At 41.5% G+C, this 64,852-nt stretch overlaps 2 protein-coding genes across 2 annotated transcripts; both read left to right on the plus strand.

The window, feature by feature from the left end:
• The first annotated feature begins 8,853 nt into the window (after window positions 1-8,853).
• On the plus strand, window positions 8,854-43,535 carry LOC311342501 (alpha-2-macroglobulin-like). Its single transcript, XM_084467316.1, has 36 exons — window positions 8,854-9,002; window positions 9,815-9,995; window positions 12,031-12,181; window positions 12,378-12,430; window positions 13,170-13,190; window positions 13,297-13,468; window positions 13,554-13,638; window positions 14,359-14,503; window positions 15,203-15,317; window positions 19,228-19,337; window positions 19,446-19,616; window positions 19,822-20,049; window positions 20,397-20,460; window positions 23,638-23,783; window positions 23,899-24,048; window positions 31,731-31,874; window positions 31,976-32,063; window positions 32,165-32,348; window positions 32,964-33,189; window positions 33,464-33,590; window positions 33,711-33,832; window positions 33,944-33,995; window positions 34,303-34,386; window positions 35,196-35,372; window positions 37,282-37,357; window positions 37,477-37,633; window positions 37,850-37,924; window positions 40,300-40,462; window positions 40,846-41,030; window positions 41,644-41,856; window positions 42,039-42,163; window positions 42,299-42,389; window positions 42,486-42,554; window positions 42,787-42,892; window positions 43,020-43,061; window positions 43,184-43,535. Exons 1-36 carry the CDS (start codon window positions 8,914-8,916, stop codon window positions 43,204-43,206), a joined length of 4,410 nt encoding a protein of 1,469 aa, XP_084323442.1. The 5' UTR covers window positions 8,854-8,913; the 3' UTR covers window positions 43,207-43,535.
• Window positions 43,536-48,422: 4,887 nt separating this feature from the next.
• tbcela (tubulin folding cofactor E-like a) lies at window positions 48,423-60,511 on the plus strand (the record flags this gene model as incomplete). Its single annotated transcript, XM_084467200.1, has 9 exons — window positions 48,423-48,507; window positions 49,379-49,558; window positions 50,471-50,610; window positions 50,814-50,995; window positions 51,512-51,768; window positions 54,191-54,317; window positions 57,209-57,325; window positions 58,146-58,257; window positions 59,361-60,511. Coding segments are annotated over 9 exons (1,413 nt in total), but the record flags the coding sequence as incomplete, so codon positions are not given.
• Window positions 60,512-64,852: the final 4,341 nt, after the last annotated feature.

Consider the following 64,852-nt stretch of genomic DNA (forward strand, 5'->3'; position numbering starts at 1 on the left):
GCTGGCAGCTAGGAAAAGACCTTGTGACGGATGGAAAGACAGCTGACCGGAGGAAATAGACCCCGCTGGGGCCGCAATGGGTTAGCAGCCCATTGTGGCGGTAGCCCAGGCTTTATTAAGCTATGGGTTACACCCTACAAAGCTACTAAACTATATAATGGAAAAATACCCCTGGGGCAGAAGATGACTCACCTGTGATGGACACGGTTACTGACCCTGGAAAGAATTCGACTATGAGTAAGGAGAGCATGTCGGTGGAAGCCACTAGTTCAAACTTAACTGAGAAGAAGCTGCATGTGTGTGTGTGCGTGGCTGGCAGAAGGTTACTACTCTGAAGGGCCTGAGAATCCATCAAGGGAGAATGAAGTGCTTGGTAGAGGGAACACAGGGAACCTGCATTGATAGCTACTTCTTAAGAAGTGCAACGAGTCAGTCGGTTGAAGTCCAGCAACAGGAAGTAACCCACAGTTCGCAGGACATCAGCACCCCTGATGTTGAGGTAGATTCAAGCACTGAGGCAGCACTTCAAACGTGTACTTTAGTTCAGGAGGTTAGTTCAGGTTCAATACATACATTAGGCCAGACAACATGGCAGCAGCTAATGCAGCGTTGTCCAGTCCTTGCAGTATCTGCTGAGGGTTGCCAACTCCCAGAGTTTCAAATAAGGGACACCTCTTGGCCGCGTGTCAAACCAGGCGCGATTCTTCAACATCCGGGGCTCAGTAGGGGGTATCGAGCGATCGTGGGAGGACGAGATTGTTGACGGGGGGGGTTATGCAGGATCGCGGGCAGACAAGATTGTTGACGGGGGGGGCGCAAGTGAGCGAGTGACTGACCCCAAAATACGGGACCAAGTGCGTCCCGTATCAGTTAATTACGGGACAGGTCTTTTAGTTGCCAAATACGGAACGATCCCGTATTTTACGGGACGGTTGGCAACCCTACTGCTGGCCTTCCAGGACAATCCCCATGTCCCCTGGTTGCATCATATACAACATATATTCCCACCGTGGTGTCCTCAATTGATCCTTTGATGGCGGCTTCGTCCTCTGCCTGCACAGTGAAATCACAAATAGATCGGAGCTAGAAAAAACGTATTTACAATGGCATTATAATGAATGTGTTATTTCAAAGATTTGGTCATTTTAAATAATTTAAGCCAGTCTGTCTGATCCTCTCCTTTTCTCCCTATTAAACTTAAATGCAGACTGTACATGTTTCAAATTAAAAGCCCTATATAGTGTTGTGCCAATAACACATGAGAGATTCATTTTATAGTTTATTTGGATATTACTTGGATAAAGCACTCACCTGTGTGTCATGGAACTGAAGCAAAAATGTAACTAACCTGACCTCAGGGCCGGAGTGGGACCCATTGTAACTAACCTGACCTCAGGGCCGGAGTGGGACCCATTGTAACTAACCTGACCTCAGGGCCGGAGTGGGACCCATTGTAACTAACCTGACCTCAGGGCCGGAGTGGGACCCATTGTAACTAACCTGACCTCAGGGCCGGAGTGGGACCCATTTTCGGCCCGGGAGTTTCAGGCCCACACCGGCCCACTTTTTTCAGTGATGGAAGAATTTGCATAAATGAACAGCACAAAACTCGTACTATCCCTTTTTGGATCAACGTTTGTCAAATAAAAAATCCACCTCAAGGATCTGTTAGTTTAACTATCAATTATATATATATATATATATATATATATATATATATATATATATATATATATATATATATATATATAACATGTTAACCCATTACATATTTTGGATAATTTCAATCCATCATGTCAGTTCTATGTGTGGGTTATCTTACATCAAATCATTTTAAGATTTTTTTTAGTCCTCTCTACCTGTCCCCTCAGTCCTGTCTTCTTCATGTATCGGGTTCACCAGCAGCATCAGACAGGCTGAACCGCTGCTCTGAGGCTACAAAATATTTTAGATTTTATATCAATGACTATCTATCACATCGTCACACGTTCTGTCTTTTGTGTTTTACATGAAAAATGCTGTCTAGTCTTACCTGTTCAGCATCGGACTGGCTTATCTCTTCTGATGCTACAAACAAAAGAAGGGGTGACTTTATTGCTAGGACTAACAGATCATGCTGGAGTTTACATGCTGATTTTCACAAATTATATTTGTGATTCGTCATATGGCTTAACAAAATGAACTAGAATAATGATGAATTGGTTTAAGCTTGTATGTTTGCAATCGGCATTGCAAACATAGCACAAATAGCTAAATGATTTATGTTGCAAATTAATCATTAGATCCACCTCTCTCTACTGGCTGCAACTTGTGTCTGTCCTCTAAACAGGTAGTTTATTTTGGCACATTTGGCGGAATCTTCCTCCAGTGCCCTTCTTTTTTAAAATCAGGCTTTTTCAGCTCCTCCTTGGCTTTTTCTGCCCTCCACAATCAACGACACCACACTCTTTAACAAGAATGAACCGACCTGATTTCCCGTTTCAGTTCGTCTTGTTCGTTCTCTGAGACTCGACTCCTAGTCACTGACTCGCGAGTCGGTGACTAGGAGTCGAGCTGAATGTGTTAGTGGTGAAAGGAACTTAGTTAATGTTGTATTGTTGTGTTGATTGATGATTGTTTGCACCATTGCACGACCGTGATTCGTTTGAGAATGAGAATGAGGGAGGAGCTGAGTCTGACCGACTCAGCTGAGAACCGATTCACCGCTACCGGAAACGCAACTGAACGAACGAACGAACAATTTTAACAATTCTTCTTGGCGAACTGACCGACGAGAACTGATTCAAGCAAACAAATCATGAAGTCCATCACTAATGTTCGCTGATTCTCTTCTGTTACCGCTCAAGAAAAGACGCAACCTGGGCCAAACCAACTAAAATAATTGGGAGGGGTGAACTACCGTACATTGTATAATCCATATTATATATACTGCGATGTTGGGGCTGAAATTTCAGATGAATTAAGTCTACTTTAGGGGAAGATAAAATAATAAAGTATTTTTTCTTTCACCCAAGCGGCCCAAAATACATTTGAAAGTGGACCGGCCCAACGGGAAACCTCCCGACCGTCCCGCTGGCCGCCCCGGGCCTGCCTGACCTTAAGGTGGAGCCACCAATAGGATTAAGCTGACGACAGGCGATGTGCTCATTACACCACAGTTAAGGGACGGCCACCCTCTGTCCACTCACGGCCATGATCTCCCTCGTTGCTAAACCTACTCTGAAAGCATCTGATTAGTGGCGCTGCGGAGGCAGTGGTTTCTGTGTCCCGGCCTGCTTGCTTATTCTCTGCAACATTGTAGCGAGGTGATTTACACCCATTGGCTCTCGAGTGTACCTGTAACACAGCAAATGTGTTTTTAGCAGCTATCATAATCTAGTTATAGCCTTGAAAAATTTGGTCATCATTTATTTTACTTCATCCAAACTTCATCAGCACCGTAGACAACCTTTTTTCTCGGGTGGAGATAAAAGACTTCTGCGTCTGGAGGTAGGTGAGAAATGTATTTGAGGAGAGACGAGAGGGGGCAGAGAGGGTCGCCTGGCAGTTGGTACATGAACCCTCTTGTGCTCTCTCTGTTCTCGGGGATCATTGTGGTTCCTCGTTAAATGTAAGGGTGGCATATTTTAGTCCATTTTCATCTGATTTCACGGCGAAAGTGGACGGTTTCAGCTGCCGATTGTCCCTGTTTCCCCTCCGTCCGAAGTGCAGTTGAACATCGAACCAAACTTTGTTCACAAGACCCTCCGCTGTGCGAGGATCAAGAGCTTGTTTCATTGCGTTTAAGTCCGCTTCACATATCGCCGAATGGTGGAGTGTGGGGTCTAGTCCCTTCTTCCTCATCGTTTTCACCACACCAGTGAAAACATTGTTGCTTGTAGTGAACTTTTTGATGAGTGTAGTGTTGGCATCCCACGTTAGATGCGTGATGACCTTCGGTAGTTGTAGGTTACCAGAAGTGGAGTAATAAAGCAGCATGTGAAACGGTCCCGGTGTTAATACGGTTTTAAACACTACAAATGGCGACGAGGATTTAAAACAGAATGCTGTAATGTGCACAAACTGTTGAGGGTGCATGAAGTGAAGTTTGGTCGGTCAAGGGGAGGAAGAAAGAGGACAACGAAGCAAGCACGTCGTTGGGTCTGCCGGTGGTCGGAGGTCATGTCACGCTTGTCAACTCAATAGCTTCACAGGATGCTCCTACTACAAGGGGGAGCTCCCTGTGTGGACCATTCCCGTCAGGAGGCCATCTACTGGTTGTGGCTGATTACTACTCTAGATGGGTGGATGTCAATATCCTCACAAGTCCCACATCAGTTAACATAATAAAATGTCTGAAACACCTATTTGCATGGAATCCCAGAGTCTGTAGTGACTGACAGTTGCATATTTCCCCTTTAATGACGTTGATTTACCTTGAGAATTTACTATTACAGGCTACTGTGTAAAATGCTGTTTAGAATTAACGTGTGTATCAAGAAAGAAAGACCCATCATCACAGCCGTTGCCGTTGGACATGGCTAAAACCTGCATCAGAGTCAGGTATCAACGAGTGACGCTCTTATTCCCACTCACTCTCCTTGCTTGACTGCGATCTAGCATCTAGGATCCATTGCTCTTCCTTGGGTCCCCGGATGTTAACACTGAATTTCATACATTGAATTTTGCTGCTGAATTTGGCATGTTGAATTTGGGGACATTGAAAATATTAAGTTGAATTAGTTACATTGAATTTTGCATCAACATTTTGCATATTTAATTTTTAACGTTTAATATTTGCTTTTGAATTTGTGAACATTGAAAAATAAAGGTGAAAATGATTGGTTGAAAATTTAAAGAGTTAAATTCAGAGGCAAAAAAATCAGATATGTTACTTCAATGCATAAATATTCAGTGCTAAAAGTTCAATGGCATTAATTCAGTGGCAAAAAAAATCTGATACGTTATTTCAATGAATACATATTCATTGCTTAAAATTCAATGGCTTTTTATTTTCAAAATCCGATGAGACAGACATACTTCCATACGTTTTATTTTACCAGTGCAATAAAGGTAAATCAAATCTTATCTAATCTGTCCAGAGTGAAACAACCACATAATCAAAGATATTGATTATGGCCCCGAACCAGGAGCACCACCTATTGTTGAACCCCGGTATAAAATAGATAGAATCACATTCCTGTTTAGAATAGCTAGTATCACAGAACTGTATACAATAGAATCACAGGACTGCATAAAATAGAAATTGATCTGCCTCGATGGTATCTACAGTTAGCCTGTTATCTGATCCGATATCAATAGCAGTACTTTCTGCCCACTTTATGTAATATTTATGTATCATATAATACCTTTGAGTAAGGTAGAATTATATTTGCAGTAAATACACTGTAAAGATATAAGGGTGGTGGTGAAAGAATTTCAAAGCCTTTAAATGTGTCACTCCCTGAGAAACCGTTGAGTAGTACTTCGTCACTCGTGGTTGCATATGCATGCTGCACGTGAACGTGTTCTTCTACCTCCGTTTCCTTCATTAGCAAACGAAAGAAAACAGACTCATAAACGAGCCAATCAGAAAAGCCTCACCGACTGACGTCATTTGGTGAATTAAGTATTCATGGCCTCGCCCACCTTGGCCTGCGACGGCCATGAGAGGACAGTATTGATGTGACACGGAGCAGGGAGGAGGTAACAAGGTGCTGACAGAACAAGTTGGTGCCTGTGCTGTTTGTGGTGAGAACAAACCAACGGTGCATCTCTTGGCCCAGAAAGAAATGGTTGGATTGGACATTACGACTATTATGATATATTATTATATATATATTATATATACTATATATTATTATATATATATTATATATACTATATATTATTATGATATATTATTATATATATATTATATATACTATATATTATTATGATATATTATTATATATATATTATATATACTATATATTATTATGATATATTATTATATATATATATTATATATACTATATATTATTATGATATATTTAAGCAATAGATCACGACAGGCTGTGGTATACGGTCATTATACCACAGTTAAGGGGCGTTGTCCGTCCCGACGCGCAGCGGAGGGGCGGCGACCCCCTTCACTGTGGTATAATGACCGTATATCACTGACTGAAGTGATCTATTGCTTTTATAAAACGGTTACGTAAATATGGCGAAATTAAAGTCATAGACACCCTCAATTTTGAAAAAGCGAGAAAGTCGGAAAAGCATTTTTTTTAACGAATACAGAAAAGTAGTCCCTCCTGGCTGCCGGCAAAGTGTACGGCGGTTGCTATGCAACACACTAGCGTCCTTCAGAGAGAAGGCTAGAGACGGTAGCTTGGTTCGCCGGCAATTTAGCAATTTAGAAGGCTAAATTGCCGGCGACCGTGTGCCTATTGCTTTACAGGCTTTTTTTAGGCTTCAGTGAACTACGCTATCGCTTTTATATATAAATAAACAACAGTTCAAGTTAGGCGCGGAGTGATACTGGACTCTGTAAACTGAACGGGCGTCATAGCTGTGTGTATACGCTCAATATACAACGGTTGGGAACCAATCAGATCGCTTGATTTAGGCCCCCCGTTTTATAATATTATATATATATTATATATACTATATATTATATATACTATATATTATTATGATATATTATTATATATATATTATATATACTATATATTATTATGATATATTATTATATATATATATTATATATACTATATATTATATATATATTATATATACTATATATTATTATGATATATTATTATATATATATTATATATACTATATATTATTATATATATTATATATACTATATATATTATATATACTATATATTATTATATATATATTATATATACTATATATTATTATGATATATTATTATATATATATTATATATACTATATATTATATATATAGTATATATACTATATATTATTATGATATATTATTATATATATATTATATATATTATATATACTATATATTATTATGATATATTATTATATATATATTATATATACTATATATTATTATGATATATTATTATATATATATATTATATATACTATATATTATTATGATATATTATTATATATATATTATATATACTATATATTATATATACTATATATTATTATGATATATTATTATATATATATTATATATACTATATATTATTATGATATATTATTATATATATACTATATATTATTATATATATATTATTATATATATATTATTATATATATATTATATATATTATATATTATTATATATATATTATATATATTATATATACTATATATTATTATGCCACCGCTGCTGCGGCTGCAGGGCCCCGAGGCGGCTCTTCTTTCTGTATTCAATCAACCAGAACCCCCAAGGAGCCCCGTGGCTCTCTCTCTCTCTCTCTCCCTCTCTCTGTGTCTCTCTCTCCCTCACTCTGTGTCTCTCTCCCCCTCTCTGTGTCTCTCTCGTTCTCACTCTGTGTCTCTCTCTCGTTCTCCCTCTCTCTGTGACTCTCTCCTTGTCACTCTCTCTGTCTCTCTCTCCCTCTCTCTGTCTCCCTCTCCCTCTCTCTGTGTGTCTCTCTCCCTCTCTCTGTGTCTCTCTCCTTGTCACTCTCTCTGTCTCTCTCTCCCTCTCCCTCTCTCTCTGTGTCTCTCTCTCCCTCTCTCTGTGTCTCTCTTGTTCTCACTCTGTGTCTCTCTCTCGTTCTCCCTCTCTCTGTGACTCTCTCCTTGTCACTCTCTCTGTCTCCCTCTCCCTCTCTCTCTCTCTGTCTCTCTCCCTCTCTCTGTGTCTCTCTCGTTCTCCCTCTCTGTCGCTCTCCTTGTCACTCTGTGTCTCTCTCTCCTTCTCCCTCTCTCTGTCTGTCTCTCTCTCCTTCTCCCTCTCTCTGTCTCCTTCTCTCTGTCTCTCTCTACTCCCTCTTGCTGTGTGTCTCTCTCTCCTTCTCCCTCTCTCTGAGTCTCTCTGGAAGTTTAATTGGTTTTATTACTGTGACGGACAATGCTGTTAGCCAATCAGAGGCGATACATTTGCATGTCATGAATATTTATGAGAAAGAGCCAAAATCATGTGGTTCCTCCCCACCCACCTCCTCCACCACACTAGAACAGTGTGAAACAGGAGCACCTGGAATGACCTTCAGGGTTAACCTCACCAGACCTTGTTTTTCTTAGTATGTTTAACTCCTTAATCAAAGCACGTATAGAAAACACTTCTAGATAATGCTGCTGTTTGGCTGGAATGTGACGTGAAGTTTTGTTGTTTTATAATATTTTTCCTTGCCAACACATTGTTTATGTTCATGTTCATAGGTTTCTCTTGCAAGAGGTGCTTAACCTCAATGTGCCTCCTGAATAAATAAAGAACATATTTTTTTTAAATGCAAATGAATAAACAAGTTAAACAAGTTACTCATTCCACCAAATCTACAGGATACTATCTGGTTTGCCAACAGGCAAACTGCGTATAGTAAGAAATACAAGTCTCCCTACCAGAACACTTACATCCCCATCCCAGAGCATTGTCTGACCAATACAACAAGCAGGACAAGTTATTTTACATCCCAGAGCATTGTCTGACCAATACAAAGCAGGACAAGTTATTTTGGCGGAACAAAGCGAAACAAATCAGAGAAAATTTATACTTTAACTGATCAGATAATAAATAACCACGCTACACTTGAAATACTGCAACCACAACCATTTTATTATACTATTATTTTAAATCTTGGTGGCAATAATGAGACTACATCTATAATATAAATAGAGAGATGAACTTGGAGGAAGAAATGAGAACATAATTCCAGGAGGCCTGGGAGGACGGCCCCTCTCAGCACAGCCTATATGAGAGAGGTGCAGCTGAAGGACGGCCCAGTCAGCCATGGAGCCTGCTGCTTTACACATGTGGAGATGGCTAGCGTTGGCTTGCCTCAGCTGGACATGTTCGGGACAAATGGCAGCGGCAGGACCGTAAGTCTACCAGTTTTCTCCCTTGTCCATACTCATTTATTTTATTTATTGTATTTCATACTCATTTATAATTTGCTCTCTTAGACCTACAGAGAAAATAGTATCCTTTTAAAGATTTTATTCATCGCATTGTTGATCAAATGTAAGAACCTCATAGGCCAACAATAGCCTACTCTCAGTTTCAACATACTGCAGCTTACCTGGCCCATATCTTATTATTATATCACTCATGGGAAAATAATAATCGAATAATATAATTTTAAAATAATAAACAGAAGAGCATAACTTAGAATGCAACTAACACTAACTTCAGAAAAGATGCCCAAACTAAAATGAATAATCAGAATTAAGTTGCATTAAGTTTTCAGTCAAATTTCATCCATTATAGCCATTATATACAAACACATGTTTTGAAAACACAAATAGGACAGATGGTTCCGAGAAATAAAAGATGCAAGAAAAACACATGTGGAATGGTGTTGCTGAATGTGCCTCATAGACAGGGACCCCTCGACACGGCCCATGTGCCATGTGGCCCAGTGACTTTTTAACAGTGCTGGTGCAGCAGCCTTAAACCCAGTCGAAGCACTGGTTGAAACTCATCTAAGCCCAATATTGGCCACATAGTTACCATGGGGGGGGGGGCCTAATGCCCTACTTAAGCCTTCTGTTATTACTGCTTGTCTGGTAATGTCACCCCAGAAATGTGTGTGCGTGTGTGTGTGTGCGTGTGTGTGTGTGTGTGTGTGTGTGTGTGTGTGTGTGTGTGTGTGTGTGTGTGTGTGTGTGTGTGTGTGTGTGTGTGTGTACAGGTACTACATGGTGACCATCCCAGCAGTGCTGGAGGCCGGTGCTGAAAGCAGGTTCTGCGTGAGTCTGCTCAGGCCAAATGAGACGCTGCACATGACTGTCACTCTGATGTCCGAGGAGGAGAACATAACGCTGTTTCAGCAGACCTCCGATGACCAGTTTCGCCAATGTGTTCTTTTCAAGGTTGGCTCCTCCTTTCAACGATATCATTTGTTTGTTTACACATCCTTATCGTCTTTTAATCAGCTGCATTACTCAATGTTTCAACATTCTCAAATATTGTTTTCATATGAATTTTCTTAGCCTCATCAGTGGTTATCACCACCGCCCACATAGTGTCTATATTTGTAATATAGCTCCTATCACCGATTTTGATAAAGCAAACATGTCAAAAGCTACCCGGAACTGGTGTTGTGAAAGCCAAGAAACTGCCTCAAGCTTTGTTTACAAAGCGTTTAAGGGCATTGTGTGCCAGCTTTTTAGAAGATAGTCGTATTAAAAGACACACGCACAACGTCCGACCCGCGAGGATCCCAAACCAGGCTCCACCCATTTCTGTGTAGGACCATGATAGTGTGTGGTGGGGTCTATATATTCGTTGAATCTAAGTATATATTTTATTTTCTTGCTTTCTTTTATTTGTAATATGTTTTATTTGCAATGGTGTAAATATTAAATGTGTTGATTTTATTTATTATTTACTAAGAGGTGTGGCAAAATATATATTTTTCTACTTTTATTTGCACTTTATGTGCATGTAGATTTTTTTGTTGTGGAGAATACACAGCTTACTTAGACATTTTACTGACTTGTTCAATCTTAAACTAGGTCTTGGAAGGTGTATTCATGTAGCCTATTTATCAAATCACGCATCAGTTATGATCAGAACGATGACTTAATGACAAGATGTTACCATTAGGTCTTCAGTTCAGTAGACATCATGCCAGACAGAACCGCTGTAGGGTTTTTTGTTTGAAGGTTTACAAAAGGAAAGGTCTACATTGTCTAATTAGGCTACCTTATGAGACAAGGACAAATATAATAATGACAATGACATCAATATTTTTCATAATATAAGAATTCTTTGTGCGCATAGTAATACGTTTCAGCCTCAGAACTCAGTTATTGAAGGCTATTTAGTGTTAGGCCTATATGTTGTACAATTTGTGACACATTCATTTGAGAGATATTTCATATATTTGATATCCTTAATATTATGTATATATTATAAAACGGGTGGCTTAAATCAAGCGATCTGATTGGTTCCCAACTGTATATTGAGCGTATACACACAGCATGACGCCCGTTCAGTTTACAGAGTTCAGTATCACTCCGCGCCTAACTCTAACTGTTGTTTATGTATATATAAAAGCAATAGCATAGTTCACTGAAGCCTAAAAAAACATGTTGATTGATGGAGAGGGTGGAAATGTTGTAAAGCAATAGGCACACGGTGAGTGAACTCGATAGAAGGCTAAATTGCCGGCGAACCGAGCTACCATCTCTAGCCTTCTCTCTGAAGGACGCTACAGTGTGTTGCATAGCAACCGCCGTACACTTTGCCGGCAGCCAGGAGGGACTACTTTTTTGTATTCGTTAAAAAAAATGCTTTTCTGACTTTCTAGCTTTTTCAAAATTGAGGGTGTCTATGACTTTCATTTCGCCATATTTACGTAACCGTTTTATAAAAGCAATAGATCACTTCAGTCAGTGGTGTACGGTCATTATACCACAGTTAAGGGGGTCGCCCCTTAACTGTGGTATAATGACCGTATACCACAGCCTGTTGTGATCTATTGCTTAAATATATAATGTGTTATATTTCACCTTGGTGAAAGATAGAGGCGCTTCCAAGCTTCTATCTGTTGAAGCTGGGTTAGGATGGTGGTTCTGCAGACCTTTATTCAGAACTGCAGACTTCGCCATCTCCGTCGTGGTTATTCATATGTCTTTTTTTCTTGCGTGGATGGGAGTTTTTTTTATCTCGGACAGATGGGTGCTCACGCCTTTCGTCATGCGAGTCATTTTCCTCATGGTTTAGGTGGATCCAATGCTTGATCGATACTATCAATATATTTCACTTTGCATTGTTATATCATATTTTTTTGTTCAGATACTTTTAATTAAGGCAAATATTCATATAAATGATTCACGGTTTCCATTTATATACAGTTTGTAAACTACAGCAGACACTAAATCTTTCAATGTTTTCTTACAGGTCCCAGTCCAGACTAATGTACGGGATTTGGAGGTGATTATTCGAGGACAAGAATTTGAAATGAAAGAAGTGAGGAAAGTGATGATACAATCCTTCACGCCACAGACGTTCATTCAAACTGATAAACCCATCTATCTTCCAGGACAAACTGGTAAATATACAAATAGTTCAGAATGAAAGACATTTAACTGTTCAAATAATTGTAAGATAAACTAAAGTACAATGATGGAAGAAGCATGAGAAAGAATAACAATGAATGAGGGTAAAGTTGTCTGCTGTGTGTCAAATAAGAAATCTTTCCCCAGAACACTTCCTAAAACTAAATCTGAACTTTCCTCTCCTTGCAGTGCATTTCAGAGTGATAACACTCGACAGCAAACTCAGACCGGTCAACGACCTGGTGAGTGCCAACTGCAGACATTATGTTAAATGCCATCGCTTACTAACCAAATCAGACTATTGCAGTGGAAAATACGTTCATTTATTTGATCAACTGTACCAGGTAAGTTTTGTTTGTAACCCATAATAGGGAGAAGGTGACAAAATAAAAACTTACAAGAAAATGCTCAATGTGCACTTCAGTCTAGGTTTCATGTTTGTTCAGGCTGGGGAAAGATTGAGGCTGTTGCAACGAGTTTTTGGTCAATAGTAGTGAGTGGGATGCTCATGTTGCAAGTCAACATTTTTTGCTGAGTTGAAGGTCTGCAACAACAAAACATTTCAGGTGAGGTAGCATTAGCCTCTTGAAAGAATGAGTTGGCTGCTATCCAAAGGTTTAACTTAATTAAAGAGTGATATATTTTTAGTAGTTTAAGTACCCTCCCTAAAATCTAGACCTTGTTTCCAATGAGGTTTGGTCTGTAAGATGTCAAGTCAGATAGTTTGGTCTCTAAAACGGTTAGTTGGATAATTCACTTTGTGAAATTATATTTTAAGAAGCAGTTGTCTCAATATTAACCATTAAGTAATAACCATTTACTAAAAGATAACATTTTCTGTAATATGCTTTTCAATATTTGGTCCATGTCGGCTATGAATTACATTTCAGTTGATAACTTTAGTGTAGTTATTAAGCTAATTGCTATTTATAATAATCAGAAAACAACATTTCTAATCAATGTACATCCTTTTATTCACAGTACAAAACAATCACAATCAAGGTAAGGCTCTTCATTGTACAAAATGAATTATAATATGTGTCATTTTCAGGACCTTACTTTGTATTCTTTTAATGTATATAACCTGCTATATTTCATTTCTAAATAGGATGCAGGCACAAACCGGATTGGACAGTGGCTGAATGAGTCATCAAACGGTACATTTCTGCAGCTTTATTACAAATTGAACTCTGAGGCGCCTGTTGGAACATACCGGATTGAGGTGTGGAATGGGGACAACAACATCAAACTTTCACAAAGCTTTAAGGTGGAGAAATATGGTGAGTTCTGTTCCTCTCCTAACGTTGATGTGTGCATGGTACTGCCAGGCATGAGAATGACCAACTGCCACGTTCTGCCTCCTAGTTCTGCCAAAGTTTGATGTGAAGGTGAAGGTGCCTAAAGAAATGAGTGTTGCTCAAGAGGACATCACAGCAGAAGTGTGCTCAACGTAAGACTGAATCTTTATGACAATAGTTTGTAGAACTTTATAACTACAACTTTGAACCATTAATAAAATGGTAGTTAATGATTAATTCATACTGAATTTAGCATTTATAACGCATTGTTCCTAAATTAGTACTCAGGAAACAATTCATAATCAATTACAAATTATTGGTTTATACATGAGGATGATTGATTTAATAATAATTTATGATGCGTAAACAATTCATAATCAGTCACTTTCTATCAATCTGAATCTGACTCATCTGTAAATGCCTAGCAAGACATAGCTAGTCCTCACTTTGGATAAGCTCACACAAGACTTGAGTAACGCTATCTAACTACCTGACATAATCAGGAATGGATGCATTCTTTATGTGATTATAAAGCACTATTATACATTGTAAATAGTTTGTACATTATAAACTTATGCTTCATAAATGATCCTATGAACCATTATGTAATTATCTTATGGATAATTTATAACTGATTATAAATAGCTTACTAATGAGTAATGTATGAATGCTTTATGAATTAGCAATTAACTATTTACTTCTGCTTTATTTAGGTTAAAAGTTGAAGGTATCTATAGTGCTACCATATAATGATTATTTGTTGTGATATATGATGTGATCTGATATGACCCGTCAACATCAGGTTATGTTCCAAATTAATATAAATTAAAAGAACAACAAAGGTTAATTATAAATGTTCTTCTTCCATCCAGCTACACGTACAAACAGCCTGTGCCAGGCACCGCTTCGCTGCAGATCTGCCGACCTCTGGATCATTATGGCTGGAGGAGGGTTTCGCTCGACCACCTAGAGGGAGAACCTGAGTTTGTTGTCCCTTGCCACAAAGAGACTAAACAGGTAAATGGTCCTCATTTATATAGCGCTTTACAGTGTTGACTGACATTCACCCATTCACACACCGACGGTGGAGTCAACCACGCAGGGCGACAGCCAGCTCATCAGGAGCAATTAGGGTGAGGCGTCTTGCTCAGGGACACCACGACACTCAGCTAGATGGAGCCGGGGATCGAACCAGCAATCTTACTGTTACCTGCCAACCCGCTGTAACTCCTGAGCTAATGCCGCCCCAACAGGTATGGTAGCAGCAGACCCGCTATAAGCCATGCACACTCCAAAGAGCTCAAACAGAAGCTGAACCTTCTTGAGTCATTGCCTTCATATCAAAAGCATATTGAATCCCAAGCAGACTCACTCATTTAGGCCATTGAAATTCATCACTTGAAAAACTCTGGGTCAAAAGCAACAGTTGAACTCTGTGCCGGTAAAAAGCTCAGCTTCGCAATACGCTTTAGCTCTGCCTGCATTCTATGCTTGTTGATTTTAAGCCCTAGGTCTGAAGAACACACACCTATACATATATATATATATATATATATATATATATATATATATATATTATATATGAATATCAATATATTAATATATATTCATAGTTAGCATAAAAAATGTGAGCCATACACATTTAGTTATTTGTGTATATGTACATAAATATAAAACTTTTTGTGCATGTATCTGCATTTTCTGTACTTCTCCTAGCTTGAAAAGACTGGCTGTGCAACATTTAACTTCAACATGGCACTTTTCACACGTGCAGAAAAGTTGGTAAGAACTGAACTTTCTGTCACTGCGGAAGTGGAAGAGGAAGGGACAGGTAAGTCCAGTGGTGTATAATGTACTAGAAAGTCATTCTTGAGTTAAAGTACAGACATTTTTGTTGAAATTTACTGGTAAAAGTCATCCATAAGAATGTAATTTGAGTCATAGCTCAAATAAAATGTACTTCAGTATCAAAAGTATTTAGCTGGGTTAAAATGCACTTAAGTACCAAAAGTTAAAGTGACAAAGTACCTATATAGGTCAATATTTGGGTATCATGGGTGTCCGTCTTCAGTAGTCATCCACCAGTGTTGGGCAGTAGCGTCGCTACTTGTAGCGACGCTAGTAACTAACTACAATCCTCAGTAGCTTGGCGGTAACGTCACTATTTCCTGAATCAAGTAACTTTTCAGTAGCTTAAAGACCGGGTAAACCAAATTCAGTATTTTTCTTCTTATCATATTAATTAGGCCTTAAATGTGTCCCTCAAAACATGTAAAAAATATTTTTCCCATTCATCATTTCCTTGAGGAGCTAGGCCTCAGAGAATGTTCTGTGTGCAGGTTTAAAATGGGCGGGTCTACATCGAAGACCGCGTTACGTAAAGCGGTCATACTCACATAAACCCGCCCCCTGCTGCCCTCTAGGTATAAATACATTAACCGCGCACTAGCATTCTGTGGTTTCACCCGTCTATGGTTTTACCGCTCACGAGTCTGGTTTGAATTGTCAGTTTGCAGTTGGCTCTCCGGTGATGGGCGTGGTTTCCTGGCCTGCAGCGCACACGCCCCCACCGTCCTGAGCCAGGGATTACTGCTCATTTTTCATCAACTTTGAAGCATAATTTTATATACTTCGCGATTTTTTTAGTCCTTCAAATTTGGCAGGGTGGTTAATAATATATTTTCCTGTGGTATTATAAACTCAAAACCCATAATTATTTTTGGTTTACCCGGTCTTTAACTCTTTTATTGATCAAGTAGTGTGGTAACGACCACAGAAGCTATTTTTTATATGGCTTAACACAGTGGAGAAGCAGTTTGTAGTCAAGAAAATAAATTATATTATCCACAACACAAGCACTCAAGATTGTTTGGAATGGGGACACTCTCCTCCGCCGGGAGTCCGCAACTCTGCATATGGAAACAATCCCTTTCTCCTCCATGTCGCGGTTCAATCTGGACTTCAGAGAGTCAAAGCAAAACTTCCTTTCCCCCAATTCCTTCTCAACCATGGCCGAGATAAGCCACACTACGAGTGTTGACTTGTTTTGAAAGTACCAGAGAGTCAGAGAACCCTACGCAGTCTTTACGATTCATAGTATCAGAGAATAGCCGGGTCAGTTCGGCCACGGCGCAATGAATGAATAAAGATCGCTAACACGTCCGAAGAAAAATACATTTATTTTGATAGATGTGCCTGACATTACTACTTTACAACCTTGTTGATGAGCAACATTTAGAAAAGCATGTACTTTTAATTCAGCCTTGGGTGAAATTGAAGTGTAGTGTGTACTTCAACCTGCACTGAATGCATGCGCACTCCGCCGTGGATACAATTATTATAGGGGGTAAGGATTCTCTCTCTCTATCTCTCTCCCTGTAATCCCGGACATTTTAACTTTTGAGTGGTCATTGGGGAATTATGGAGCACATTGGCACATCGTCTTTCAGGGGATGGGTATGTACTTTTTATAAATTCCAACTACTGGATGGTTTGACTTCTGTTGTTTTGCTTGTTACGCCTATTGTTTCATTATGTTCTGTCTATCTCGACTATACACAATGGACGATTAAAGCAGTCTTGCTTACTTGAACTTTATTGCATGAGTGCCGTCATCATCTCTCAACTCTGGCTTAGTAACATTATCTGAACTGGTCCACGTGCGCGGTGTAAACTCTAAATCAGTCCCCCGTACAACAGTATTTAAAGGAGTAGTTCAGGATTTTGGACATCGGGTCTCATTTCCAAGTGAGCCAGTGTATTATTTATCATTGGAGACCGTTTTCAACACTTTTAATTCAATCCTTTTAGTTGCAAAAATCGCTGGTGCTAGGCTAGCGCAAGTCGAGGGGAACTGCTAGCCTGCCAATAAAAACAGTTTTACCCACTCCAAAGTACACCAGAGGCAAACAAATTATAATGCCAGACTATCTATGTAAATGTCTGTGTTGATAGAATAATATTAGAAATAAAACAATCCTTGTATTGCAATGATCACATTACATTTTGGGGGACTACTTTCTCAGCAGCGGCGGAATTTCACTTTGCTCCGGTGTAGCGACCAATTGACTACAGCAGAACGTAAACAGAGAAGCGCACTCCAGGTAATATCAGTCCGCCGCTGCCATAGCTTGCTTCCAACTACAGGGATTATAAACTAAATGCAATGCGATGCAAGGGTAAGTTTATTTCTAACACTATTCTATCAACACAGACATTTACATCGATAGTCTGGCATTATAATTGGTTTGCCTCGGGAGTGGGTAAAACTGTTTTTATTGGCAGGCTAGCAGTTCCCCTCGACTTGCGCTAGCCTAGCACTAGCGATTTCTGAACTAGAAGGACTGAATGAAAACAGTCTCCAATGATAAATAACACACTGGCTCACTTTGAAATGAGACCCGATGTCCAAAATCCTGAACTACCCCTTTAAATAAACAATCCTATTGTTACACCTATTACTCCAGGCATTATTTTTCACTGGCTGGAATGTTCTAATAAAGAAATGGAATCCCAGCAATCTTTGGTCTTTGATTTAATTAATTATAGTGACTCTGGCATGTATATTGATAACCCAATCAAATTGACTTTGCATGAATTTGGTAATTTAAAGACCGGGTAAACCAAATTCAGTATTTTTCTTCTTATCATATTAATTAGGCCTTAAATGTGTCCCTCAAAACATGTAAAAAATATTTTTCCCATTCATCATTTCCTTGAGGAGCTAGGCCTCAGAGAATGTTCTGTGTGCAGGTTTAAAATGGGCGGGTCTACATCGAAGACCGCGTTACGTAAAGCGGTCATACTCACATAAACCCGCCCCCTGCTGTCCATTTTCAGCTTTGAGATTGGGAGGGGCTGGACCTCTCCGGTGATGGGCGTGGTTTCCTGGCCTGCAGCGCACACGCCCCCACCGTCCTGAGCCTGGGGTTACTGCTCATTTTTCATCAACTTTGAAGCATAATTTTATATACTTCGCGATTTTTTTAGTCCTTCAAATTTGGCAGGGTGGTTAATAATATATTTTCCTGTGGTATTATAAACTCAAAACCCATAATTATTCTTGGTTTACCCGGTCTTTAAACATGTAGTTTCTCATGTTGATTGCCATGTTAAGTTGGTGCAACTTAAAGTAGCTTCACGTGTAGTGAACTACTTTTGCAACTTAGCTTGCTACATTTGACTGGGTGGTAGCTTCTGTGTAGTGAAGCTTCATTCATGGCAGAGTAACTGGTAGCTTAGCTCACTACATTTTCAAAGTAGCTTGCCCAACACTGTCATCCACTAGCTGAACGTGAACGTTAGCTTTGCACACTTTGTTTTTACGCCACCTGAGGATTCAAGACACCTGGCATTCTGCCATGGCTAGTGCAGCGGACGCAGTAACCAGTACTTCTGAAGCCGGTTCATATGAACATTTTAAGCAATTTTATGTAAGGTTATGTAATCTGTACATATTCCAACACAAAAAAAAAAAATCAAATAACTGAATATTGAAGTAAGCAGCTTAAAAACTGTCTAGGGGCACACAAAAGCCCCGTGGGGAAATGAGCAAAGAGGTGTTATAATGTGAAACACCCCTTTGTAAAAAAATAGTTATATTTTGTTCCTTTACAACACTATAAGTCCCACAGTTTCTGTCTTCTATCTCAAACACACATTGAACCATGATGCCGATTGCCGTGACATTTATCTTAACCCCACTGCAATCTAACACAGTTGTCTTTCTCCTGACTTTAAAGGACTCAAGTACTTGGGGAGTGAAACAATCAAACTTTCTTACTTGATTGGAAAACTTTCATTTGTTGATACGCCCAAGGTTTATAAGAGAGGATCGGTTGTGGAAGGCAAGGTTAGTGCGATGAGCAGTTAATGAACAATGGTTTTGGCTGCGGTAAACAAGATGCCTCTAACGTAGGGATGGTAGACGCTGTGTGACGTGTTGTTGTTAATCCATCAGGTGAAGGCAGTGTACTTTAATGACACGCCCATCCCAGACATGTTGCTCCACCTGTTTGAGGGTGAGAGGCGGTCAGAGAGACGGCTCAGTCAAAACCTCACCACCAACAGTGATGGTGTCGCCACTTTTTTATTCAACACATCTAGATTTAAGGACGACTTCCAACTTACAGTAAGTAAGACATGTTGTGGAAATATTATATATACTCCTGAATAAGAAATGATGTACAAACAATCTAAACTAGTACATCAGTGTGTTAAAAACGATGTACAATATTAAATGGATCAATGTGATTCACCAAACTATATATTTCAGTCTGTTAAATCATCAACTAACCCACTATACCCCCACAAACACTATTTTATATTCCACCAAGGTGTCTGCGCTGCCTGAATTGAAGTACCATGGGTACAGAACAACTCACTATCAAAATAGCGAACTGACCCTCTCACTTGCCCGGACAAAAACGGAGGACACTCCAACCATCAGCTCCCTGGAAGTGAAGAAGAGGGAGACCAAGCTCGTGTGTGACGTGGAGGAACTCATCAATGTCCGCTTCACTTTTGTTGGGGAGGCCCCGGGCCCTGTGGATATAATGTATCTGGTGAGAAGAACGTCACAGAAAAAGCCTTGGTTCTTATTCTGTTTACCTGTGGAAATCCTTCTAACACGTTAGCACGATTATTTTTAAATGAATTCAATGCAGTGTGTTGCACGCTGTACATGCTAAGTTAACTGGAAAACAATACATTTGTAATGGGGACAGTGCAAATGAATAAACACACATGGTATAAAAAACAGAATTAGCCAAGGGGCTGTTTTTACAGCTGACACATTGACTAAATGACACTCAAGTTCATCTGCAGTACTGGAAACACTTACTCACTCCAAAACATACTTATAACTAATAATACTTATAACTTACTTGCCCTCTGCCTTTCTTCACTGCAGATTTTGGCCAGAGGCGCCATAGCCAGACAAGGGCTTATAAAGGTGGAAGTTCTGGATGAACAAGGTATGTACGGACATTGCTCTTCTATACAGCAGGCCTTAACTTTAGTTTAAGTTAGACAATCCTATTTATCCACAATCATCAACAGAAATGCAAATAACACTTGTGCGCTTTTCTCTACTATTGAGAAGCTAACAAACCCCTCTCCTCATCTGGCACCTGAGCTACTCTCAGTCGATAAATGCAATGAATTTGCCTCTTTTTTTAAGAACAAAATAGAGAATATAAGACAGCATATAGCATCTACATCGCTTGGCATCCCTCACTGTGAACTACCAATTCTGAGAAATGAGCTCAGTACACTCGCACAAATTTCCGCTCTGTTGACTTGGACTCTCTTGAGAAGACTGTACAAAGTCTAAGCTCCTCTACCTCTGAGATGGACATTTTGCCCACCAGCTTCTTCAAATCTGTGCTCCATCTAATAGCAACTGATGTGCTTTTGATAATTAACACATCTTTACTGACTGGCACATTTCCCAAGTCCATTAAAATGGCTGTTGTAAAGCCTCTGCTTAAAAAGAACAACCTGGAGGGGTCTGTCCTCAACAACTACAGACCCATATCAAATCTACCTTTCATCTGCAAAACAATTGAAAAAATTGTTTTGAATTGTTTTGAAAAATTGTTTTGTTTTTAAGTGTCTGCTTTCTTGACTTCCAGATCCTGTCTTGATCTTTACCCGTCAGGCTGCCGCTTTAGAAAATACCATAGCACTGAAACAGCCCTGGTAAAAGTAGTCAATGACATTCAGCTAAATAACGACGCTGGAAAAACCACTGTTCTTATGCTGCTGGACCTCAGTGCAGAGTTTTTGTGTGTGTGAGTTTTTGTGTGTATATATATATATATATATATATATATATAGGCCTATATATATTGATTTTTATATAAATCAATATATATATTGATTTTATAGATAGTACCAACAGAGGCCGCCATTGTTGTTTATGTGTGTGACATCAAATTAACTGGGAGTTCATCAATCTGGTACGAGTTCACAGGTAGTGAGCTACGGGTTTGACTGCCGTTCCAGGGCACTTTCACGGGTAGAAGCTTGTGAAAACACGGGTTACGGGTTGCCTGGAACGCACCATTACTACCCGTGAACTCGTACCAGATCGATGTACTCCCAGTAACGGTTTTTGACGTCACACACACATAAACAACAATGGCGGCCCCTGTTGATGCTGTATAGACGGCGGTGACTAAAGGTGAGAAATATACATAAATAGGCAACCTAAAGTAAAGTAGTAATAAGGTTTGTCATGACTTGCCTGGAATGCTACGCTATGTCGTGAGTCGTGACTTGAAGTCGTAACTTAAGGGCTAAAAATTGTGCCTGGGCCCCGTTTCCCGATAACGCTGGATCCACGCTCGTAGGCCTACGATCATTCAGTAACTTTTTTCCGAGCGTTTCCCAAAACTCCTTAACATGAACACGCGTGCTCTGCTCTTACGACATCGTAGGCTTGTAGCTGTCTACTCACACGGTGCTGAAATGGGCTCTGTAGGAGGGGGAGACGCAGGAATGTTGTTGGATTAAACTATATTTTGTGGCAGCAAAAAAATATCTCCCCATCAAGGCCAACAGCAGAGTAGCCTACGAAAAGAATAGACTAAGATGAATGCTACAAATATTAAAACACAATTGATAGGCCGACATATGCTATATCAGTACTAATCCTGAACGCAGCGTGCGTACATTGTTTCACGGCATTTTCCCCCCTGAAATAATTCCATATTACAAAAATTAAAAAAAGCATGTGTCTGTGTGACAACTATAGCATTTATCTAAATGTGCTGATTTCTGAAACATGCTTTGCGCCGCAAAGAGGGCAGACTTTCTCTGATTCCGCAGAAGGTTTCATTCATTCATTCAGTGATTGGCGCGCCGGTGCACTTTCTAGTCTAGAAACTTTGGTGTCAACATTAAAAATGCAATGTTCCATTCATTCATTATCATAGAAACGCAGAGGCATTGACACAGCTATTGCTGTTGCTGGTCTAGATCCTCATATATCATATTGTTGGGCAGGGGTATGATGGTGCCGGTGTTACACCGAATTCTGCGACCCACCGAAAAGTGTGACCCCAGGGGGCGGGTCTTTCTTTTCTTGATACAAACGTTAATTCTAAACAGCATTGGCACGCATCGCAGCACAGTTTCTAACTCCACTGCCAACTCTTTTTGCACTCCACTAAGGTCAGGGATGTTCGTAACTGTCTAGACACGGTCCAATAAATAGTGAACTTCATCACAGCCTCACCGACGCGCCTACAGTGCTTCATGGCAAACAATCGCAACAAAAAAACGCCTGCAGAAATTCTCCGACACCCACTGGTCTCAGCATGATTCATGGTATTGTGGGATGTGTTTTTTAATACCACGGAATGTCCAGCTGGTGACTCCACTGAGGCTATAGTAACGCTAGTAATGCTCTTAGCGCTCTACGAGTGCCCCTGGAGCCCTCGTTAGCTACGAGGGTTTTAACGACGTTCGTTACGCAACAATGCTTTCGGGAAACGGTGTGAAAACTCTACGATGCTCGTAACGACCCACTTAGGCTAACGATGCTTTCGGGAAACGGGGCCCTGGAACATAGCAGTAGGCATGATTCGCCTGAACCAACTTCTTTCACTGAACCGACATAGAGATGAACAGAAGAGATGGAATGCAATAAGCTTCCGTAGGAAAGTCATTCAAAGTAGGCAATAAGAAGGAAATGTGTGCTTGCTTTTATTGAAAGGCTGTTTAGATCCTCACCACGGATCCAATCCTTCTCATAATAATGAGATAATTATAACCATCTCATAATAGTTATAATTATCTCGTTATTTTGAGATACTATGACATTATTATGAGATACTATTTCGTAATTATGATAGCATGATTTTTTTTTTGCTCATGTGAATGCAATGAGTATCCGTACTAAAAAAACTGTAGGCTAAACGAAAAATGTTAGTGGCATTTTTGTTCTATGTTACTCTTCAAGGTTTCTTCTCTGTTCATTAGTGTCGTTTTTCCATTCAGTTTAGAGGGCTTGGGGGTAGGGGATGTCAGAAAAGAAAGAAAAAAACAAGTGTTCTGGAGTTAATATTAGCCTACGGATCCGTTTAAAATAAATCTAAATTGACACCCTATCATTTAAGCTCTGGTGGCTAATACAGTCATTTCAGTGACCAAGGGGGAAGTCTCCATCAAGTTGGAAGTGTCTCCCGACATGGCGCCATTGGTCCAGGTGGTTGTGTATGCTGGCCTTCCCAGTGAGAACGTCATCGCCCACAAAGCTGATTTCGACACAGAGAAATGCTTCGCTAACAAGGTCAGTGTGACTGCTATATTGACTAGTATAATGACAAACGGGATGTTATGTATCCTTTAAGAAAACGGTGTCTCCCAAGTGTCGTGGACTCGAAATAAAATATATTTTCCTCCAGGTGTCACTGGAGTTTTCTCCCAGTACAGCCGTCCCAGGCGAAGAGAACAGACTGCAGCTGAGAGCCCAGCCAGACTCCCTGTGTGGCATCAGTGCAGTGGACCAGAGTGTCCTTATCAAGGAGCCCGGGAAGAAGCTGACTGCTGACAAGGCAAGTGGGGCAGCCTGAGTCCATCACCACGCCTTCCTCCTTCACTCCAAGCATCATTTTCATCAACATCTCTAATTCCACCCACCCTTGTATTCGCACTTCTGATTCCAGCACTCATTTGGTTCGGTTAGTGTTCAGGCTGAATGCTTTTAGGCAAACTGGTGACCACAAACTATAGCTTTAGATAGTACCGACCATATTCCAAAGAGATGGACCTCCTGAAGCACCATGTATGACTGTGACTCATTTTAATCCAGGAAAAGTTTGTATAAAGCCTATGTGGCTGAATATGTTTAGGTTCAGTTAGCTGCTACATTCAACTTTAAAGTTCACTTTAAAGTTCACTTTAAAGCGGACCGAGACCCACATTTTCAGCAGAGGACATGCAGTCCTCCCACAGATTAGTAACATGTCACCCTTCTCTGCAGAGGTTCACGTCAAGTTAGCGGATATATCAAGCAGTTTGCGTTGGTTCATGTACATGTCGGGCTGAAAACTAGTATACCTAAGCAATAGATCACGAAAGGCTGTGGTATACGGTCATTATACCACAGTTAAGGGGCGTTGTCCGTCCCGACGCGCAGTGGAGGGACGGCGACCCCCTTCACTGTGGTATAATGAACGTATATCACTGACTGAAGTGATCTATTGCTTTTATAAAACGGTTACGTAAGTATGGCGAAATGAAAGTCATAGACACCCTCAATTTTGAAAAAGCGAGAAAGTCGGAAAAGCATTTTTTTTAACGAATACAAAAAAGTAGTCCCTCCTGGCTGCCTGCAAAGTGTACGGCGGTTGCTATGCAACACACTGTAGCGTCCTTCAGAGAGAAGGCTAGAGACGGTAGCTCGGTTCACCGGCAATTTAGCCTACTGTCGAGTTCACTCACCGTGTGCCTATTGCTTTACAACATTTCCACCCTCTCCATCAATCAACATGTTTTTAGGCTTCAGTGAACTATGCTATTGCTTTTATATATAAATAAACAACAGTTCAAGTTAGGCGTGGAGTGATACTGAACTCTGTAAACTGAACGGGCGTCATAGCTGTGTGTATACGCTCATTATACAACAGTTGGGAACCAATCAGATCGCTTGATTTAAGCCACCCGTTTTATAATGCTCGTTAACTTGGCGTGGAAGTTTAAATACATGCAACTCTGCAAAGATCTTTGTCTCATTCTTGTCTCTGAATCCCGACGTGGATCTTCACATACAAGCTTAACACAAAACTGTGAATTCAGCTTGACTGTTTACAGCAGAGTAGAAAAACTCAATCACTTAAAGGGCCATAATAAAAAAATGCCTGGTCTTTAAGGGTGAATTCTCACCGGGAAAGTCCTTTAGTCCGCTCTCTTTGGTCCAGACCAAAATACAATGTTTCTTTTTTGGTTCGGTGTGGTTCACGGAGGACGCGCCCACGAGGCAGGGCAGCCACAGTGTTTCAGAGCTTTGTTTGTTTGTTTGTTGATTGTCTCGCTGTTTTTGTATTATGCATCTTAGCTATGATCGAGATATGCTTGTGAACAGTAGGGGAACAATGCCTGCCAGCTTGATCCCCGAAATCCTGGTTTCTGCTGACGTTATCGCTCAGCGGCAAGTGTCAACTAACGTAGCCGACCCAGAGGGAAGAGACCCGGGCTCTCTACAGGCGGAGGCAGCGGGGACACCCAGCTGCTCTCCCTGCAGTCAGCTTTTCAAACGTGCGCTCTCAGCAACAACATCGACAAGCTGAATCTTCTGTTACGGACTAAGAATGATTTCAACAGGAATGCAGCTTTCGCATTCACCAAGACCTGACTGAAAGCTGACATCTCTGTGTCAGCTGTGGAATTACCTGGATATTACTGCACCAGAGCCGACCTCGATAAAAGCCTGAGTGGGAAGTCATCAGGCGGAGGTCTGTGTTGCTACATTCATTCAAACTGGTGCACCAATGTTTCAGTAATACACAAGCCCTGCTGCCCCTTGCTGGAGTTTATCACCATAGACTGCATACCCTGCTAGGCCCCCAGAGAGTTCACCTCTATGCTACAGGACTGTCTAGACAGCACAGATTGGGATTCCATGCACATACACTGTGTGTGCATATATTTATTTTTGTGAGCAAACCTGTATTCCCACCAAAACTGTGGTGAAACAACAGCAAGCCCTGGTTCACAAAATCACCAAGGCTGCTTAGGAAAACCAAGGAGCAGGCCCACAGAGAGGGGAAGATGAATATAGGCTTGCCAGTCAAAAGCTTAACAAAGCCATTAGGGAAGCAAAAGCTGCCTACAAGGTGAAGATGGAGGAACAATTTAGCACCAATGACTTCTCTTCAGCCTGGAGGTCACTGAGGAAATTGACAGGCTATAAAAATAAAACCCAACAAGCCACCCCATCTCCTAAACTGGCCAATGATTTTAATATATTTTATAGCCCTTCCAGGCTGGATCAGGGTGTTATCCACACAGCCCCATAACCATGGATTCCACATAAGCATGGAGAAGAACACTCCCCGGGGGACAGGAAAACACCTCCTCCATCCTTAAGAGGGCGCACAGTCAAATGTTTTTCCTGAGGAAGCTACGGAAACTGAACGTCTCCAGGTTTTACAGAGCCACTGTGGAAAGCCTTCTGACTTTGTCCATCTCGGTATGGTATACCTCAGCATCTGCCCACGCAAAGAACAGGCTGCAATGTATCGTGTGCACAGCAGAGAGGCTGACTGGACAGGGCCAGCTGTCAATCAGTGACCTGCATGAGGCCAGGGTCAGGAAGAGGGCTGGTAAAATTGCTGCTGATCAGTCTCATCCTGATCAGTCTCATCCTGATCAGTCTCATCCTGATCAGTCTCATCCTGATCAGTCTCATCCTGATCAGTCTCATGCTGATCAGTCTCATCCTGATCAGTCTCATCCTGATCAGTCTCATCCTGATCAGTCTCATCCTGATCAGTCTCATGCTGATCAGTCTCATCCTGATCAGTCTCATCCTGATCAGTCTCATCCTGATCAGTCTCATCCTGATCAGTCTCATCCTGATCAGTCTCATCCTGATCAGTCTCATCCTGATCAGTCTCATGCTGATCAGTCTCATCCTGCAAACAACATCTTTGAGCTGCCCCCCTCGGTAGCCGGTACCGTGCCATCAGGACAAGGACCTTAATCAATGACTACCCCCCTCTCCTTCCAAAATGAGTCTGAATTGGACTATTTTATTATTCCTTATTTATATAACTGTTTTAATATCATATTTTACTAGAGCTATGTGCATTTTACTGTTTGTCTGTCTAGTTGTGTGTTAAGCGCTGGATGCCAAGTTCAATTCCTGTGTGTCCATTGATGCATTTGGCGAATAAAAGCGATTCTGATTCTGATTCCTTTTCACATTGCAACAGTCCCAGAATTTGTCAACAAACCCACATGTGTGCAAAGATCGTTCAATCATTGGACAAAAAGTTCTGGGGCGGGGTAAAGCGGTAAAGAAAAAAAAAGGGGGGAAAGCGCTGGTGAAAGTTAACAATCATGGATATCCAGCGTGATATCCATTGATCTGCGGACCGGTCCAACTCCTTCTCTCTCATCCTGGTGCTGAATGTGTTAAATGCATACTTTTATGTGGGCGTCTGCCCAAATATCCAATAGACATTCCGTCTCCTCTTTGCTCCATGTTGAGCCACGAGTCATTTATACCGACGGTCCAACAATGTGCTGCTAATCTTGGAGTTACCACTAATCAAACAATATTTCCCATAATGTGCGCGGCTACGGGAGCCTGTTACGTCCAAAGGGGCGTATGATTTTTAGGTCCGAGGTGCGGTCGCTTTCACATCTCATGCGAACTGTGCCAGGGTTAGTTTGGAAGCAAACCAAGACCACCTCTCCGGCTGGGTCTCGGTCCCTCCGTATCCTACCACCGCCTAGCCTGGCTATTTCCAGACCAAGCTAGATCGTAAATTGCACATTGGTCTCGGGAAGCTGCTGTCATTTTCCTCAGCACAAGAGGCGTGATCAACGGGCAGAGTTAAATTGACTGTACGCAATTGGCTACTTGCCGTCGCTTCCCTGTCGTCATTGTGTTAAACCAGCCAATAGCGCGCCAGGGGGAGAAGCCAGCTTGTTGATTGGCTCCCGCAAAAAACATATCAAAACTAGAAAGAAATGTATTGCTCTTCTCCAGACCCTTCTGCAGGGCGAACTCAAATCACCGGCAGAATGGGCGGGGCTACCCAGTCTAACCACTGCCATTAATAGCATCAAAGCTGAGATGCGATCCATCGCTTGTCTCATGGATGATCTACTCCGCCGACAAACAACTCCCTGCTTCTCTGGCTCGAGATTGTGGAGAATCCCAATCCACACAAGGAGAAGACAACCCCTTGCACTCCTTCCTGGATACATGCAGCAAAAAGACTTGATCCCTCGGCCAAAGATGATGGGACCCTGCAGCTGGTTAACCGGTATGCCCCCCTCACTGGTCATGATTTCGAGGAAAGCCTGGAGATGGCTGCGACACCAACATCCGAGGTGGAACACCACTCAAGGCTCCTGCTGTATCAGCCCCTCATGCCATGGCCCTCCCACCTGAGAGCCGTCCAGATCCAGCACCCCAAGGAAAAAGCGATCCCGGCTGTCAGCTCCGATAACCAGCAAACCTACAGCAACCAATGATCATCCAGCCCCCTCTACGGCCTCTGCCGCTGCTACTCTCCTGGGCCCTCCGGTGACTGGTGGGCGTTCAACAACCAGGATCTCACTATTACTCTCTCTATTACCTCTCTCAGACCATCACTGTATACTCTTTGACGCTGTAATAACTTGTACTTAACGAAAATAGGTCATAATTCAAAAGAGGCTCCTAGATGACAAAGCTGAATCGAAATTCTCTGATCTTATTAGACTATATGAGCCACACAGTCATGTTAACTCTCAATGCAATGGTAGAAAATCTCAATGATGCGTTATCATCTGTGTTAGATTCTGTCGCCCCACTGAAAGTCAAAAAGAAGTCGACAACCAGAGCCTCCCCCTGGCTGAGCTATAATGATGTCCAACCAAAGAAAATGTCGATCAGCTGAAAGAAAATGGAGAAAAACAAAAACCACTACCCCTGTGATATCTACAAAGATGCTCTAACTGCCTATGACAAAACTATCCTAGCAATTACTTCATTAAAATTATCACTGAAAATGAGTGGAAATTCCAGCGTTCTCTTCTCCACTATCAATCAACTGCTCATCACTGCCCCCACCCCTCCACAGTCCTCAACAGTTAAATGTGAAGAACTTTGTTTTTACAACAAAATAACTTCCATCAGAGCTAATATTACTCATGATGGAAATAAAGCTGATTCCAGCAAACCTTGCAATGTAACCATGGGAAGATTCAGATGTATCACTTTAGATGAGCTCTACAAAACTGTCTCTATATGTAACTCCACCTCAGCATTCTTTAAACTGGTGTTTAATAGTGTCTCAAGCCCTGTCCTTAACATCATACATACATCTCTTAAGTCTGTTATCTTCCCAGATGCCTTTAAAACTGTAGACCTACTGTATCATCAGAACTTCTGTTCATCAGTAAGGTCCTGGATACAGCACTGAAACTGCTCTCACCAAAATAATCAGTGCCAAATGATACAGCAGCTACAAACTCCATTACCAACTGCCTATTGACAATAAATAAATGGATGAGTAATAACTTGAAATTAAATGAAAACAAAACTGTAATTTGAATTATTGGTCCCAAAACAAAAAGAGAAACGTTAATTAAAAACTGGGAGGATTGACTCCTTGGATCAAATCTGAGTTGACAAGTCTTGGTGTTATCATAGACTCAGAATTGAATTTCAACTCTCATGTAAACGAAGTGACCAAAACATTGTTCTTTTATCTCAGAAACATAGCAAAGGTACGACAATTTATAAAACAAAACAATGCTGAGACGCTAATTAATGCCTTAATTTCTAGGCGGCTAGATCACTGTATTGCACTCCTCACAGGTCTCCCTAAGAAAATCACAGAGAGATTTCAGCTCACCTAAAACTCTGCAGCTCGACTGTTAACAAACATCCAAAGAAGAGAGCACATTAGTCCAGTCCTCGCTACTCTACCCTGGCTCCCTGTAATGTTTAGAATTTACTTTAAGGTCCTCCTCCTTACATACAAAGCCCTAAATGGACAGGGACCTAGCTACATCGCTAACACTCTAATAAATTACACACCAAAAATAACGCAGTGATCATCAGCTGCTGGGTTGTTGGAGGCTCCCAGAAAGAGTCAAAAGAAGATCGGTGATACAGCCTTTGTCAACTACGCCCCAAAACTATGAATCACACTGCCCAAAAACAGCAGGGAAGCCAACTTGCTATGTATTAAAAAAACCTATCTCTATACACCAAGTATTTAAATAAGATATCAGGGAGACTAACTCTTCAAATGTTTCTTTTGACCAGTATGTCATTTATCTGCATTTTTCTATCTTAATCCATGTATTGCTATTACTGCCTGTTTCATATTGCTTGTTTTTTTTAAATCTTTAAATCTTTTTATTTATCTTTATTGTTTTTACTGTAATTAAGATTGTTAGGTTTTGACTGTCCTTTATTTTCATTATTTATTTATGAGCCCAATCTGCATATTCACTGGTGTGTTGACCACATAAGTGGGGAAGAAAGATTGAAAGGTGAAATGTTGAAAGTCAAATTTTTGCCTCTTGAAATCAGCAAAGGGTCTTGCGAACTTGCTACCAAATGTGTTTAATTTCTTGGCAAAAGATGTGCACCAGAAAAGGGTTGATAGGAAATTTGTCCTTTATTGTTTGGCTGGATTGATTGTGTCGAAAGTTGGCCTGTTGCATTTGATTCCCCCTCAAGGGAAATTTGGTTTTGAGAGCTTCACCGCATCGTACATCTGTATTCCATTTTCAGTGCTTTACCAGAAAGTGTCCCCTTTTGTCCCTTTGTTGTCCCTTTTTATAATGCACCAGTCCGTTCCTGTCACCACACATCGCAGGTGCCCAGTCTGTCATAAGTCCAATTAGTTTTTGCAAAGGTCAACTTCATGTCTGACACACATTTCTCCACTTCTTGTAAAGTGTCCTGGTGTAAAATGTTCTGGTGGTCGTTTGATGCATTGCGTAAACATCCAGTAGCTATTCCATAACTGATGAGTTGAAATCCACCCAGTTGTTGAAAACCGAAAAACTGAGCAGTATCTATAGCATCTGTACTCTCAACCACAGCAAGCTACAAAGTCTTTGATTCTCTATGAGCTGATCTCGTCGATGTGTGGCTAGATCCTCAACCCAATTACCCAGTTTATTTCTGTCCAATAATTGCCAATGGTTGCTCTAAGCATGCAGTGCTTAAAAAATATCCCCTGCTAAGCATCCGTGTAGCTAGAAGATGTATAATTCAGTGCCAGATAGTGGCTTTGGATCAAAATGACTAAATAGCAAAAAGTTATAGAGACTTCGATTGATCACAAATTTGTGATTATGGTTACACAAAATAGCGTCAACCAGACATTTATATTAGATTGCTCTTGTATTATTATTAATATATTTTTAACTGAATTCTGTACAGAAATTCGATGCATGTGTCTTCAGTCAAGCAGTCGATCTGCCGATCGACTGTGGCTATATAGTCTATTTAAGAAAGTATTTGTTTTTCTCACTTTGTATTTTACATGTTTTGCAGATATTTAAGTTGTTGCCAGTCCAGAGAGCAAGCATGTATCCATACCAAGTCAATGATCCTGACACTTGTTTGCGAGTGAGACCCAAAAGATCTTTACGGCCATATCCAGGCCCCGAAGACAGCAATGCGTACTCAGTATTCCAGGTAGGGCCGAAGTATCTTTCATTTACCACTTTAATGTTTCATATGAGTTGAACTAATAAGGTCAACTATTAAAACTAAAACACATGTATTTATTAATCTAGGGAGTAGGGCTGAAGACGTTCACAAATATGATTCTCAAATCGCCTTCCTGTCTCACATACCATGGAAAAAACTACTACTTTGGCCAGGGTGAGACTCTTTTCCAGAACTCTCTTATCCTGTGCAAACATGTTGATGAACACAGGATACTTAAAATAACATACACTTCCCACTTTTTTTACCTGAATTAGTTCATTATAGACACGAAAGGCTCAGACATAGGGGACCAGAACGTATGTACCTTTCCACTCCTCTTGGTGCTGCCGGTGACCGCGGCGGTCTCGCTGGCAGCGCTGGTCCCCCCCCTCCTCCAATCATAGAGACTGTCCGCACTTTCTTTCCTGAAACCTGGTTGTGGGACCTGGTCAAAGTGGGGTGAGCTTCATATCCAAAATGTATCAAATATCCAGATGTAGATATGACTAATTAATGTGTATTTTTACCAAAAGGCTACTTTCAGAATGGATCTAACCGCTATATCAAGCAGTGTATAATAATATATCATAACTCTATATTATTATTGTTGATATAATAATGAAAAATACAAATTGGATACATATGTAAAGTACCATATATGTAGGCCATGTATCTATCATGATGACCACTGCTGGGTGTCAGCTTTTTGCATGTTATGTTGGTTGAAAGGCCTCTCCACATGTGGTCCCAACTAGCCAAGCAATCAGACAAACGTGTTAGATTTCAATGATATCTTTGATGGAATTTTTTGTTTGTATTCTTGTTGTTGTTCTCATGTATATACATAATCAGGAGCGGGTGAATAATAATAATATGACTGTAGGACAAGTTCATTATCATTTTATGGGGCTTTCAATAGGCTAGGCAGGTAATGCGTGCTCTCTCTCTCTCTCTCTCTCTCTCTCTCTCTCTCTCTCTCTCTCTCTCTCTCTCTCTCTCTCTCTCTCTCTCTCTCTCTCTCTCTCTCTCTCTCTCTCTCTCCCTCTCATGCGCTCTCTCTCTCTCTCTATCCAGAAAGTCAGGTATGAAGGAGGTGCCCGTCACCGTCCCAGACACCATCACCACCTGGGAGACTGAGGCCTTCTGCCTGTCAGAGCAGGGTTTTGGCCTGGCCCCGCCCAAAGAGCTGGTCGTCTTCCAGCCCTTCTTCCTGGAGCTCAGCCTCCCCTACTCCATCATCCGAGGGGAGAACCTGGAGCTGAAGGCGACCGTCTTCAACTACCAAAGCAGCTGTATAATGGTACACCAACAACATTCCTTACTTTAATATGAGTCACTTTCATAGAATACCCCCTGAAATATGTAATAATCGTACTGTAATGTGAACATTCAGGAAGTAATTCTATAAGTTATATTATTCTTATTTAATTAATATGTGCTCATTAAAAGGTTATCATATTCATGGAAACGTTTGAAGATTAAATTTTCTTCAAATCAAAATCCAGATTTGATGTAAGTCTTGATTGTCTCCAGCCACGCTCTCTATATCAGACTATGTGTGTTCTCATTGGCAGGTGAGCGTGAGCCCCGTAATCTCTTCAGACTACACCCTTACACCACTCGCCGGGGCCCAGCAAGCCTCCTGTCTGTGTGCCAAGGGCCGCAGGACCCACATCTGGAAACTGACCCCAACAGCCCTTGGTGAGGGTTAAAAACACAGTACAGTAGACTCAAGACATCACGATAAATAATAGACATAGTAGGCCGTTGAACCATGTGTTTTGGTTGTGCTAAAGCCATGATGTATCCTTGTATCTGTAGGGCCTGTGAACGTGACCATGATTGCAGAGGCAGTGAGTTCCCACACCTCGTGTGACAACGAGATTGTGAACGTACCCGAGAGAGGCCGCATCGACGTGGTCACGCGTTCTCTCATCGTGAAGGTGAAGATTACATTGTTGGTGAAATGGTTGTTTCTGAAATGGTGGATTTGGAAAACGTTGGAAGATTTGAGTGTATTCATGTCATCTTGTTTCTAATCCTCTTCTTTTTAGGCAGAGGGAGTCGAGCAGAGCAAGACCTACAACGTCCTGCTGTGTCCAAAAGGTCAGCAAAACTGTCCATGTACTGGAATAATCATATATTATTATTTTATATTAATTTAATCTGTTTATTACATTTTTATATACTTATATATTTAAGGTGGTTATTTTACATATGTTAATGTTTACATTTTACATTTTCAGCTAATGCATAGCCTGTACATGTGCGTGTTGATTATACTGTTACTTTACTAAATGACATTACTTTATGAAGCTATCTGTTACATTTCTTCCTTCTGGTGTTACCATATGCCTGTATGCCTGTATATGCCTCTTTATTACATGAATATTCATATGTTCCCCACACCTAGGAGAGAGTCTTCAGGAGCAGCTGGAGCTCAGCCTACCTGAGGACGTGATCCAAGGATCTGCCAGAGCTTCAGTATCAGTCCTGGGTAAACTTTGATCTTTTTACTGAGCATGTTAAGGCCAAAGTATACTACTCCGTATCCGTAATCCATAATCCGACTCCGTAACTACAGAGACCCCTCGAGCATTCGCAGTTCTCCGTCGGGATGTCGGATACGCAATGCAATTCGCCACCCGATCGATCTTATATGCTGACTACTAACCATGTAAATAGTGTTGAAAATAAACTTCCAAAGCTTTTCAAATCTTACTTGGCGTTTTATTAGTCCTTAATGTGCGAAGTAAACAATGTACAAAGTAAATAAGGTGCAAAGTCAAACCGGGGAAAGTGATTCCGGAAATGATTTTGAGGACCAATCACAGCCCTTGCCGTCTGCGTCCGTCTCCGTTGCCTCGACGGAAAAAATTGGATGCGCACGTAGAGCTACGAGAGGGTCTCCGTCAGGGTCTCCGTCGACGGAGAGGGCTCTCCGTATCTACGTACACTACAGAGGACTATAAATCCACCTTTAGGGGCTGCCTTATCAACCATGACCAATAGGAAGAAGACCACTGAGTGTGTGTCTGTGGAATGATGCAGAGAACAAGCAGAACCATTAAACACACGTTAAACAGGCCAGCAGTATTCAGGGAAGAGGAAACCTAGTGGTCAGACTGTTTGGCTCCCAGTCAAAGGGTTCTGGGTTCTAACCCCAATGTCTGCAGTCTACCAATGGGCCTCCCTGATACCTGTATACAAAAACCTATCAATCCCTCTGGATGAAAGCATATGCTGATGAAAGATATAGTTAAAACATTTAACACAATCCACGTTCTCACCTTGTACTTCCCACAGGTGACATCTTGGGCCGAGCCCTCAAGAACCTAGACGGTCTGCTGAGCATGCCTTATGGATGTGGAGAGCAGAACATGGCTCTACTCGCCCCCAATATTTACATCCTGGAGTACCTCACCAACACACAGCAAATCACCGCAGAGATTAAGGCCAGGGCCACTAACTTCTTGACCAGCGGTAAGTCTCCTAAGAATTCATGCTCTTTAGATATGTGCAGCAAACTTAATTAAAAACGTTACTCATTTTGTTTATTCCCTGTTTGGTCCTTCCCTTCAGTACTATATATACATTGTATCTATAGTTGTGTATAGCTTGGTACAAAAACAATGTTTGGTAACACTTTATTTAAAGGTATCTACATAAGAGTGACATGTCACTGTCATAACTATGACATAGGCTTCAATGAAGCAGGCAGGGACGATTCGAAATGAGCCAAATACCCGAGACAGAAACAATTCGGTCAACATTCGGTGCCAACCACTCTATTTCATCCTAGACAAACCAGAAAAGGGGCTCAATGTTCAAAATACCGGAATTGTCCTTTAAGGCCTGTTTACTGTGTTTTAGCAGGGTTTTCGCCTGGAAGGCTGTATAGAAATCTGGCACCCTATTGAATGAAGTTGAACTGAAAGAGTGTTTGTTCCGAAATAATAGCTTGCAGCAACATATTGAAAAAACTATGAACTAGTTAATTTTTTGAACTGTGAACTGAACTTTGAACTAGGTCAGGAAAGTGAACTTTTCCAACACTGGATATATATACTGACTAGATATCGCATTCGGCTTCTAAGCATGCGTCAACAATGTCGCCATCTTGCCGCGGTAACCACCCACCTGAATGAATGAATGAATTACGACGAGGCAGAGGTCCTTCCCCAGTCAAAAACACTCTAAATCGCCTTATTTTTAAGCAATTTTCAGGCAGGTTGGTTTCTGACACACATCAGAAGTGAAATGATAGTAAAACAAAAAATATATATATATCTATATATATATATATATATATATATATAGATATATATATATATATAGATATATATATATTTCTTTTTTACTTTCATTACCACAAACACACGTTTGACCCGACCCACTTGAAGATTGCCTTAAAATAAGGCGTCATTTAGAGTGATTTTGACTGGGAAAGGACCTCTGCCCCATCGGACGTTCATTCATTCAGGTGGGTGGTTACCCCGCGGCAAGATGGCGGCGGCATTGATGCATACGTTCCACTGAACAGCGCAGCTCAGGCGATATCTAGTCAGTATATATATCTATGGCATAAACATATACTGGCTTCATGTTAATCAGTATTTGCTGAAGTTTCAATAAAACAAAGACATGTAAATTCACCCTGGTTACATACACCCTTCCTGAAATTCAGATTCTAGGATGTCTTCTCAGGCTTAAAAAAATCACTGACACAACCTAGCACAAATGAAAGATGGACTTGGTCCACATAGTCAACTTGAAAGTTACCTTACATATAGGGTTCAGGAAAGAAAGATGTAGATCAAAATCTTTATGTTTCCCTTAGTTTAATTTGACAACATTTGACCCAAAATACTTAGTCCATAGACATTTAGAATTGGTCGAAATTACCTATTTATTACCATTTATTTATTATGTATTACCATCAATTTATTACCATATTACCAACAAATTGGTTTGGAACCTTCCACATCTAATTAGAATAATCATTATGTCAACATTTTCTGTTTACGTCAAGTTGTCATGATAGAGACATCCTCTGCTAATGCCATCCTGGTTATTGTCAAGTTGTCATTATAAAGACATCCCAAACAAATGTTATGTCAACTTGTCATAACAGAGACAAACTCTGCTAATATCGCTTTGATTAATGTCAACTTGCCATAATCAAGGCCACCCAAAACAATGTCAACTTGTCACAACAAAAACCAAATGACACTTAATGACAGAAGTCATAAACGTTTATGACAAGTTCATGACAATGTCATGTCATAGTTATGACAGCGACATGTCACTCTAATGTAGATACCTTCAAATAAAGTGTTACCCAATGTTTTTTATCCACAATTATATAATACACAGTTATAATCACACACAGGCTACCAGAGGCAGCTGAACTACAAGCATTCAGATGGAGCTTACAGCACGTTTGGAACTGGATCTGGGAATACCTGGTAAGATTTGGTAGACTTTGACATGAATGATTTGAATTTTGAAGTCAATGAAGCATAGGTAAGAAGAAATATCTGCAATCCTGGTGAGCGACTGACTTCCTTTTGTCATTATTCATCAGGCTCACAGCATTTGTGCTGAGATCCTTCATCAAAGCAAAGTCTTTCATCTACATTGACCCAACCGTCTTAGCGGACACTAAGTCTTGGCTGGAGAGCAAACAACAAGACAACGGCTGCTTCCAAAAGTTGGGCAGTCTGTTCAACAACAGAATGAAGGTACAGACATGGAACTTTCTCTCTGACTTTGCTTTACTATGGAGGAGGATAAAATGACTTCTTTATGTTTGGGGCAGATCTTAGTTTTGGTGAAAATGATTTGACATTTTAAGTAGAAAAGTGGAGGCGCATTTGGTGTACAACTGTAAACACACGCTTCAACCACATATTTGAAACGGATCACAGAGTCAAGCTTTTCATTGCTTTGCTTCACAGGGAGGCGTCTCAGACGAAGTCACTCTCTCTGCGTACGTGACGGCCGCTTTGTTGGAGACCAATGTGTCTGCTTCTGTAAGTATTCAATCTTTCAAGCACTGTTTAAATAGATAACCTTAATCATATGCATAATGGATTACAACTTCAATTAAATGTATTCCATTTAAAGTTATGATTGTCATTTCTGCCTATGGTGGTCGATCAACACCAAGCGTAAACCCAGTAGCGTGGGGTCATGGGAGTTGTTGTCTTCAACAGCATTGTTGGTAGAAAATCGATCTGACGTGAATCCGGCATAATCATTTTCACGAATGAGTTGATGCATGAAAGTTGTATTCACGTTACGTGAATTCAAATGATGTCATTTCGGTTTAAGGGAATTGACGCAAGTAACGTCATGATGAGTCAACTACCCAATCAGCTGTAGAAAATGGTATGTGTGGAATTCAAGGTGTAGCTCAGCGCAGTTGTCCGTGTCGAGGACTGTTGTGTTTGTGACAACTTCATAATTATGAGGCCGACTTGGAGCTTCAGTATAACATACTGCTTTTTAATTTTCAGGTTACCAAGAGAGACCACACATATCAATGCACATAGGCAACCTATCAACCTATCAGATATGCTATAGGGAGGCACTCTGTGCCTTTCAGGATAACGCCTCTGCACCTGTGGAGTCACATCAAGGGTAGCAGGGATCCTGTCAGGGACAAGGGTCTCTGTAACAGGTGTCATGTTCATGATGTGATCGTCACTGAGGGGTATGTCACGAGATGGCAAGGTGTTGTCCTTAGGCTGTACATCCAGAATCTGATCCCCATGGGGTCTCCAGGCATGCTATCCAACATCCACCTTATACATCAGTGGTCCGGTTCTTTTGGTCCATGCAAGAGCTCAAATTTCTGTTCATGAACAGTATTATGTGGTGTTTGGTTTTGTCGTTGCATGAACAGAGTTTCAATATCGAAGAGGAAGTTTTCCACTTTGTGCTGAAGAGAAATGTTCTCCTTTTCCATAGCTTGAACTGACTTGAAGTTTGTACAAACCATGAATGACCCAGCGTAGTGGATGTACACTCCTTGCCTTGCTCTAGTCTAGACGGTCACTCCCATGGGTGAAGGGGCGCCTGTGGTGGCACATTCTGAACTCTGTGGCATCCTCAGCAGCTTTTGGTGAGGTTTCCAATCTATTTAGCTATACCTGGCCACCGGACGTAGCACCGGGCTAGACTCTTCATCTTGATTGTGCCCAGGTGTCCTTTGTGGAGATTCTCTAAGACTCTTGACCCCATCGCTCCATAAAACCTTTGACAGGATTCCTGATGCCTCCAAGCTCTGAAGTTCAACATCCACCTTTGGTCACAGGGCAGAGGGCGTTTGACGGGCATTTTAGTGTACCGATACCATCGCAAACACCTTCTCATTGGCAGTCTCTGTGCAGCATTGTATGGGCTGTGTCTCCACAAAAGCCAATGCTATTGTTAAAACCAAATCTTTCTGCCATCACAAGGGGTTTTGGGCTCAGGTCATTCTTTAATGTGTCCACAAGGTTTTAGCATGTCTGCGAGGCAGGCTTTGTGGGAGCTAATAAATTGTGTAGCAGATGATATGTTTTAGCAGCCATCAAGGAGTGTGGGGACTTTCTTATCCTCCTCCTCACCATTTGCAGTACAGTACAGCTAAACTCTTTTAATACACAACTCCAAGTCCTAATTTGTTCTGTCAAATTTGTCTATGTTGCCGACACATGCCATGTTCACGTTCGCTTTAGTGTTAACAGTTAGCTTAGTTCAGCTTGCTAGTTGTGCATCTTTACTCACACATCCCTTTTCTAGCCTTGCAGACCGTTTCCGTGTAGGTTCTCTCTTTCGCTGTGTCGCTCTTCCCTCCGACCTCCGCTGTCGTCTCTCTCAATTGTCAATGTATCCGGTGACTTTCATCCTTGGCTCGGTTCGTATTTTTTGCGTTGGTGACAACTACATAATTAAAAGGCGGACTCTGAGCTTCAGTATAGCATGCTGCTCTTTACTTCACAGGTAACAGAGAGAACATATGTATCAATGCATGGCCTTGTCAGTAACGCCACTGTGAACATTGGAGGAAACTATATTAGAAATCGTTTAGATTTAGACTGTGTATTCGCTCAGAGTTTTGGCTAGTCCTTTCATCCCTCATACAATCCATTTACTCCGTATTGATTCTGTTAACGAATTTGGCAAGCCGTCTTCTCCACAAGGAATTGCTAACAGCAATTGTTCCTCCCGCACATGTTTTGAATCACAATGTGCACGAGAGAGAGGAGGGGATGATAATGGACAGTCCATTGTCAGTGTGTTGGTGAGAGAGAGAGCGAGAGCCAATAAAAGCGAAAGCGAGTGGTCGATTCGCTTTGCTTTTGGTGTGGAAAATTTGGAAGGTTTGAGTGAATCATTGTTTTGACTTTACCGCTTACAGGATCCACAGATTAAAAAAAGCATGTCTTGCCTGAGGCAAAGCCTGGGAGATAAGAGCAACACGTACGCCACGGCTCTGCTGGCATACGTCTTCACCCTGGCCGGAGACATGGAGACACGGACTTTGCTGCTGGAGCACCTGGACAAGGTGGCCACACAGGAAGGTCAGAGGACGTTCAATGGCTCCATTGCTCCCCTTAAACAACTTTAACATCTCCCTTATGAGGGGATCTTACAAGTGTACAGAACAGATCAGCTAGTTGTCACTAGTTGTCTTGGTCAGCATGTGTTAGACAAGGTGGACATGAGTGATGGAGGGAGAGGATGGAGATTAAGGCCTGAGGTCGGTAAACAACAACAATACGCTGTTGAAACCCATCTAACAAAGGTTGACAGCATCCTGTTATCTGTGTACCTTCTATGAAGAACTGTCATGTGGTTTTTGATCTGATCTTTTGTATACCTTGATGCTGTAAACTAAACAAAGCAGAGGCAGGTCCACCTCTCTTGGTCCTCAGTGGATGTATCCTGGGTGTGTTTTCCTCAGGTGGAAACCTCTACTGGTCTCAGAGGTCTGAGAAGTCCATGTCCCTCTCCGTGGAGATCAGCTCCTACGTGCTGCTGGCCACTCTCAGCGCCACTCCCACCACTGCTGACCTGGGCTACGCCTCCCGCATCGTCAGGTGGCTCACTAGCCAGCAGAACTCCTACGGAGGCTTCTCCTCCACACAGGTACAGGATCTGCTCTATATGGGAATACAGACCTACAGGGGGACCACAGACCTACTCTACAGGAGGACCACAGACCTACTCTACAGGGGGACCACAGACCTACTCTATAGGGGGACCACAGACCTACTCTACAGGGGGACCACAGACCTACTCTATAGGGGGACCACAGACCTACAGGGGGACCACAGGCCTACTCTATAGGGGGACCACAGACCTACTCTACAGGGGGACCACAGACCTACTCTATAGGGGGACCACAGACCTACTCTACAGGGGGACCACAGACCTACTCTATAGGGGGACCACAGACCTACTCTATAGGGGGACCACAGACCTACTCTATAGGGGGACCACAGACCTACAGGGGGACCACAGACCTACTCTATAGGGGGACCACAGACCTACTCTATAGGGGGACACAGGTCCCGCTGAAAGAAGACCCTTTGGACCACAGTTTCCATCCTCAGATACCATCACAGATGGTCCACTCAGGTGCATCATAGAGGTCATGCATTGACATACATTTAAAAGATTTGTGCCGATCATACCGTTGACCGATTGACCCATAGCTTTACCGTCAGCTTTCACAAACCAAAGCTTTCTTGTTGTTCAGGACACGGTGGTAGCTCTTCAGGCCCTCGCTCTTTACTCTACACTGGTGTTCAGCCCAGAAGGCTCCAGCACTGTGGACGTCCAGTCCCCCAGCGGCCAGATGACCTTTGAGGTGAACCAGGACAACAAACTGCTTTACCAGGAGAGGACGCTGAAGGACGTGACGGGGAAATACAGTGTGGAGGTGCAAGGCACTGCTTGTGCCTCCGTGCAGGTTAGCATTCAGCAGACAGCTTGTGCTTGGATTTTGTCTAAATGGCCTAAAGACCTAAAAGAGAAAGCCCCCACCTCCCGTGCCCCCCCTGAGCTCCTGGTTTGACCCGTCTAGCAGGCAATGTAAGGTATTCATCAGGAACACATGGCGTGAAGATATTCTGTTGTGTTCTGCTCTTCCAGTTGTCTCTCCACTACAACATTCCAACGCCAAGGGATGAAACGAGCTTCCGGATCAAGGTGACACCCGACTCTGAATGCAGCACCAACCAGCTGAGGCCTAAGGTCACCCTAAGGCTAGAGTCCACGTAAGTTAGCCATGGGTAGATTTAGGCTGATCATTGTTATTCATTTAGACTAGAAACTTATTGTGTTTTAAATCATTATTTTATACACTACTTCTCACCAACAATAAACAATAATATTTTTTATTTCCACAATAGATATGTGGGTAAGGAGGATTTCCCCAACATGGTGATGGTGGATATTAAATTGCTGTCTGGATTTGTTCCTGAGCCAGAGTCTTTGAGAAAGGTTGGTAAATGTTAATATATTATTGGTCAGTGTGGGGATTTTCATGCCAGGTTGTTTTTTTGTATAAATCTATTGAATGTCCTCTCCCCCTCACAGCTCAAGTCTGCACTGCTGGTGGATCGCGTTGAACATAACGACGATCACGTCATCATTTACTTGAAGCCGGTCAGCAAGCCAACATGCAGTAGAAACACATACCGTACATTTATCAAAAATAAGATACATATGGGTGGGCTAAACCATACACATACAATTGATAATGACACGATGATTTAATTTATGTAATTTAAATGTATTTTATTACATTGCAACCTTGATCACAAGTGTTTTTGACACTTGTAGACCAGCATGGTCTCTATACATGCGTTCCTGACCACACTGTGTGCTTTCTGTCCAGTTACCCAGAAATCTGCCCATCAACCACAGCTTAGACATCCTGCAGGACATACAAGTGGAGAACCTGAAGCCTGCTGTGGTCAAGATCTACGATTACTACCAGACAAGTAAATATGTACCAGATATAAGAGAAAGGGAGGGGGTGGAGGAAGGAAGGGGTGAAATGCAGACGGACATCTTATGGTACAAAATGAATACATCATTTTGTGTAACATTCATCTTTTTTCTACTCAGGTGACCAGGCTGAGACAGAATACAATTACCCTTGTAATACAGGTTAGAATTGTGTGTGTGTCTGTCTGTCTGTGTCTGTGTTTGTGTCTGTGTCTGTTTCTGACTTTCTTTTTATGCTTTTTGAAGTATTTTGTATTGCTTTAATTATCTTTTTTCTTTTGCAGTGTTGAGGATTGCAGATGAATAAACGGATATTCAACACTTAACCCAAGCTTTCAACAATGCAACTTCAAAAAAAACCAAAAGATTTCAAAAACTTTTTTTTAAAGTATATTGGTCGATAAATTACTACTTGTTGTTTGCTTTGTGGTATTATTGGTGTTTTTATGTCTCTTAAAAGGTAAAAACTGTTGAATTTGACATTTGTCCTTCATCAAGCTGTAACTGCGTGTCTTCATTTGACCAAATGAAGAATTGATTAAGATTAAGACTTCTGCTCAAGAGAACATACTTCACTGTGCTGTGCTTCAAGTGTAAATCATTCCAAATGACATTAAACCCAACACTACGAAACAATGTTATTTACTTATTTTATTATGTATTTATGTTTAGCTGAATAGTCTTAGATATTTATTGTGTCTTAGATATTTATTGTAAGACTGCCTACACATTTTATTTAAAAACAATGTTTAGCTAAAATAATGCCCACAGTACAAGTAAGGTTGAGTTATTTGATTAACCAGGCACATTTTGGTACCTGAAATGTATCAGCTTATCGTGGATTGATGAAAAGGGGCTGTCTTTTATTCTTATTAAGGATTAAAGATTCATAAACTCGAAATTAATGTCTTAAAGAACCCTTTTGGGACATTTTAAAAGTGTTCACTTAGTGAAATTGTCCAACATGCCAACTTGCTAGATGGATGCTTCTAAAATAACTGAGATTAGTATATGCTACACGTGAATCTCCTAAGATGGCGCGATTTGATTGGTTTGCTATCTCGGGATATTGGGCAATATCCCATGATTGAAGGAGCGTTCCTGGTCCTGGTGATAACGAGACGGCTCGCCAGTGATGACGCTCACACTTACGCGAGTTCCCGACAGCAACCGTTCATGTGAACTGAGTTGGGAATCTAAAAGTTATTCAAAGTTTTTTTATCTGATAAAAAACAGTCAGTAGTAACTTACTAGTAAGTTTGCACGCCTTTATTTCCTTGTAGCTGTATCACCTACTATCCTTTTGCTTTTATTTATGAGAAGCACATTGTATTGCCACTGTATGGAAGGCTACACTTGCCCTTATCTATACGTCATACGTCACCAACTGGGCAACTCTGTTGTCAAAATTGGCCCCAGTTGCCGAACGGAAGAGCGTCATGAGGTGTCGTTCACGAGAACTTTCCGACGTCGCGAAAATGTTTTCCCCATAATTCCCAGCGATGTGAACGCACCATGAGATCTCAAACATGGGATATTAGCCGTTTCTCAATACCAAGTACGCGGACTACGTTCTCGTGGACTTGGAAGTACGTACTTGGCAAGTCCGGACTTTCAAGTACAGACTTCCGAGAACGCGAGTACGCACCTGCAATTGGAACAGCAGCGGACTCGATGATGCATTCTGGGATATTTAACGGTCCCAAGTCCACACGAGTCACCTCCGATGCATCCTCGGTAGAACGGCCTCATCGAGAACGCATCGAGAACACACACGGGTTTTACGACAGTACTCGCGTTCTCGCGTACTTGGAATTGGAACAGTGCTTGGGCTACCACTGATGACGTTTATCGAGAACGCAAGTACACGAGAACACACGAGAACGCGAATTGAGAAACGGCTTGTTTTCATCGCAAAATGTTGCGCGTGACGGTAGTTTCGTCACGCTAATAAAAAACAAATAAACCGCTAATAAAAACGAAGAAAAAATAAAAACGAGAAAATCCGGCAAAAAGTGTTATCTTGTTTATTTTTGGAGTGTTCACATGTAGTATACTAAAACAATTATTCATAATTGTTGAGTAATTGTTAAATATATATATATATATATATATATATATATATATATATATATATAGTAGGCCTATGTATTGATCCCTCCATAATTTTCATATAATGGCATTGAGATGGGGACAGTTTGCTTATGCTACTTAAATACATACTGCACACGTACACACACCTTTTACTTTAGTTGTTATTGTAGAGTTAGGTGGTTCTAACTAGTAAATAAGCACGGAGAGAGGTTTCCAGAGTGTACTCTTGAAGCATGACTTTAATGACTTTATTCCTCTGCCTTGTTTACAACCCCCAGCCTCACCGCTAGGGGTAACGTCACATCCTGTGTCCTATAAAATCCCTTAACACTACAGTTATCACAACCATAATTAGTATGGTGCATCTGTGGTTGAATTTTTTATAATATGAATATAGTTATGATTTTATTTAGGGTCGTTTTCAACGACGAATTCTGTAGGGCTATCATATTGCCTGCTTGTCATCAGAACACATTCATTTATTCCTTTACCATGAATATAATTTAAAACATATAATTTAAAGTATTTAATTTCAATAATGATTAAGACAATAGAATGTAGGCTATATGTATATATATATATATAATATACTATAATATTGTTATAGAACAGAAAACGTCCCTTCTTTAAGGGCAGTTGACGTCACTTCCGGGATCGGATCAGATGGTTTGTTATCAACAAGAATAATTCAAAGTGGAAATCAAAGGTATGTTGACGGAATGGCCTCACGCTTCGTAAACAGCACATAGTAATAATACCATATCGGTTGTATTGGTCGTAAAGGCTTTAGAGGTTATTACATATGGGTGACGGTGTTATCGGTCTTAATGTGAGATGCTGCGGGGTCATCTCCAGATGATGGAGTAGAGCCTCTGGATGTGGTTCTGTGGATGTGGTTCTGTGGATGTGGTTCTGTGGATGTGGTTCTGTTGATGTGGTTCTGTGGATGTGGTTCTGTTGATGTGGTTCTGTTGATGTGGTTCTGTTGATGTGATTCTGTGGATGTGGTTCTGTGGATGTGATTCTGTGGATGTGGTTCTGTTGATGTGATTCTGTGGATGTGGTTCTGTGGATGTGGTTCTGTTGATGTGGTTCTATTGATGTGGTTCTACAACGCAGTCGCTCTGTTTGTTCCCCCTTATCGCCTACACGTAATCGCTTAAAGATAAGTGTCATCATTCCAATGTTATAACCATAGACCTGCAGGCTACCTCATCAGATGACAATGAAGTGTCATTATATCAGGAAGGACGTTACATTATATATCATTATTACATGGTACATTATATCAGGAAGGACGTTACATTATATATCATTATTACATGGTACATTATATACACATATATACACATACATTACAGCTATAGCTACACAGGGAGACATAGGCCTGATGTGATGGTTTATTATGGGATCTGTGGGACACTGAGAGACATTTGCCTGATGTGATGGTTTATTATCTGTGGGATACTGAGGCCTGATGTGATGGTTTATTATGGGATCTGTGGCCTGATGTGATGGTTTATTATGGGATCTGTGGCCTGATGTGATGGTTTATTATGGGATCTGTGGCCTGATGTGATGGTTTATTATGGGATATGTGGGGACCAGAGTCAAACAAAATAACAATGTAGGCCCAGTGGTGCAGAAGTTATGGTTCAATGGATTGTTTCAGTCAATGTAGGATTCATCTGTAAATTAGCCTATTCGCTCATTTGCTCAAGTCAAAAAGAAAATCCAGCGGTGTGTGTCAAAACAATGTTCAAGACATCTCCGATTATTTGAGATCCTGTTTGTCTGTAAGTTGCTTTCTACTAAGAAAAATAAATTGCACCAGTCATGGTCAGTCTAATGACATTACAGAATCTGGCTACAGAAATAAAAAATAATGTAACAAAAATATTGAGTCATTGTGGATTCCATCTTCCATCAAGTTCTGTAATATATCATATGCTTGACCTTTGAACCTATTCACGTTACAGCGCCATGTACTGAATATAGGTGTTCACTGAAAGCCACTTCTCCTCCCCTACAGCCTGTCCTGAGACGGCCGACCGCAGGGGCATCTTCTGGAGACCGCTTCACCCCTCCCCTCGTCTCCACCAAACAGCCACGCTGGAGTAAGAACCAATGAAACTATAGACTATAGTTCTACAGTTGTATTATTATGGGTTGGTATTGTTTTCGTTGGTATTATTATTGTTATTTTTAACCTGACTTTTTGGCTCCAAAAGCTCCAAAAAAATTGCAACCCATACAGTCGACCACTTGGATATAGTGGATATAGTGCTGTGACCACATTTTGACCAAACACACACTCCAACTGATTTGGTGCCGGAAATGGTAAAAGCTGCAAACTCGGCACACATGTACCAGGTGACTGTGGGACTATACAGTGTAAAATTAGGGCAAAATAAAGGCAAAAGACGGCAGAGATATACATTTTAAAGTGAAATACATGCATATATAAACACCTCTACCACACGTTTAACATTGCATCCAAAACACGTAGGCCCAGGTGTCGAATATGGCTATTAAGAGTAAATTACATAGTATTCCAATGCCAAATTTGAAGACTATATCTGAAAAAACAAACAAAAACATTTGTTTGTAGTTCTCCTTTCTGAACCGCTGCCTCTCTACAATGCAGGCTGGACCTTAAAGCGGTACACACGTAATTTCGCAAACGTCCGTTTGACAGAAGATTTTGACACAGTATGCGTTACAAACATGGTTGGTGATTGTTTTGATATTCTATTACTAACATCCGCTAAACCAGTTTTTAAGGCATACCAATGCCATATAACCATACCGACCAAGCTCACCATACCTCCACGCATGGAAGTGTTCTAGTTCTCAAAATATACTCTATACTCTCTCCCTTGGCAGTCAACATGCCCATGTAGTGTAGTGGTATGCATTGGACTCATGACCACGGGGTTGATGGTTCAAGTCTAACCTCAACCAACCATTCTGTGAGACATGACGTCACATAATGTTGACCATCATGTATTGATTAGGCCATCACCATAGTCATACGGTCATACAGTAGGACCCTGTCATGGTTGCTTGCGACTCTATTTGTTGTTGTCTTATATGTTTGTTTTTTAATTTTTTGTATAGCCATGTGACTAGTTGTACAGTTTTGTTGTCACTGTTGTTAGCATTTGAGTTTGTCTATTCTAACGTCCCGTGAATAGGTCTACAGTTTTATTATTGTTGGGCATGTCTGTTCCATAGTCATGTGACTAGATCTACAGATGTATTCTCATTGTTGTAATGTGTGTGTGTGTGTGTGTGTGTGTGTGTGTGTGTGTGTCTGTTCCATATTAGGATTATCCTTACCCCCCAACCTCTTCTTCCAGGTCTTGCTTCTCATAAGCATTCCAATAGAATGAATGAATCTATGAATATAATATATATCGATATCTGTGTCCCTCACACAGGCCCTCTGTGCAAAAGCGCAAGCGGACCGTGAGCAGTGACAGTGGGCAGGTTGTGGTGTTGACCTCTGCAGGTGAGATACTCAATGAGCTGTAACCCTAACCCTAACCACATATAGAAGAACTAGCAGACTCAGGATCAGTGTTGGGTACTTCCTGACAGGTGGCTCTTTGGATCTGCTACTATATACAAATCAACTACGATGGAGGCTTTCATCTGTCATGAGATTGATTAGATAGAATAATGAATGATGAATTTTTTTTTTCTTATAGTTGGTGGAATATAACATTGGATTCATTCATTTGAATGTACCTTCAATTGTATATGGTAATATGACCCCTTGGATATTTTAGTTAAACAACTAAATAATTGATGCTGCTTTACAACAGAGATAACAGCTTCTGTGTTTCTACTGGGCTAGTCCAGAAATATTGAGACTAACCGAAGCACCGTTCTATGAAGTTGGCCAAGATAGGAATCTGAGGAGCAGAAATGAATAACATGCTTCTCAATGTATCCTATTGTGCCTCGTACTGGCAGTATTAAGTTGTCAATATGGCCTCTCTGCTCTGCTTTGGACAGGTCCAGATATGTTCTTGCTGATTGTTATTGAGCAAGTCCTTTCAATGATGTTGCCTGAACAAGCCCATCATGAAACACACACATTATCTTCCTTTATTTATTTCCTTTCAATTCATTTATTAATGATTAAAGTATCGTGCACTGGATGTGTTTTTTCCCCACACTTCCAATGTGATGGAATGACATGGGAAGTGTTTTTTTTTTTCCAAATGTCCAGCAATTTCACGCTTAAGCCGTTTACAAATCAGAGTATGTCCCATGTTTTTTAAATATTTCTTGGGCCCCTCAGTTAAGAGGTTCCACTACTTCAGGCTCCAAGCTGAGCCCCAGACCTTTGGTTGCCCTGTTGTGCTGCTGCCCAGACCAGGGTGACGCTGCCATGTCAGAGCAGGGAGCCTCACACATGGACCACCAGAGGGGTCGGACCTTCATGGAGGCCATCAGCGAGAAGTACAGCCCAGAGAACTTCCCCTACCGCCGCGGGCCCGGCATGGGGGTGGTGGTGGTACCGGTGATCGCCCCCCAGGGCTCCCCCATGAGAGGTAGGGAACAGGGCCTGATCTCACTTTGAATGGACCCGGGCCCATGTTGTGTTCTTAAGTTCACACTGCCAGTAGACCTACAAAAGGTCACTGCCAGTAGACCTACAAAAGGTCACTGCCAGTAGACCTACAAAAGGTCACTGCCAGTAGACCTACAAAAGGTCACTGCCAGTAGACCTACAAAAGGTCACTGCCAGTAGACCTACAAAAGGTCACTGCCAGTAGACCTACAAAAGGTCACTGCCAGTAGACCTACAAAAGGTCACTGCCAGTAGACCTACAAAAGGTGTGCAACATTACACATAGTGACGGCGAGGGTTCCATTCTAATCCTTCAATCGACATGTGTAGAATCGTAGTTGCATTTGAAACCATCGTTCAACCTTTTTAACCTAATTCAGTTCAGTTGAGTTTAATTTTCTCATTAAATAGCAAGTAAAGCAATTGAGATATGTCGCTGAAAAGAGAAAGAATGTCAATCACTTTTATAAGGACTTTCTTCCGATTGTTAATTATGTTCCTCAGTGTGGAAGTGGGACCTGTTAAGTGCACTTCGTATGCTTCTGTCAAGAACCAAACATGGGATCTGAAGTATGGTCCAGAGGAGGACCTCAAACCCTGCTTTAGAGATGTTTTGCGTCTTATAAAATGCCTGTAGAATCAACCATATGTGTGGTGGTTTTATTTATTGCCGTGTTCCACATTTCAGCCACAGGTCTCCTCACTGGTTGTGTCTTTAACTTTCTTCCCTGTTGATTTGGATTGTTAAATTTTGCCCAATGGCATCCATTGCAATGACAATGTTTATTCATCTTTCCTATTATTGTTATTATTATTATTATTATTGTTATTATTATTATTATTATTTGTCTTTATCTTTCCTGTCTACACACATGTGTGTTGTTTCCTGCAGACCGGCTGAACCTGCCCAGTATCCTGGTGTTGAATGGCAGCGGGATCTGCCGCGCTGGGGACCAGGGCGAGATTGCAGCCTTCTGTGCTCACGTCATTGAGCTGGACCTGTCTCATAACACGCTCCAGGACTGGAGGGAGGTAACCACACACTTCAACTAAAACCACACATTTGACTTTCTGTTGAATCAGGTAAGCCCCATTGAGATCACTTACAAGTGAGGCCTGACCAAGAACATTTCACTCTGTTGAGTTCACTGCTAACCAGGACTCTCTCAACCCAGTATTTGAGTGCCGCTGGCTTTGCCCCCCCCCCCCCCCGACCATCTCCGGTGTGTCTGCAGATCAGTAAGATCGTCTCCAACATCCCCAACTTGGACTTCCTCAACCTGAGCTTCAACCCGCTGGAGGACGCGGCGCTGGGGCCCGTCTGCGGCCAGGCCTTCTGTGGTGTGCGGCGGCTGGTGCTGAACAACACCCTGGTGTCCTGGGACACGGTCTTCACCCTCACACGGGACATGCCCGAGTAAGACCTACACAGAAGCGTAACAAAGCGCTCATTGGTGGGCTCTCTTGGATTGGTTGTAGGGCATATAAAACAAAAAAATGGAACCATGTGAAATGAGATGACATAAGAGTATTGTGTTTTGGATAGTAGCTTGTTTGCAGAGCTATGGCTAAAGATTTGGCCATATTTTTGTTGCTGTTTTCACATGTTATGTTGTATGTTGTATGTTGTTATGTTGATTGAAGTATAGGGTTCTTGTTGTCTTGTTGTTGTCTCTGTCATTCTATACGGTTTACTTCAAGCCTTCCTCTCTGTAAAATGTCCTGTTACAGTTCAGCATGTTTAATATTAGGGCTGTATTTTTCCACAACAGGACCTACTTAAAGTCCACCCTATGTTGCACAACGTACAACCACTTACTGGATTCCTTTCATGCGTTTTACTTCATATTTTCTCTCATTCTCTCAGTATTTGTCAATTCTACTTTAGGGGGCGCCAAATCCCGTCCTGTTCTAACCTAGTCTCCTCCGCCAGGCTTGAGGAGCTCTTCCTGTGCCGCAACAAGTACGACAGTGTGCCGGCCGCGGCCGCGCCCTGCCCCACGCTGCGCCTGCTGCACATCACAGACAACAGTCTCCAGGACTGGGAGGAGGTACGCAAGTTGGGCTCCATGTTCCCCAGCCTGGACACCCTAGTGATGGCCAACAACAACCTGGCGTCCATACAGGACAGTGGGGTCGTCCTGGAGGGCCTTTTCCCCAACCTGCGCAGCATCAACCTGCACAACTCAGGTCAGGAGCGGTGGGGATTACAGCCCTTTGGTTTGCTGTTGCTTATCCAGTGGTTTAGGGCATTACTATTGGTTTGCTGTTGCTTATCCAGTGGTTTAGGGCATTACTATTGGTTTGTTGTTGCTTATCCAGTGGTTTAGGGCATTACTATTGGTTTGTTGTTGCTTATCCAGTGGTTTAGGGCATTACTATTGGTTTGTTGTTGCTTATCCAGTGGTTTAGGGCATTACTATTGGTTTGTTGTTGCTTATCCAGTGGTTTAGGGCATTACTATTGGTTTGTTGTTGCTTATCCAGTGGTTTAGGGCATTACTATTGGTTTGTTGCCAAAGTGTTGGGATTTAAATCATGATAAGCATTTCATTGGATTAGAAAGAACATGAAACATGAAAGGCTAGGTTTCACAGGCACAGGGCTTAAAGCCTTGTTGTATATGAAATGTGCCACACACCGTAGCCTTATACCAGAGGTGAAGCCTCACCCTCACTTAGACACGGCCCCTCTAGGCCCCCAGAGAGGGCCTCACGTATTCTAGATATTCTCATTTTATTCTATTAATTCATAATTTCACAATCAACGTCTAAACAAAAATGTTTCTGAGGTAATCAACCCTTCAAACCTGCCTATTCAATTTTGTGTTGAAATGTGAAGGGTTGAATGAAAAATAAATTCTTTTCCAGAATTGTGCTGCCTCAGTTGCTGTGCTGCCCTGTGATTGGGGGTTCTGTTATCATTTCACAGAGGGTTGAGTAATAGTAATTCAATGAGACTAATTTCAATTGACGTAAAATTGACCAATCAATACTTCCCTCAAAATGGGCGGGCCTTGTTTTCGCCGACTTTATTACAAGTTCCACCTACTGTGAGGGACATGAATCCAGTGAGCTGGATACTAAGCTTGTAGGCATGATTTGGTTTACTTGACGATAGCAGCCGCCGCCAGTAACGTAGCCGCTAATAAGGAGGACATTGTTTCTAATTTGTTATCAACGCCGCTTTCTAGGTCAACTTTTAATGAAAGGTTGGTGTATACATCAGGAAGACCCACACTAGAGCTAACATTGGTTCAGAAAGCCAAAGCCTTTGGAAGGCATTTCAGCTCCACCAGCTTCATGTGACACTCGTGGAGGACGCCATCAACCAAGGAGCAAAAGCTTCACTGTTAGTGTTTGATGTGTCTGCTGTCATGCGTTTTGCACCCCGGGCCGCTGCCATGTTCGACTGAACTTCACACACAGCTTGTGTAATGATGCGATGATCTGTCAGGAGGTTTTTGTTTTTGTCATTGACGCTCGCTCTGCCAACCATCGGTATGTCAGGAATGTTGCCAGCGATGCTTTAGAACGGTTGGTGGGGGAGGGAGGGGGGGAGGGAGGGGGGGAGGGAGGCGGTGGGGTGCTATGCTGTCACAGTGCAGCAATGCACAGCGTTGTAACACGCTTGTTTTATTTAACGGGACAGCGTACTGGGATGCCGGGACAGACAACGAAAACATGCCGGTTCACTTGGTTTGAATATGGAGTTGTTTGTTCAACCTTATCTTTGGGGTTGCAAGAAACCTTGTGCCCCCCAGAGATGGCGCCAGATCACATATGTCATAACTTGAAAACCTTAAAGGTGATATTCCACCACCAGGTGTGAGTGTGATTAGCTGTTACAAGCCGTTCATCTATCCGTCATACATCTAGGTGGACACGCCCACCTATAATGTCAGAAGAGGCAGATTTTCAAACTGGCTTGTAACGGCTAATCACACTGGTATAATATGTCAACTTTAATGTGTTTTCAAAGAATGCTCCCATATATATTTCTTCAAGTCAGCTTTTAGCTATGATATGAATGGTAAAGTTAAGCATAGTTATTTTAGGACTATGATTATGTGTAACTATTCTGGCTGTCATCAACAATTTTTGTTTTTGTTTTTTTTAAAGTCATGAATAAAGTGTTTATTCATAATGGAAAATTGGTACCTCTATTTAATCTCATATGCAGGTGCACTGGACAATTAGGGATTGTAATTGTTTTGTTCATAGATAGTTTGACAGCATGGATCAGACCTAAATTGCCTTTTATTCTTCTACAAATATCTATTATAAAGTCCATACATATGGAGCAAGTTGTGTTGCCAAAGACACAAACTGCACAGCGATGATTGTGAGACTTTGGGCTCAGTAGATACAGTAGAAGGCCTGTACTGTAAGGAGCATACAGTGTATGTAATGGAAAGCTCTATTATGACATTTTATGTCGTCATTTTAGTTTTAGTTCTCCAGAGTTTTCTTGATAGATTAAATAATGGTTAATTATATCATTGTGTTGATAACAATACTTGCATGCATGTATGTTAAGAATATTTACAATGGCTCTGTTCATTCCATTCAGCGAGGTCTTTGTTGGCTTGTTGTGTTTCCGTGTGGCTCCAGGTCTGAACCGGTGGGAGGACATCGAGAAGCTCAACTCCTTCCCTAAGCTGGAGGAGGTCCGTCTGCAGGGCATCCCCCTGCTGCAGACCTACACCAACACAGAGCGGCGCAGCCTCATGGTGGCTCAGTGAGTACAGGGTCAACACGTTTACCTTTACCTTTATTCACCTGCCCTATTTGGTTCGAACCAAACCAAAAAAATGGCTGGTGCGGACCTTTAGGGCTGGTGTGAATACAACCCATCCAACTCTGGAGCGGACCTTTAGGGCTGGTGTGAATACAACCCATCCAACTCTGGAGCGGACCTTTAGGGCTGGTGTGAATACAACCCATCCAACTCTGGTGTCATCGGTCTCGGTTCCAAACGAACCCTGGTGCGGTTCGCTTGAGATGTGAAAGCGACCGCACCTCGGTCCGATCCAGTTCTACAAATCATACGCCTCTTTGGACGTAACAGGCACCCGCTCAGCCGCAAGCATTATGGGAATTATTGTTTGATTAGCGGTAACTCCAAGACTGGCTGTCGGGTGAAAATGAGTCGTGGCTCAACATGGAGCAAAGAGGAGACCCAACGTCTGTTGGATATTTGAACAGACGCCCACATAAAACGTATGCTGGAAAACACACATAAAATTGCCGATGCATTTAACACATTGAGCACCAGGAGGAGGGAGAAGGAATACGACCGGTCCGCAGATCAACGTACATCACGCTGGATATCCATGATTGTTAACTTTCACCGGCGCTTTCCCCCCTTTTTTTTTCTTTACCGCTTTACCCCGCCCCAGACCTTTTTGTCCAATGATTGAACGATCTTTGCACACATGTGGGTTTGTTGACAAATTCTGGGACTGTTGCGAAAATTGCAATGTGTAAAGGAACCGCACCAAACTAAAAGATAAACATTGTGTTTTGGTCCGGACCAACGAGGTTGAACTAAAGGACTTTCCTGGTGTGAATACGCCCCCTATTTCTAATGGCTTGGATGTCAATGGGGTTTCTGTAAATGTATTACCAATTTTGATCTTCAAGCATCATAGGAAGAAGTGGCAAGCATCTTGACACACTGCATCATCAAACATACACTTTTCCAAATGCACACATCATGCCCTGTGCCATGTGGGGGCACTGCATCTTAATATGGGCAAAGGAAGCACCCTGAGGCTCACATGTTGTGGTTGTTGTTGTTGTTGTTGTCCTATAGTGACCCAGGCCCCCGTTTCCCGAACGCATCGCTAGCCTAAGTGGTTCGTTAAGTTCATCTTATAAGCATCGTACAGTTTTCACACCGTTTCCCGGAAGAATTTGTTGCATAACGAACGTCGTTAAAACCCTCGTAGCTAACGAGGGCTCCAGGGGCACTCGTAGAGCGTTAAGAGCATCGTTACTGTAGCCTCAGTGGAGTCACCAGCTGGACATTCAGTGTATTGGATGTGTTTTATTAAAACATTGTAACATTATTATTTATTAAAACACATCCAGTTGGATGTGTTTTATTAAAACACGTCATCCAATACCACTGAATGTCCAGCTGGCGCTATTTCGCATTACCCCAAAAACAGTGGTTACCGCATATATATTACTCGTAGACTACTGTTAGATTTAAACAGCAAAGACAGAGACATGTTAGAAGTCAACAAAAATATAACTTATTGCAGCAATTTAAAATTCCAAAAATACATGCGCAGCCGAAATGTACCGATGAAACGCCACGTTACAAGGCAACCCTATCACAAGGCGTATAATAAAATCAAATGATTCCGTTGCTTGTGTGGGAGGTCTCTTGCGAGCTGCACTTGCTGTCTCCCTCTGATTTTAATTCAACCATCGTGGTTAAAATGTCCTCATATTGATCAATGACAGAAGACATACTGTACATGAATCATGCTGAGACCAGTGGGTGTCTGAGAATTTCTGCAGGCGTTTTTTGTTGTGATTGTTTGCCATAAAGCACTGTAGGCGCGTCGGTGAGACTGTGATGAAGTTCACTATTTATTGGACCATGTCTAGACAGTTACGAACATCCCTGACCTTAGTGGAGTGCACAAACGCCAAGTTGAGAGCGTGGTTTCTGCAGTGAACGTAGACTGCTGTGTGAAACTGCTGCGATGCGTGCCTTTCCCGCTTACATTGCCCGCACCATCATACCCCTGCCCAACAATATGGGCAGGATCTAGACCAGCAACAGCAATAGCCGTGTCAATGCCTCTGCATTTGAATGATAATGAATTAATGGAACGTTGCATTTTTAATGTTGACACCAAAGATTCTAGACTAGAGAGTGCACGCCAATGAAACCTTATGCAGAATCAGAGAACATGTTTTGCAGTGCAAAACATGTTTTAGAAATCAGCACATTTAGATAAATGCTATAGTTGTCACACAGACACATTTTAATTTTTTTTTATATGGAATTATTTCAGGGGGGTAAATGCCATGAAGAAATGTACACACAGTGCGTTCAGGATTAGGACTGATATTGTTTTAATATTTGTAGCATTCATATTAGTCTATTTTTTTTCGTAGGCTACTCTGCTGTTGGCCTTGATCGGGAGATATTTATTTGCTGCCACAACATTTAGTTTCATCAAACAACATTCCTGCGTCTCCCCCTCCTACAGAGCCCATTTCAGCACCGTGTCTGTGGACAGTTACAAGTCTACAAACGTCGTAAGGGCAGAACACGGGCGTTCATGTTAAGAGGAGTTTCGGGAAACGCTCGAAAATGTTTGAAAGATGCTTTGTGAGAATGATCATACGAACCAGATATGGCTTTTTGGACTTTTTGATATGTAACAATTGCTCTCTTCCTTCTGAGTATTATTATCCTTCCCATAGTGATTCTGCCGAGTCCAAACTAATATTGGGTTTCTACTTGACAGTGAGGGTACCTTTAGGCATATTGATATCATCACATGCATTTATTTCTTTGTTGTCTTGCCAATGTCAACAGTACTAGTCACACAAACTTAATCAATGAATCAATCATTCATACATTCATTCATTCACTCTCAACAGGCTTCCCTCCATCTCCTCTCTGAATGGCAGTGTGGTGAGCGTCGGTGAACGAGAAGATGCAGAGCGCTTCTTCATCCGTTATCACCTGGACTACCCAGAGGAAGAGCTCCCTTACAGGTAGGACTACCCAGAGGAAGAGCTCCCTTACAGGTAGGACCACCCAGAGGAAGAGCTCCCTTACAGGTAGGACCACCCAGAGGAAGAGCTCCCTTACAGGTAGACGCCTGGAGCAGGCAGGCTTTCATGGTCAGTGCTTTAGTCGGTGACGAGGAGAGAAGAATAGACCTGACTATTTACATCTGCTTCATTATGTCCACCACCCACAGCTGTGCGACTCCCTGCGATTAAGCCACCCAGCAACTTGGTTTGCCTCCGATGCCTTGCCACGCCCACATCACACCATAAATAACTTAGCAACTTCAACTTCCCTCATTAACCTTTCACTTTGCCTCTTCTTTTCTTTCTTCCGATGCACAAAGGCTTTTAGGCAGGTGAAAAGAAGAGTCAATATTGTGATGATGCAGTGTGATACTAGTGGTAACATCACACATGCTATTAGATATACTAATAGGCTATTAGATCATGCACAGATACACAATGTCGATTAAAGGGCATCAAACTAGGTTATGAGAATACCAAACGCAGTCAGTTTTCGTTAAAGGAGTATGTATAAGAGTCTTACTGTGCATACAGAGTTTTTTCCATGGGCACAATTGGTCCTCAATCTATGAAATATTATAACAAAATGATAAGGCTGCTGCTCATCACTCCTCTAAGTAGGAAGCTTTTCAACGGCATTGTTCTTAAGGATCAGCTAATCCAGCTTTCATTCCATGTCTAAGAAAACTATTATTTCAAAATCGATTTGCTTTCCCTGAGATGGCTACATTTACGTTCTACATTTCATCAGTTGAATGTGTGCTCTCCTCCCCCCCAGATACCACTGCCTGGTGACGAAGTACGGCAAACTGGAGCCGCTGGCGGAGGTTGACCTGCGGCCCCGCTGCCGTGCGCAGGTGGAGGTGCACTGTGAGGACAAGGTGGTACAGGTCAGTCCTCATCAAAAGAAGCGGACGTAGTGGTTTTGCGTACATGTAGTAGGTGTATGTTCATGTCAATTACAAAGTTTAGTCAAAATAATAAATACTAAATATTTATTAAAAGATTATAATAAATCATTGATTATCCACCCACATTGGACCTCATTTAAGATCATTTGTTTATTTTTCTCTTAACTTTCTCATACTTTTGTGCGAATGTTGAGGTTGTACGAGTGTGTCCATGGCGTTTGCAGTGTTGATATTGCTACTGCAAACCAATACTATGAATCATGTCATGTTCAGTAGAGAATTTGCTCTGAAATGTATAGACTATGTTTGGGCAAGCATGCAGAACACAGCCAAGGAGGACCAATTCTCATTGGTCGGACAATCGCTGTTGTACTACGCAAAAAGCTGGCTCGTCTTGTGTGTGACTGCTTTACATTGAAGCTCTTCTGTAACAGAGCCGGACTCGGACCAAGAGTGGATCTAGAACCCACTGACTTTCTCCTAACAGCACTTTCATGATATTTATGCTAGCACAATACTTGCACAGGGTTGCCGACTTTGGGACTTTGGCTGGAGTGAGAGGAAAAATAAAAATAAAGAGTTCATTGTTTAAAGGGTGATTTCACTCAGTTCTAGCCACACTGTTGAGACGGAGAACCGGGCGAAATGACTACAACCAAACGTAAACAGCCCCCCTTTCCATTTCCGGCCAACGAGCAATGAGTCTTCCAACAGGAATCAGTGGGATATACAAATGCGATAAATGTGCAATAAAACACGACAGAAACTGTATTTCGCTACAATACTTGATTTGGAACATCAATAAACACTACTAACCACTCGGTGAGTTGCACATTTCTGAAAACAAACGTTTATGGTTGTTTTAAGGACAGGTTTGTGAATGCCTGTAGCCAGCCATTCTGAAGCAGGCAGGGTGATTCTAAATGAGCCAAATACCCGAGACAGGACCCATAGTCTAAATTTCGGTCTCTATTTCATCCTAGACAAACCAGAAAGGGGGCTCAATGTTCAAAATACCAGAATTGTCCTTTTAATATTGCATTTTCAAGTGAAATGACAACATGGTGGACCTTTCCCACCAGGTGAACGTACGCTTGGACCAGACGGTGGCGGAGCTGAAGAAGCAGCTGAAGGAGGTGGTCCAGCTGCCCACCAACCACATGAGGGTGTACTACATCGACAAGGACCTCTGCTGCGTGTTCGGCCCCGAGGAGATGAAGTACAGCACGCGGGCGCTGCACTCCTACAGCATCCGCGACGGGGACGAGCTCCTGGTGGTGCCCAAGACCAAGTGAGCAGCGCGTTGGTTTAAATCCCCCTAAGCTCCAGGTCTCAATATCCCCATGCTATTGGATGAAAAAAAAGAAGAAAAAAAAAGCAAAAGGACGGACTGATTGTTCCACTGGTTCGATTGCTAAGTTATTTAATAAAAGGCACAGGTAGAAGGGATAGGTCTGACACCAGGTCAGCGTGGAGGTGAGTCATTCAGGAAGCGGTTCCACAATGGAACGCAGGCTGGTTGAGCGCTGAATTAGCAGAACCACCACTCCGGAGGTCAGGAGCTCCTATTAGATCATGTCCTCTCTAGACCTTTTTCAAAATCCCAACCTTAAATATAAAGGGAATATTTCTGGAAGGTTTCTGTGTAAAAAAAAAAATGGAGACCAAGCTACAAGTCAGGACGACGGAGCAGCAACCAGGAAGGAAGCAGCAGACGGCCGCGGGACACTGGTGCACCAGCAACGCTCAGCTCTGTCCAAGCTGCTAGTACACGGCTTACAGCACCGCACCTTCACGGGCATCCAAGACCACCAGCTGGCCCATCTGTCACCAAACCCTACGCCAGCTCGTCGGCTATAGTGTCATATATTTATTAAAAAACGACCGTTGTTTGTTTTTTTGAATGAAGTGTAAAGAAATATCAGGAAGAGCAGTGTGTCTTAATTTTGACCAAGATGCAATGTTAATGTATGCATCACAAACACACACATGCACACACACACACACACACACACACACACGTATATTCACATTAGTATGCACGACAACCACCTGTGCTGTACACAGAAACATACACCACACTTGCACAGCGGGTTGGTTGTGTCCTGTTCTGTCCCTGCTCCAGCCACCGGTCCAGGGGCCCTCATCTCTGTCCTTAATGACATCAAGTAATTAAGGACATTAAGGTCCATTTAATACATTATACATATTTACCATTTATATAGATCATATCAAGTATAACGATTATAAGAACATAAGATGCAGGATGGGCAGATATTATCTGATTAACTATAGTATCATACAACATACACACAGGGAAAAGCACCCTGTGTGTATGTTGTTTGATAATAGTGTTAATCAAATTATATCAGCCAATCCTATATGTATGATGTAGACCGATATAGGCAAGCTGTCCTCATATGGGCTCAGGCGCTGAGCTCTGTTGACTTTGAAATCTGTTGTCCTTTGTTGGTGGCCAATTTTAATACATATTTCAATAATAGGAGAGTAACAGTTCCATTATTTTTCATGAATGGAATATTGTAGCCATGCGATCACATTATATAGATCATGTATTTATCTCAGACTGCCTTTCAGTGTTTACAATAATTTAGTAGACCTTTGTGAACTCATCGTTTCCCCATCTTGCTTCACTATATTTGTCTACTTTGATCAAACAGAGGACATGTGTTTTTATTTGGAGTTAATGCCTTCCTGGCCCTACAGAGCTAAAGACCCCCTAGACCCAGCTGTGTTCTCTTCACCAAAGCCAACCTCATTGATTATTGTTCTGGGTGAAGTGTCACCATTTCTTTGAATATCAACATAAAGAAAAGCTTTCCATGGCATATTTGTTTGCAAGGATGCCAAACCACAAATCTATCCATCTAAGCATACATTGAATTGTTCATTGAATGTATGCTTCTGTTCATTTGCTTGACAACTTTGTTTTCGTTTGATTGATTTACAGCATACAGTATGTTATTTTTTCGTGATCCTTTGATCCTTTTAGTGCTGTCAATGTAAATGCAGGTGTTGCTGGTGGTGGCTGCTGCACACTTTGAAAAGTGAATATTATGGTCCACCACCCCCCCCCCCCCCCCCCCCCCCCCCACACACACACACACACACACACACACCCAGTGACATTTTAGTTTGTTGTGACCCAATTAGGACAGCCATAATTTGCAGGTAATGTAACACACACACATGCACAATAAGGTATTTATGGAGTGTGGTATTATTGACACCATAATCTGCTAAATACATGTCTATTACCATAGGTGCAATAGATGATTCAGGGGGCCTGAATGTGTATTTGTGTGAGAGGAAAGTTTGACCATAAGGTCATCCATCACCTTCATTCACACAAAGCTCTTTTAAGGTGTTTGGCACGTCTACCGTTATTGTCTTCAGATCCCAGCTCGTTTTTATTTGGTAATTTATGGAATCCATGATTTACTGGATGTTGTATAAAAACGATTCATGTTAGTGGCATTTTAGTGGTTTAAAAACATATAAAGATGTATTTATTTAATATATTTATGTTTGTTACTCCATTTGGAGTATGCTTTCATTTTCCTGTTATTTATTGATTTTGTGTGCGAGGATCCGACCTGTTACAATACTAAAACATGAGATTTATCAGATCATCTAGAGTTCCATTTTGTTGCACAATATCAGCCTTGCCACATCAACACTCACATTTATTTTGGCCTGTGTAAGTAACAGCTTTTAGCAGGTATTTGATTTAGTTTTGATTTCAATATTAAGTGAAATACCTTGCTTCCCCACATAGCCACGCCTACTAATAGTAGTAGGTCACTGGAGTGTACTTGCATCTATTTTACAACTATCTGCGCTGACAGTGTTGCCTTTTTAAACTTGTGCTCCTTTTTGCATCTGAGCACTAGATGATCACGATAGGTCCTCTCGGGCTCATCCATCGATCACATTGCAATGACCACCGCCATTTTGGACGAATAGGAGCATAGGAATGTTATTGATAGTGATTTGGTCATTATGGGACATTTTGGTGTTTTAAAGTGCCACAATGTGTATTATGCAGGATGTGGTGAAACAAAGTTTTCATTGGCCGAGTTTAAGGTATATTTATATTTATTTTATTATTTTATTTTAGGCCTACATTACTATAACTCTTAAGTCAACATAAAACACCATGATGCATTCTGATGTACAAGCTCTATTCATCTGTATGTTCTCATCGATTCACTCCGCTATACGACATGACTACAATGGATGTGCGTGTGAAAATCTATTCTTAATAGCCTTCGCAGAAGCATTGCTTCTCATGCTGAGATAAAATGCATCATAGAATGGTAATAAAATCCTTACATTGTCTGAGCAATTTTTTCATCACACAACGTTATACATTCACTAGGAAATTAATGTGAAAGACGCATGCGTCTACGCGAAGACGCATTGAGAGACGCGGTAAAGCAGAAGAAGAGAAGAGAATAAAATTGATAATAATGGATACCAATTCCAGAAATATAATTATTTGAATCGAAATAAATTCATTTATTGCTGGTTAGTAAGCACATAATATACACCATAAGAAAAGAAAATGCCTTCACATTTAAGAAAGACTACTGGGAGCAGTTATTTCAACATCAACATAAGTTTAGCCTCTTTTTTTTCACATATGAATTGGGATTCAAGTGGCCTCAAATATTCCCGTTGGCCAAGTCCGACCTATGTCTCACTGTTGGCGACAAGCTGATTAAATCAATACGATAAGAACGCATGGATCAAAGAGCGCTTGTTGTAGTCCCATCTTCGGAAAATTGTAGTTCCATACTAGAGACGCTAGAGGTCAGCAATACCCGCCGTCGCACAATGACGTCGGTTAGGAAAGTGGAGTCTAATGGTGCGTTCATATCGCTGGGAATTATGGGGGAAACATTTTCGCGACGTCGGAAAGTTCTCGTGAACGACACCTCATGACGCTCTGGTGATTCTACTTCCGTTCGGCAACTGGGGCCAGATTTTGATAACAGAGTTGCCCAGTTGGTGACGTATGGTTTACTCGTGACGCGCATGAACATGGATGTTTTACTAATTAAGAATCAACCATCGTATCACATGTTTTACTATTGATTGACGTTGTAACCGTCTGTTGGCATCGACTTGGCTCAGTTTTAAACATTGTGTACTGGTAAACCAGCTCTAGATAAGGGCAGGTGTAGCCTTCCATATACAGTGGCAATACAACGTGCTTCTCATAAATAAAAGCAAAAGGATAGTGATACAGCTACAAGGAAATAAAGGCGTGCAAACTTGAAACTGATCCTACTAAGTTTCTGTTTAGTTCTGACAGTTTTTTATCGGATAAAAACCCCTGCTGTGAATAACTTTTAGATTCCCAACGCAGTGCACATGAACAGTCGCTGTCGGGAACACGCGTAAGAAATAGAATAGAATAGAATAGAAAGCCTTTATTGTCATTATACACAGACAGTACAATGAAATTCAAAGAGCAGCTCCTTAAAATTGCACATATAGTTAGCGCAATATAAAAGACTTTACAGTATAAATATGAATACACAATAAAAAATAAAAATAAATAAATAAAACACAAACAGAAACATTTTGAGCACCGACTTGAGTCCAAGAGTGGCTAGCAGCGTATTGAACGGTAGAGGTAGGTTATGTCTGGTGGTGCAGTGGTCAGTGCAAATTTGTGTGTGCAGTGTGCAGTTTATATTAGTGCAAATTTGAGTTCAGTGTGGTGACAGCTTTGGGAAAGAAGCTGTCCCTGAGTCTATTTGTTCTGGCCCGTATGGCCCTGAAGCACCTGCCAGAGGGCAGCAGGTTGAAGAGATGGAGCGTGAGCGTCATCACTGGCGAGCCGTCTCGTCATCACCAGGACCATGAACGAGCCTTCATTTATTTTAAGCAGTGCTGTCTTTTCCTATGTTCGAAAGAAAGCACATTTTCATCTCTGCTTGACCCGATGACGTTTTCCACAAAGGTTAAGGAAAGGAGTCATACAGGTTAGGAGATCTGACTGTTCGTAGAGGCCCCCTAGCCTACTATACTATATATATATATATATATATATATATATATATATATATATATATATATATAGTATAGTATATAGTAGCCCCCTAGCCTACTATACTATATATATATATATATATATATATATATATATATATATATATATATAGTATAGTAGGCTAGGGGGCCTCTACGAACAGTCAGATCTCCTAACACAGATCTCCTGTACACTATACTACCAAGTACAAAATAACCGCTGCTTTGCGGCCGTTTCAACTTCCAGGCGCGGCGTGATATGGACACTGACGTCATAGCAGTTATACGCCCGTTATACAACAGTTAGGAACCAATCAGATCGCTTGATTTAAGCCACCCGTTTTATAATAACAGAATATGCATGCCGTTTATTATTGTTCAACTGTGTGCTTTATGTGCGTCTAAAATAATCGGGACAATGATTTCATTTGGAATTATTTATACTTGAATAAACGGCGTTTTTGGTGATGTTTACGTTGGTCACCAAGGTGACGGTGGAGGGGATGTGGCC

This window comes from Micromesistius poutassou (genome assembly GCF_964030765.1).
Source record: "Micromesistius poutassou genome assembly, chromosome: 4".
Lineage (NCBI taxonomy): Eukaryota > Metazoa > Chordata > Actinopteri > Gadiformes > Gadidae > Micromesistius > Micromesistius poutassou.

Excerpts from the sequence above, each read along its gene's own strand:
- LOC311342501 (XM_084467316.1), top strand. The coding sequence starts at position 8,914 with ATGGAGCCTGCTGCTTTACACATGTGGAGATGGCTAGCGTTGGCTTGC. Across the intron at positions 33,833-33,943 it reads CGCGTTCTCTCATCGTGAAG|GCAGAGGGAGTCGAGCAGAG; the intron begins GTGAAGATTACA and ends TCTTCTTTTTAG. Across the intron at positions 37,634-37,849 it reads TGTTCAACAACAGAATGAAG|GGAGGCGTCTCAGACGAAGT; the intron begins GTACAGACATGG and ends TTTGCTTCACAG.